Source organism: Megalops cyprinoides, chromosome 12 (genome assembly GCF_013368585.1).
Source record: "Megalops cyprinoides isolate fMegCyp1 chromosome 12, fMegCyp1.pri, whole genome shotgun sequence".
NCBI classification, from domain to species: Eukaryota; Metazoa; Chordata; class Actinopteri; order Elopiformes; family Megalopidae; genus Megalops; species Megalops cyprinoides.
Genome location: NC_050594.1, coordinates 37,280,086 through 37,352,174, shown reverse-complemented (window position 1 = coordinate 37,352,174; position 72,089 = coordinate 37,280,086). Strand labels below are relative to the sequence as shown.

Here is a 72,089-nt window from a genome sequence, read left to right as displayed (position 1 = left end):
AGCATTCAGTATAATCATCCTGCAGAGGCTGGTAGGGAAGCTGAGCCTACTTTGCATGAACACCTCTCTCTGTTATTGGATCCTGGACTTCCTGACTAACAGGCTTCAGTCAGTCAGTATAGGAAAGAACACCTCCAGGGTCGTCACGGTGAGCACCGGTGCCCCCCAGGGCTGTGTGCTGAGCCCACTGTTGTTCACCCTGCTGATACATGACTGTGCTGCCCAGCACAGCTCTAATCACATCATCAAGTTTGCAGATGACATGACAGTGGTGGGGCGTAACAATGATGAGTCCGCACACAGAGTAGAGGTCAGTGGACTGGTGTTGAAACAACAATCTGTCTCTTAATGTTCAGAAAACTAAAGAGATGATTGTTGACTTCAGGAACATCGACGGCTCTGCCGTGGAGGCAGTCAACAGCGTCAAGTTCCTGGAAGTGCACGTAGCAAAGGACCTCACCTGGACACTCAACACCACCACCATAACTAAAAAGGCCCAGTAATGTCTCCACTTCCTGTGGAGGCTGAAGAAAGCCAGCCTCCCCTACTTTGCAGCTGCATCACCATCCCTACAGCAGATATTGATGACAGCTGAGAGGATCATCGGGGTCCCTCTTCCAACCATGGAAGAGCTCTTCCAGAATCACTGCACATGACAGACCTTTGGAGCAGTTGTACTGTGCAGCCCTACCTGAGTTTAACGGTACACTTCATCGATGAAGAATGGACACTGCAAAGTGTTTGCCTCCAGACATGCTTTTTTCCTGATGACCACACGGACGAAGTAATAAGCCAAGGGCTTAAAGACATTTTAGCTTCTTGGAAACTCAGGGAAGACAGACAAGTCTGTGTGACTACTGACAGTGGCAGTAACACGATCAAAGCTTTGAAGCTGTATGCATGGAACCATTTCCGGTGCTTTGGACACAGACTCCACAATACAACTGGTAAGTTATATTGAATTCATTTATTTATTATTTTAGTTTTTTTACATTTAATTTCACAAATGTAAAAAATGTTTATCATAATCTGTTTATTAGCCACATATTTGTATACAAGGGTTCAGGGGACAAAGAGTATTTCAGTAGGCTATATTTTTAATGTATAATATATTTCAAGTTTGAAATGAAGTCGTTTTAGTATACATTAGCAAAATGATGTGTGGTGCTAAGGAATTGTTTGAATATGAAAGTCACAAACTTTGAATGCAATCTGTTTTTTCCTTTTAACAGAAAATAGTGTGAAAGATCTGCAGGTTGACCATGCAGTTGGGGTCTGCAATAAAGTTTTGAGTGCATTTTCCTTCAGCTGGAAGAGAAGAAGAGACCTGGCTTCTGCACAGGCTGAGCTGGGCCTACCCACTTATCAGCTCATTACAGAGTCCCCAACCAGGTGGCGTTACAGGCAAAAACTGATCAACCGTGTTTTAGAGCAGGAGAAAGCCATAGCCCAGGTACAAGAAGTCTCGGCAGCTAGTACCTACATGGCAAGACATAGATGTGTTGGAGTCAGTGAACAAAGTTGTAAGTCCACTGCAAGAATTTACTGATGCATTATCAGGCGAAGAGTATGTTAGTGTGTCCTACCTCAAACCAGTGCTTCATCTGTTTAGCAACAACATTCTACAGTCAAAGGAGGTTAAGACAGAGCTTACAAAACACATCAAACACACCACACTTATGTACCTCAATAGCAAATACAGTGATCCTGCCACAGACAAACTCCTGTCTATTGCCTCCTTCTTGGACCCCCAGTTCCGCACTTCTTATATAGAACATGACAGTGGATGGAATGAAAGAATTAGCTATTATAGAGTTGATGTCTCTACCAGGTGAGAAAAACACAGATCGGCCTGACAAAACTGTTCTGATGCAAGCAGCAAGTAGCCCACCATGCAAACAACAAGATAAAGCTGAAGCCGTGCCAAAGAAAAAGACATCACTAGCCAGCTTTTTTAGGAAGACCGTGCCACACCCATCTACTCCCCTGTCAGAATAGGACATAATCAAAGCAGAGCTGTCTGCCTATCTGATGTTCCCTCACACAGACCCTGATACAGATCCACTTCATTGGTGGAAGCAGCATGAGTCTAACTTCCCGAAGCTAAGCTGCCTGGTGAGGAAATACCTTTGTATTCCTGCAACCAGAGCTCCCTCTGAGTGGGTTTTCAGTGCAGCTGGAAACGTGACCTGCCAGTGAGGATCCCTCCATCCTGAAACTGTAGACAAGCTTGTGTTTCTTGCAAGAAACCTGTAAAAACTGCTGCTGTTGTTGCACTTTTCTTGGTGTGTCTGCACTTCAAAGCTGCTCCTGCTTGAATTGAAAGGACTGGTTTTAACTGTCAGGATGTGTCATAGGTGTTATTGACTGTTTATGTTTTAACCTTATATCATAGGATGTTACTGGTTGTCATTGTTTTTGCACATTATAATAAAAACATACTTTGAAAATTTTTCTTTTTCAGTATAAGAACTAAAAAAATTGAAATCGTAATCAAGAATCGTTCATGGTTTTCAAAAAAATCGAGATTTTATTTTTTTGTCATATTGCCCAGCTCTAATTTCAACCCTCACCTACTGTATTCTGTATATGGATGGGATGACAATAAAATCTCTCTTGACTCTAGAAAAAGCTTGCACTTTGGTACGATGACCAGACCCATGCTATCAAACAAACTGCACGGAAACTTGAAAGAAAACAGCGCTCCACCAAATTACAGGTCATTCTTCTGGCTTGGAAAGAAAGTCTTCTAACATCTAACACCCACAGCTGCCAGATCTGTGTATTTTTCTTACCCTAATAGAGAAAAATAAGGAAAATCCCAGGTATTTGTTCAGCTCTGTCACCAGACTAAGAGCCCTGCATCAGCCAACCCCTGCATTCCAGCAATTCATAGTAGCAATGACTTCATGAACATTTTTGACATCAATTCGACACAAAGTCAAAAACTCTCCTCTACTTCTGCCTCCAGTCTGGCCTGTCCAGCCTCAGATAACGTAGAGATGTCCACTAGGCCAGCCATATGCCTAGACTCTTTCACACCCATTGAATTTAGTGACTTCTCCTCCCTAATTAATTCATCTAAAATGCCACCTACTGTTAGACCTGTTACAGATTCACTTCTTCCCCCGGCTCGTTGCATGGTGTTGTATGATAAGGTGCAAAACAGGTCTTCCCGACTGAAAGACAAATATGGTAGACTATGATCACTAAGTGACCAGGGTCTAAGTATGGTAAGGGTGAATTTAGTTGTTAAGTTAGCATGGATTTGCATGGGTAATTAGCATAAATCAGGTAAAGGTTTATTGGATGATGTTGATTATTATTATTGCTGTTGATAATAGTACTGGTGTTAGTTTATTAAGTTATTATTTTATATACTGTTATTATTACATTACTATTGATGTATCATCATCATTATTGATGTATTAGTATACATAGCACATAATAATGATAACATGACTAATAGTAGTATTACAAATCTAGCTTGTTGTGCTTCACCATACATGGAAGACATATATTGTCATTCTGTTGCTAGTAGTAGTAATGTAGAATTCATGTATTGTTATGTTGTATGTTGTTGTCATTATTATTATTATTATTATTATTAGTAGTAGTAGTAGTAGTAGTAGTATTGCTGTTGGTAATGGTAGTAGAATTTATCATGTAAATGATGTAGCCTACTGTTACTAAATCATCACTATATCATCACTATTGATTTATGTATCATCAACATCATGATACATGTAACTGTTTTATGGTCATTCTGTTACTAGTAGTATTTAAGTATTAAAGTATTTTAAGTATTTAGTATTAAAGTAGTATTCAATGCATTACTGGTAGTATTAAAGTAGTATTTAATGCATTACTGGTTTATTGTTATTGTGAGATGTATTATATATTTATGTTTTTTTTTTTATAACAACCATATCAATAGTATTAATAATATCATCATACAAGCTATTCATAAATGAATAAACCACTTTCCATTCTTGGGCGGGGATTATGTCTATTATATTGATTCGCGATGCCAGACGGCTGTGGGTGCTTAGGAGAGACCATGGCCATAGAATGAATCACAAAACTAATACCTAACATGAAATAATATGTGGTTAAAAATGGCTGTTATCCAATGAATATCCTAGTGGCAACTACATCTAGCTAAGCATTTTTGTGCTCATCGGTGCAGTGTGTATTAAGTTTGGAAATATTAACGTAGCATTGCCTAGTTATGTCTAGTTAGTATGTAGCTCAATAGTCACAGATTATTGACATTTTATGTATTATATTGTATTCTCTGTCTGGTTAGCTCTGCCTTGCATTATTCTAGCTAACTGGATAAGTGATACAATTAAAGTTGCATTGATTTTTAAGGAACAAGCTAAATCCTTTCTCTAAATTAGAACTATCTGTTTGTTAGAACTATCTGTTTTCTCCGGCAGATATCTTAGTTGCATCTACTTACATCTAGCTAAGAATTTTTGTGGCTAGGGGTGCTGTATTTATGTAAATTTTGAAACATTAACGTAGCATAGGCTAGTTACGTCTCGTCAGCAATGCAGAGCCCGTAATTCACGTCACACTACAGTGTAGCTCAATAGTTACAGTATATTTACAATATTGACAGCATGTGTTATGTATTGTATTGTTTTCTCTGTCTGGTTAGCTCTGTCTTGCATTATTCTAGCTAACTGGACAAGTGATACAGTTAAAGTTGCATTGATTTTTCAGGAGCAAGCTAACTCCTTTCTCTAGATTAGAAATATCAGCATAGTGTCATAGTCATAGTGACGATGTCAGAATGCGATCGCTGCTTGCTAGTGAGCTTCGTTTACCGTTAAATATGAGGATAAAGGCGTTTTTATTCGGCAGATACCTTATTTGCGTCAAGTTACATCTAGCTAAGCATTTTTGTGGTTCGAGGTGCTGTATTTATTTAAGTTTGGAAATATTTACGCAGCATAGCGATCACTATGTAGAGTGACTGACACTGCATGTCGCAGCACGTACTGCACGAAATCGTTAGCTGAATGCACTTTTCATACAACGGTATGCCAGTTTGCATTAGAAAGTCGTGTTTTATGAATGTATGGCATCGGTCTGTTGTGATATTACTGTTAAATTAGCATTATTATAAGTATTTGGTTATTAGGGTATTATTAGGGTTAGGGTTAGGGTTAGGGTTGGAAAAAGTATTGGAAAAAAACTAGAATGTGCTCAATTTGAAAAGGACTTGGGAGTAATGGTTGACCCAAGCTTAACAGGATCTAGGCAGTGTGCTGTAGCAGTAAAAAAGGCCAACAGGATGCTGGGATATATAGCCAAAAGTATTGAGTATAAATCTAAAGAGGTTATATTGAAATTATACAATGCCTTAGTCAGACCGCACCTGGAATACTGTGTGCAGTTCTGGGCACCGCACTATAAAAAAGATACTGAAGCTTTAGAAAAGGTTCAAAGAAGGGCAACTAAATTAGTTCCTGGCGTGAAATATAAATGCTATGAGGAAAGACTCAAGTTACTTAACCTATTTAGATTAAGCGAGAGGAGGCTTAGGGGTGATTTAATTAAGGTATTTAAATTTATAAAAGGAATCAATAAGGTTAACTATAGTAGATTCTTTAGGGTGAGTTCAGTCTGTAAAACAAGAGGACATAAATGGAAACTAGTTAAGAGTAAGTTCCGCACTGATGTAAGGAAATATTATTTTACACAAAGAGTTATCAATACATGGAATAGGTTGCCAGGTCATGTAGTTGAGGCAGAGACCCTTGCTGTGTTCAAGTCTAGACTTGATGCAGTTTTGGATACTCTTTAATTAAGAAATGGCGAGCTTAGTTGGGCCGAATGGCCTGTTCTCGTCATCATATGTTCTTATTATAAATCAGCTTGGTAGCTCGCTTCGCAAGCGAAACAAAGATGGCGGAGTTTCATTTTTTTCAGTGTAATCCTATTGGCTGAAACATTTTAGTACATGTGATGCTGTTTCAGCCAATAGGACATACTAAAACGCCGCCATGTTTGGTGATGAATCACTCTGATTGGCCAAAAAGCATGGTCAAATTTGGAGGACATGTTGGGAGGGTAACTTTCCCATAGGAAATGAATGGGCTCCATTCATTGTCAATGGCAATTTTTGTATTTTTAATTGCTAATAATTAATAAACTATAATTAATATCATTACGATTTTGAATAGCATACATCTGCACATATAGTAGAATAATATGGTATGCGTTTTGTATGGGTTGTATAAAAACTGTAGGAGGAGATAGTGTTTACAAAATGGGAAGAAAGAGAATAATAATAAGATCCTGAGAAAGAGCAGTAGTTTGCATGCTTCACATGCAAAGTAATAAAACTGGCACCAGACTGCCCTCGGAAGGGATGGAGCCTACCTGTTGCCTTCGGATCCGTGCTCTCGGTGTCAGTCTGGGCCAGCTCGGTCTTGTCCCACGGTGGCGGACAGCTCCGTGGTCGTCGTATGCATTCAAGTTTTTGTTTTTATTTATTTATTTATTGTTTGTTTCCTAAAAGTGTTAGCACCCACCGTGCAGAAATACAAAAAGGAATCCCTCATCCCGTGGGGGAACATGGATGGCGTTGGCGTCTGTCGCGGTGTGGTTCATTGGCATGCCGTCATTATTTTTACCTAACCAGCTCAAAATGCGCATATACTTTAATTACTCCTATTGCTAGCTTCCACACTGAATCCGCTTCATGCCCACGAGTTGATCAAGCTCGCACCCTCCTTTTCCTTGGAGGCAAACCACTTGCTCAGTTTAAACTTCACCGTTCCCATGCCAAACTCCACCACACCTTTGATCACCTGGAGCTCCCATGAAGGCAATCAGAGGTAGCCCCACCCTTCAAGGGACTGTCAGCTGCGTAATGACGTAGCAGCAGGTGCCAAAAGAAAAAAACCAAAACAAAAGAATGTGTGTGTGTTGGTGTGTGTGAATGAGACACTACCCCCTCGTAACAGACCCCATCCCACCAGATTCTTAAAACAGATGCTACCTGAAATTGGCACACCATTATTAAATCTTATCAATGCCTCCCTTGTGTGGACATGTACCTCAGTCCTTTAAATTAGCAGTCATCAAGCCAATTCTGCAGAAGTCCACTCCAGATTCGAATGACCTGTCGAACTACAGGCCCATCTCAAATCTTACATTCCTTTCAAAAATCTTAGAAAAAGTGGTGACAAAGCAACTTTGCTCCTTTTTTACAATTCAATAATATTCTGGAAGTCTTTCAGTCTGGGTTTAGACCGCATCGCAGCACAGTAACTGCTCTCCTAAAAGTGCTTAATGACCTACTTCTCTCCACTGACAGTGGCTGTATCTCCCTACTTGTGCACTTAGTGCAGCCTTCGATACTATCGATCATCTTATTCTCTTAGAACGACTTGAAAACCTGATGAAAAGGCTCTATTCTGGTTCAGGTCTTATCTGTCAGAGCGACATCACTTTGTCTTTATTAACAATGAGTCTTCCAACTGCTCTAGAGTAAGACATGGAATTCCACAAGGATCCATGCTTGGACCTTTGCTCTTTTCGTTACACATGGTGCCTCTTGGCAATATCATTCGTAAACATGGCATTAATTTCCACTGCTATGCAAATGATATCCAGTTATACATATCAGACTTGATGTCTCGTTGAAAATATCAAACATGGAATCCTGCCGCAAAGACATAAAGGATGGCCCATAATTTCCTCCTTCTAAATTCTGACAAAACATAAATACTGGTTATTTGCCCAAAGTGTATCAGGAGCAAATTCACCAACATTACATTAAATCTTGATTGTGTCTCGCTGGCCTCAAGTGCAACCATCAAAGATCTTGGTGTCATTATTGATCCTGAGCTCTGTTTTGAAACACATATAAAAAACGCCTCCAGGACTGCTTTCTTTCATTTGAGAAATATTGCCAAAATCAGAAAATTCTGTCAATACACAATGCTGAAAAGTTAATCCACACTTTTGTTACATCCAGATTGGACTACTGTAATGCCCACTTGTCAGGATCTGCATATACCCCCCTAAAGCCCCTTCAGTTGGTTCAAAATGCAGCTGCTCATATTCTAACAGAAGAAAGCGCTTTGAGCACATCACCCCAGTGTTAGCCTCTCTCCATTGGCTACCTATCAAATACCGCATTGATTTCAAAATGATTCTCCTTAGATTTAAAGCTTTAAATGGACTTTAAAAGGACCTTCACCCATGTTTTCCAAAACGAACTCTACGTTTCCAAAGCATGGAACTTCTCATTGTTCCAAGGGTGGGTAAAAGTACTATAGACTGTAGAGCCGATTTGTATCGAGCCCCTCTTTTGTGGAACAGTCGAGGTTCAGGGAGCAGACTCTGTCTCCACATTTAAGTCTAGGTTAAAAACTCTTTTAGTTGAGGGACATGGTACAGTACTGTTATTGATTGTAGAGTGGTGGACTAAGTGGTCATTGCTGTCACTACATCATGGCCTGGTTACTCTGTCTTCATCTGATCTGGCTGTGGTCTGCTGTTGACTGCTTTAGGGTCGTCTTCATGATCATGCTGGCCCTTTGCCTCTCCTCCCCTAGGTATGCTGGCATAGTGCTTATCTGCCGGGATTTTTCCTTATTACACACATGCATCGCTCTTCCCCCCTCTGCTCCCCCCTTACCTTTATGTCTTTATGTTTTTACATTCCTGAAATTAACATCCACTAATCACTGATTTTTATTTTTTTCCTGTCCCTGCTCCAGGCTCCAGCTCAATCACCACATCCCGATTTCCGGAGTTGCCCTTTCGCACATGTAGAACACAACAGCTTGTCCGTGTCAGATGCGTTCTCACCTACTGGAAATACTCCGGTTTGGTTTAGGCGAGGGGTGGCGCCTGGGTAGAGCGTGCAGGAGGCAGGACATGATGCAAAAACTATGCTGCAGAAATCGCAGTGGCTGTATTCAAAACCGCCTACTGCATACTGTGTACTGCATGCTATTTTTCAGTGTAGTACCCAGTATGCGACCATTAATGATTACATTTGTTGTATGTTACATTGTTGCATGAAATCATTGCGAGTTTAGAAACGTCCAGATTTCCCCGTGGTATTTTCCAGTTAGACACCACTGGTATTCTCACGAGTGAAAAGTATTGACGAGTTCACGAAAAGTATTTGCGAGTTGAAGTATTTTCAGGTGTTTTCTTTTCAATGTCTTACCTTTGGGTGGTGCGGGCACACAATTTGGCAAGGAGGAGGAGAAGGCGAACATAGCTATTGTACTTTTGGGTAGCCTATAAAAAAAATCACACATAGCCATCCAAATGTTGCTACCAGAACACATAATTTATTATTAATTACACATTTATTATAACAGGAAGGTAAGTTTTTGTTGTTCGCTATGTAATGTTAGGTCACCAGTTCACCTATCTCACTATACCTATCACTATTACTTAGGTACAGCTTAGCTAGCTACTAACCAGATAAACTATTAACCAACGTTATTAATCATAACAATCATCAGAGACAAATTTTGGCAGTATAGCTATAGCTAACTATCTTTTTAGTGATCATTGGACTCAAAAAGCATGTATTTGGATGTATCTGCAATGTCAACGAAAGAGTGGAAAGCAATATACAGGCACGCAGAAAAGAGTACGAAGCAGATGTTTGTATTCTTCCCGTTTCAGTCGCATTATAGAAAGATAGAAACGTCATCAACACGACCACTCGCTCGCTGTGAATTCTCAGGAACATAACCTGCTCTATTCACACATGGTCCGACATTAGGCAGACTTTGTACTAGGGAGCTGGCAGAGTGAAGTCCGTGTCATGCCCAGTCCGACTGATTCGGACATTTGCGTTCTCACATACAGCTCCTCCGGGTAATGACTAGATAAATTCCGGCTTTCAGTGCATTTCTGAAAGGGGCTTAGGATTACATTTTATAATTACTCTATTGTTAATTACTACTGTCTATCTAATTCAACTGTCTTAAGTACATTTATACAACATTAAGTATTCTCTGTAATTCTATCTGCCCAATGCCAGCCCTTCTTCCTGTTAATTAGGCAGTTTTTCCTTGCCAGTGTTGCCTTAGGTTTGCTCTTAGGGGGTCTCAGGCCTGGGAACAATGTAAAGCTGCTTTGTGACAACTTGTAAAAAGTGCTATACAAATAAAGTTGAATTGAATTATTAATTTTTCTGTCATCAGTGGGTGTCTAGTTCTCAAGACAAAGTAGTCAACATAACTCAGGATCTGTGCAACACAGATGTGCCTGTGGGGATGGGAAACCCAATTTGGTGTTCCAACGTCTACTATGTGTACGCAATTCTAACACACATAATGTTGAAGTCATAACACAGAACACATACCACACATAAACTCAAATGTTTATTATGTGATTGAAGAGGAAAGCTGCTGAAAAGAAAAAAATGTTATCAATGGAGGCACACAGTATGAAACACAGTTTACTCCTTGCTTAGGCATCATCTTAAGCTACAGCACTAGATATCTAGTGAGACACACTGATCTGCTGAGAGAGTTACAGCACTGTGGTTCTGTCTTCCTTAAATATCTCCATGAAATTACATTGAATGTAGCAGATCCTTAGGTCATATCTGAAATAAATGTGTATATATAATATACTGTATATTTAACATAAACTGGACAATAATTGTTCACATTTGCAGAATTTCCTCTATGGTTCTGATTTAAAGGTATAATTGGCTAACAGGTTTAAGCAAGTATAATTTTTTAGATCCTTGCACAATATTAACAGTTATGGATATCACACATTGTTGTTGGATTGAGCATAATTCAAAGGCCATGTCACAATGATAACCATAACTTGAACAAGACCTAAACAAATGTGTAATACTCCTCTATTAAAACAAATTTGCAGTCACCATACCACTGGCCAGTCACTACTCCCTGGAGCTCATAAGAGGGTCACCCTTTCCCATTTACATCACTGAGAGGCAATATAGACAGAAGGGAGCATTCCACACAGCCAATGGTCTGAGGAATGCAGTGAGTCCTCTCAGGTGTGCATGCCACTTCCCTGACAAGTTTTTTAACTGGTTGATCACCAAGCAAACCATGCCTTCACAGAATATATACACAAATTTCCTAACAGAACACTCTCACTGTCAGTACTTTAGCCCCCTAGCTGTTATTTTTGTGTTCTCCCTGTTTGTCTATGTGGTCCATGTGCTTTTGTTTACTGTTCCCATATGTTCCAGCCCTGCCCCACTCTCCGCCCTGTCCCAGCCCACCTGATTCCCTGATTGCCTCCACCTGCCTAGCTGCTCACCTGCATCCCATCGCCTCATCAGCCCAGCCCTATATCTACCCTGCTTGTTTCTGTCTTGTTGCCAGTTCATTGCAGTGTTTTTTTTTTGTCTGTCTCATTCCCGCCTGTATATTCTGTTTTGGAGTTTCCTGTGCTGACCTTGCCTGTTCCTCGACTCTGCCTGCCGTTTTGCCCTGATTGCCTGATCCACCTGCCTGCCTGGTCCTGACCCTCGCCTGCCTTGTTTACGACCCCAGCCCCTCGTCTGCCCCACTTCGGACTGCTTTCTTGGTTTTGACCCTGCCTGTTCTGACATTCCGTACCTGCCCTGTGACTTCAATAAAACCAATTAGAACCTGAGTATGTCTGGTCTGCATTTGAGTCCGTGCCTGTGCTCTGACACTCACCTGCTGCTGCTGGTGTTTTTACTCCACCTCTCCCACTGTCAGGTCTGGGTGGAGCGAGTGGACCTCATCACATTTCAGGTGCCTTAGCGGCATCCTGTTGCAATGCGGGTTCTGGACATTTGGACCCGGCCACCCACTCATTAGGATGGCCTGCAACAAGTGATCCACTCAAGTGAGAATTCAAATAAATTCACTGGGATTTCACAAGGAGACATGAACCTACAGGTTGTTCAACAGATTAATACTGCCAGACAGGCCCATAAAGAACTAGGAGCAGTGGGAAGTGTGTGGAACTTCATTTTGTTAAGTTAATGTTCACCATTTGCAAAAATTTAAAGGCAAAATTAGTGTAAATACATTCAACAGCCATAGCAAGTCAAATTGTCCACAAAACTAGTCTCATTTAATCAGCATTCCATTGTTCTTTAAATCACCACCCCCAAAAAGTCATTCCAACTCTTCCTTGAAAGTAATCTTTATAATAAAGCACCAGTAACTATCTGTCACGTGATCTGAGTATTCATGGTTATTCATATAATAACCATGAAGTCTACGCCTTTAAGTCTACGCTCAAAACATATCTATATAGTAAATCCTTCTGCTGAGGGACATGGCATGGTGCTGGCGTGGATCATAGAGTGGCGTGGATCATAGAGTCTCTGGTGGACTAAGTCGTCATTGCTTTCATGGACTCTGTGCCGTGACCTGGTGTTGACTGTCTTAGGGTCACCCTCATGACTATGCCGGTCCCTTGCCTCCCGTCCCCTAGGTATGCTGCCATAATGTTAGCCTGCCAGGGTTTTTCCTTGTTGCACACTGGCACCTTTTTCACTGCCCCTCCTCTCCTGCCTCTCTGTTCTACATCCCTGCCATTCTTATCATCCACTAACCACTGTTTTCTGTTTGCTTCCTATCCCTGCTCCGGGCTCCTGTCAGGAGCTGTCGCCCAAGCGTCTCATCCCGTTTTCCAGTCCTGCTACCTTGCTGCCCTGCCCATCAAAGCCAACTGCGTTCCAAGAACCGGACATCCTAGGAGACATTCTTATAATCACTCTGCTGTTAACTACTATTGTCTATCAATCGTAAAAATCTTAAAGTACATTGTATAACTTGTCTTTATCTCTACCTGCCCAGTGCCGGCCAGAAGCAGATGGGCCCCCCCTCTGAGCCGGGTTCTGCTCAAGGTTTCTTCCTGATAGGGAGTTTTTCCTTGCCACTGTTGCCTTAGGCTTGCTCTCAGGGGGTCTCAGGCCTGGGAACAATGTAAAGCTGCTTTGTGACAACTTGTGTTGTAAAAAGCGCTATACAAATAAAAATGAATTGAATTAGTGAAATTATGCCACCAACTTGAACTAGGCAAGAAGTGGCCTTGGCTCAGTGTGCTTCTTCAACTTCAAAGTCAAAGTCAACTTCATTGTCAATTCTCCAATATGCACAGGACATACAGCGGATTGAAATTGTGTTTCTCTCAGGCCCACAGTGACAATACAACAGTTCGACATAACACAGTGACACTGAGAGACAAGAACAAGAATTTTCACAGAAACAAGCTACAAATATTTACAGAAAGGGCATCAAGGCACATGGTAGGTTTAGAAATATAAAAATATAAATATAAAAATATAAATATAGATTCCACAGGATATGATATAGACTGTTATATAAGTAAAGTGACTGTGCAGATCTGTGTGAGTTTGTGTGTGATTAATGTTGGGAGTAGGAATGGGTGGAGAATAGAGGGCAAAAATATTTGAGCCCTTTAAATGCAGGTACCACAGCCTATTAGTCTAAATTAGCCTATCAACATTACTAATAGATTAGTAATTATTCATTCATAAGGTGGCTGCGGTAGGCTTTATATGATTATTTGGTACTTTAACTTTACATTTCCATTACAATCATGCAGTTTTGGTGCATTTATGAAATTATAGAACTACTACAAAAAAGAAAACAGTTGACACTTTTGTTATTTCTATTTCCAACAAAAACAAAACTGCAGTGTGTTTGTTCTTGAATTACATTACATTACATTTTTTTGTTGTTTGCTAACTTCTCGCCACAGATCAAACATTCCGGTAAGCCAGCAATAGTGGTGGTGAAAGCAAACAAATCTGTCCACGCACTATTAAATTCTCTGTTTTCCTCCGAGACTTTTCTTTTTTTGGAGTTTGAATCCATAGCTAGTTTAGGAAAACACCCACTCAAGGCACTGCTATTGAGTTTGGCAAAGAGGCACCAGGCTGTGATGTATATGAGGCACATTTTAGTTGACAAAGTGTTAAAACATTTTTTTTTAATTCGGTGTATAGGCTACATATTTTTACAATTGGATAATGTAAGGATGACTTTAGACCTACAACAATGATAGCAAAATGCAAAAAAAATTGTTACTCATTTCCATATTTTTTGACAAAGCTAGGGAGCCACTAGAGAGGGGCTAAAGAGCCACATGCAGGTGAGTTACTGTGGGTTGCCGACCCCTGTCCCACAGGAACTGTCCCAGGACAAAGGGTCATCAACATATCATTGCTTGTAGCCCACTGCCTCTGCCAGTCTGTCTGAATGCAATCAACAACTATTAAGGTGTGGCCTAATCACACCTAGGTATTTCTGTGAGTGCTCATCTTAGCCCAGGCAGTCTTAGTTTGGGTGCTGTTTGCGTGCGTAACTTTGGCTCCTGGGGAATAAACCTTGTCTCTGCAAGTCTCTGTCTCATCTCATTCATCAGACTGTCCATTCCACAAAGTAGAACCTAACACCCCCATGACTTCATTCACCAAAATGGAATACGGGCCAAATCACTAAGCATTGCAGCGTGTATCGATAAAAGTGCCACATTAACTTTCAATTGAATAATGCAGCATATATAATGAATTATCTTTGGTGAAACCCCTGATAGATCCGTAGTCAAAGGCCCTCACCTTCTCCAGCCCAAACACTAATCACTCTGAAACACAACAACACAACCCTCAGACTACACCCTAATTGTACCATGTTGAAAGTCCCGAGGCCCTGAAAATTCTACACCCACAAGCCAGTAAATGGTCATAAAGGGCATGTTCAAACAGACTACAGGATCAGGTAGGTTGTAACCCTAAATTAGAATTCTAGTGTAGCATAGTGGTTAAGGAACAGGACTTGTAACCAAAAGGTTGCCAGTTCGATCCCTGCTGGGACACTGCTGCTGTACCCTTGGCAAGGTACTTAACCCACAATTGCCTCAGTAAATATCCAGCTGTATAAATGGATAACATTATAAAGAACTGTAACCTTTGTAAGCTGCTTTGAATAAAAGTGTCTGCCAAATGAATAAATGCAAATGTAGTTGAGTTCTCCTTTCTCCCTTCTTTTTGTTAGTCTGGCTGTCATCAATCAATCAACTCAATCCTCTTTCAATGTCTGTCTGCATTTAAAACTATTCTTAAAGCTTAAACACATCCAACTCTATCTTCCCATGCAACATATGTGAATAGTGTTCATCTTCACCAAACATCACTATCCAAAACAAACGAACATCACCGATGAAAAGCATTACAGTCAGTGTATTTCATACATTAAATACTCGCAACACTGTACTATAACTGAGTAGTTCCTTACAAATGACTTACATCGGGCCATATTTTTTTTTATCCTACTGGCCATATTAGTCACATAGTCATAAAAGGCATTCCTCTGCGTGGCTGTAACGGTATTTTTAATAACGCATAGTACACGCAGTTAATGTCTGGACATAATGTAGAAACGAATGACTGTGTTTAAAGTTACGATCCGACACAGGCCAAATTAACGATATCACGCGTTGCTCCAAGAGAAAGTCGAAACATTGGCTTCTGAGCCCCACCGAACAATCAGTTTCCGTACTATATAGACATCGGGATATAAGGAGAACTGGTGGTGCACTGAGGTCCTGACCCCCATAGGGTTGTCTGTTCCCTTCACTTCTGTTTAATACAGTAACTGCACTGTACGGTCGTACACAGATGAGGGCGCTCTAAACACACATTACATTACCTCTTGCATACCTGATGGTGAATCATATTAGTCATTTTGGAGCTGGGGTTCAATAATGTCTTAGAAACATGTATTTTTGAATGGACAGAGATTCACTTTAGGAAAAGCTGTTCATATGCGATCATTAATAACTTACCTGGGCCATATAAGCTTTGAAACATGGGATAGTGTGGAGACGATGACAAGATCACACAGGTGCTTGGAGTATCTTATGTTTTATGCACGAAGGGGAGTCCGCTACTCTAGAGCGACGAAACGACAGTGCGATCATATGATGACAGAGCAGGTTTTAGAAGCAACAGTGAATACTGTTAACAAACAAATGGTACTGAGGGCCTTCGACCCAGACGTGGCTGTAATATTCTGAGACTGACTAGATTCGTGCTTGGTGGTACAAGACGAGGGTGACGTCCGGTGAATTTTATATTAGGTTGTCGTTACAGACGATTGTTTTAGGTTATATAAGATGTATGGGTACAAGATTCGGTGAAGCAACTTAGGTACACCGACCGCGAGTCTGTGCCCCAGTTATCACCCCAACGTCAGCAGTTCAAGTATCTCGTATCCAAACCATCTCTTTACTCGTGGCAAACTTCAATGACCTTCATGACCGTATGCGAACCTACTGTAGGCTAGACGAGCAATATAACGAAGGTTGATACCAGTGACACCATATGAAGTTATCACGCCCCATAAACTGCACTACGTAAAAGATTCATGTGCAAACTGATGCAAGAGGGAGGGACCGTTGACTTTTTATGTTGAACTTCCTGGTCCTCAAACTATCTCCACCAAGACGCGGAAGGATTCTTATCTGCATACAGTATTTTCTAACAACGTTTTTAAATGTCACAGTTTTGTTCGCTGATTAAAAAAACAAAAACACAAAAAACGCAACATTTTTCTGCGTCTACATGTAACTCGCAGTAATGTGACCAATACGAACGCTTAACCACAGAATCTAGTGAACAGGGATGTGCAATTTACGAAATCATCGGCACTATGTTTTAAGGCGGATTCATTTTTGTTTACCGGACTGTAGCAATACGGCATAGCTCAAGCTTTCCACCAGAGCGAAGTTGCAGATTACAAATTACATGATTTGAAGAGAAACAGCGTAGGTATAACCTTTTGTTAACAACTCCAAAGTCTCGATGTCTGAATGAGCTCTAAGCGGTCTACCTTGCAAGATCTGCTTCGAAAGGTATGTTGGCTTAAACAATATGGTTTTTGCATGGTCTAAAATTCTAAGGAGGGAAAAAGTTGTTCAAGTTTCGATATGCATTATTATGAAAAGGCCTGTCTGGAATGGATAGTGTGGAGTTTCTGTATTCCAAATGATGAGTCATATCTTGGAGGGAGAATATTTAATATGCGGTTCACTTAGACGCATTCCTGGGGTAGGCACAGGTGTCAGCGTTTGCTCTGCATGTTTTCATTTCAATTATAAAAGTGGATTTGATGTTAGATCTGCCAAAATGCGAAGGGCTATGTATTAAGTGTATTGAACTGAATGCATACACAAGTGTTGATGTCCACACTCTGATAGTTGCACAGGGACGCCTGAGTTGAAATAAAATGACGCTTCGCGTAGTTACTTGGTCTACAATTGAGCCAGCTGCAATGGTGCGTGCGTCACGAGTCCACTGTCTGGGATATGGTCTTTTCCACATTCTGCGCTATTCCAGTGTAATTCCTAACGTTAGTACCGTAGTAGAGACGTGTTCCCAAAGAAGCAGGAAATACAATAAGCACTCTGTCTGTACGTTGTATCTTTGGAAAATGCAATAATCGCTTCGTATTCTTTTTCGTCAAAACTGTCCGACTTGTCAGTTTGCCCATTACACGCGACAACGGGGCTGTTGTGCAGTTACATGTACCACAACACTTGTCAGTGCTAAGTAGGAATTCCCTTTTATATTCGCGAGTATTGTTTTTATGGGAGAAAAGTTGCCTTTTTAAAACCAAGAGATCTGACATGGAAATACAGTACGAGCAGGTGGAGCAGACATTGTCGTGTCTTACGCTACAGTCTAAGAAACTTGCAGATACACTTACATACAAGAAGACAGTACTTGAAATACTGCTTATTAACTTTCTATAGTGTATGCCTCTATGTAAATGTGAATGTTTATGGTTTTGCTATTATTATCATATTTTTATGTCATTGTTATTAGTATTAGTAGTAAACGTAGCAGTAAGAGAATGTGGATTTAGCTTTCATTTTAAAAATATATTTAAAATATTGATGACCATATTTGTTTCATTTCTTCATTAATCTTTAAATGTAATCACTTGGTTTCTTGCTTTCCAGACACCATTATCCAGGGCTACATAGCTTGCATTTTACACTTTATTATTAAATATTATTAAATTACATGCTATCCATTATTAGTAAATGTTATAACATACTATTCATTTGTACACCTGGAGGTTTACTGAGGCAGTTCATTCCCCTGTTCATAGGTACAGCAGCAATTCTACATAAGAACAAAAATACAAAAAATTAACCTGTGTAATGAAAACAGACTGGGATCCAAGAGCAGTCAGCCAGGTTTAATGATGCAAGGCAAAATCGTAGTGAGGGACAAAACCGGTCCGTAACAAGAAGCAGCAGTACAAAATCAGATCCAAACACAAGCAAGGTCCAAACAACAGGCAAGGGTCAAAAGCAGTAGACAAAACACAGAATGGCAGCGAGCAGGCTCAGTAGTGTTATAACGAACAATATCTCACAATGAGGCAATAGAAACGGAGTCTTTAAGTAGCCAGGACTTGATTGAGGAATGAGTCACAGGTACGCTTGATGAGTGGGTGTGGTTGAGCCGGGCTGAACTGGGCGCGGTTGAGGTGGCTGACTGGGAGGGAGTGTGACAACCTGCAAACTCTTGCCTATCACTACTAGGCTACTCTGAGATGAGTGTGGAAACCTTTGTGTATTTGATGTTTGATGAAGTCCACAAATTGGACTGATTTTTGGCCTATACACTTTCTTTCTGTGTAATTAATTATTATAGCTTTATTGCAGAGTGCTCTGGGCATTGTCTGATATTAATTATTTTGAAAACAATTACAAGGGAGAGTGTTAAGTTGAATGTACCAAGTGCAGTGTAAGTCAGTAAACAGAAAAAGATGCTTTATAAATGTGAGTTACATCCAAACAAAATTGTAAGGTGTCATTTTCTCAAACACGAACCCTAGGTGCCTCCTAGGTATCTCATGATGAACTGCTGGGAACTGTATTGCTTTAGCGCAGCATATTGTATTAATGTAGCTGTATAAATATATCACTTTAGTATGGCATGTTATATGACTGTATCCTTGAATGTGGTCAAAGGATTGGAGCCCAGTTTGTTGCATGCTTCAAATAAATAGGTGTGAAGTGTGTGATCAGATAAAATGAGCAGGATGCAGTGGGGCTGGTGTGAAATAGCTGAGCTGCTTCTTAATCACATCTTCGCCACATAGCAGTGTCAGCTACCATTATTAAAACATTATAAAAAAAATAAATGATAAGAAAATCAATCTGCTTTGAAACTGCAGGATTGTTTGGATTGAATAAGCACTATACTTTTCATAGCATTTACCCTGGATCCCTGCTGTTGTGTGCCTTCTCCAGTCTGTTTATTGATTGATTTCTGGGAATCCTTAATGCTAGTTTGGAAGTTGGATTTGCACAGCGCTTGTGACAAATTACACTAAAAGAATACTACAAACTTCCTTTAACACACCAACATTGTCATTAGTGTCAAATAATTATTACACCAAATGACTATTTAGATAAGTTCCTCTGATGTGGTGATGGAAATAAGAGCGTGACTGATTTCATGCCATAGGAGAAATAGGAGAACAGACGCTAGAAGGTTTCAGAGCGCAGTGAAGGCTCATGAATGATTTCACTCTCTAACAGGGTCATTTAAGCCACCACTGAAGAAATCAGTTGGCCTTTGGCACAGACAGTCAGGTGTAAAAGACTAACAGAGGTGTGTGTGTGTGTGTGTGTGTGTGGGGGGGGGGGGGGGGGGGGGGGGGGGTTGTAAAAGTGTGTTAAGCAGAATAGCATGGGGGACTATGCTGGGGTCCAGGGTTCGAATCGTAGAAAAGACACATATGTTTATGTCTGTGTTATGGAATACATTACACCATGCTTGCTTCATTAGTGGCAGTACCTGAATGTGCGCAGACCAATAATAACAAGCGTGTCTCCACACCCAAATGAAAACACAAGTGTGTGCTGTGAAATTGCTTTGTGTTGAAGCAGAAACTGCACTGTCTGTGGTCTAACTGTCTCCTATACCTGTCATTAACAACATGCTGTGATGTTACTCTTTTACCGTATTTTAGAGAACATTGAATGTGGTGTCATGTATGCCTGGCATTGGCTGCTAAGAACCCCATTTTCAGTTCAGCTGAACTCATGAGACCACAGATTCCCATACACCTATTTCTCAGCTTTATCCAGCATGTCTTACTTATGTTACTGACAAATGACATAGGCAACACAAGAAAAAGAAGTTTCTCAATAACTCACTGGTACTAAAAACCTACTTTGTGTGATAAGTTAAAACAACTAATATTTGTAGATAAAAGTGCAAAGTACGGTGATTAGCCATAGGTACATCAAATAGCATCATCATTTTACATTTAGTCTACCAAAGCAAGCTGACTAATAGGGCAATTTATCTGCTGTAGTATGTATAATGCTATAAGACAGAAACAAAATCTCATCAGTGTACAGAAAATAGTTGAATGAAGTCTGCATGTATTGATTTAAGTCAATTGTTATTAGATATAATTTTCTTTGAGAAACAGCCTAACACAGGTGACACAGTGGTTCTCACAAACCATCCTTACTAACAGCTCATTGAGACAATCCACACTATATATTTAAGTATGTGTCAAAATTGGCAAGTATTTTATACATCTGTCATTGCATGTTGGTCTGAAAAATTGTGCTATTTGCACAGGCCTCCCCAAACTGCAAGCTCAAATTCATTTGTTATTATCCCAATATCTCTATTTGTGGCACACATAATGTCTTCATTTGTGTTTTCTTCTGCTTGTTACAGTGTGGATTGTTTATGTTTGTGTATGTGTAGCAAAGGGCGAGAGCAGTCACCCCACCCGGCCTCGAACCCGGGTCTACGGGGTACCAAACATGCAACTTTGACCGCGACGCCAAAGAGCCAGGCTCGCTGGTACAGCAGTCAGAGCGCATACTCAACCGTAGTGACGGCACTCCGTCACAGTATGTATGTGTGTCTGTAAATCAAATTAAACCAGCTTTGTTTGTTACAGTGCCTTGTTACAATTCAGATTACAAATAGCATAGTGCATTTTTAGAGAGGATCCAAAAACGTATTTATAAATATATACAGTGCTGGCCAAAAGTATTGGCACCCCTGCAATTCTGTCAGATAATGCTCAATTTCTCCCAGAAAATGATTGCAATTACAAATGTTTTGGTAGTAATATCTTCATTTATTTTGCTTGCAATGAAAAAACACAAAAGACAATGAAAAAAAAATTAAATCAATTATCATTTTACACAAAACTCCAAAAATGGACCGGACAAAAGTATTGGCACCCTCAGCCTAATACTTGGTAGCACAACCTTTGGACAAAATAACTGCGAACAACCGCTTCCGGTATCCATCAATGAGTTTCTTACAATGCTCTGCTGGAATTTTAGACCATTCTTCTTTGGCAAACTGCTCCAGCTCCCTGAGATTTGAAGGGTGCCTTCTCCAAACTGCCATTTTCAGATCTCTCCACAAGTGTTCTATGGGATTCAGGTCTGGACTCATTGCTGGCTACTTTAGAAGTCTCCAGTGCTTTCCCTCAAACCATTTTCTAGTGCTTTTTGAAGTGTGCTTTGGGTCATTGTCCTGCTGGAAGACCCATGACCTCTGAGGGAGACCCAGCTTTCTCACACTGGGCCCTACATTACGCTGCAAAATTTGTTGGTAGTCTTCAGACTTCATAATGCCATGCACACGGTCAAGCAGTCCAGTGCCAGAGGCAGCAAAGCAACCCCAAAACATCAGGGAACCTCCGCCATGTTTGACTGTGGGGACCGTGTTCTTTTCTTTGAAGGCCTCGTTTTTTTTCCTGTAAACTCTATGTTGATGCCTTTTCCCAAAAAGCTCTACTTTTGTCTCATCTGACCAGAGAACATTCTTCCAAAATGTTTTTGGCTTTCTCAGGTAAGTTTTAGCAAACTCCAGCCTGGCTTTTTTATGTCTCTGGGTCAGAAGTGGAGTCTTCCTGGGTATCCTACCATAGAGTCCCTTTTCATTCAGACACCGACGGATAGTACGGGTTGACACTGTTGTACCCTCGGACTGCAGGACAGCTTGAACTTGTCTGGATGTTAGTCGAGGTTCTTTATCCACCATCCGCACAATCTTTCGTTGAAATCTCTCGTCAATTTTTCTTTTCCGTCCACATCTAGGGAGGTTAGCCACAGTGCCATGGGCTTTAAACCTATTGATGACACTGCGCACGGTAGACACAGGAACATTCAGGTCTTTGGAGATGGACTTGTAGCCTTGAGATTGCCCATGCTTCCTCACAATTTTGCTTCTCAAGTCCTCAGACAGTTCTTTGGTCTTCTTTCTTTTCTCCATACTCAATGTGGTACACACAAGGACACAGGACAGAGGTTGAGTCAACTTTAATCCATTTTAACTGGCTGCAAGTGTGATTTAGTGATTGCCACCACCTGTTATGTGTCACAGGTAAGTAACAGGTGCTGTTAATTACACAAATTAGAGAAGCATCACATGATTTTTCAAAGGGTGCCAATACTTTTGTCCGGCCCATTTTTGGAGTTTTGTGTAAATTGATACTTGATTTGACTTTTTTTTCTTTCTCTTTTGTGTTTTTTTATTGCAAGCAAAATAAATGAAGATATTACTACCAAAACATTTGTAATTGCAATCATTTTCTGGGAGAAATTGAGCATTATCTGACAGAATTGCAGGGGTGCCAATACTTTTGGCCAGCACTGTATATATGTATATATATATATATATATATATATATATACACACATATATATATATATATATATATATACATATGTATATATATATATATATATATATATATATATATATATATATATATATATAAATTTATTATATATTATATAATTAATCCCAGGGAAAGGCAGTTGGGAGGCTCCTGGAAAATAGTGGAAATATCAAAGTAGGGATAACACCTAAAAAAAACTTGTCATGTGATATAAATTTTTAAAATGATACACAAAGATGAATTGTTGTCATCAAGATACAACTTTATTGCAAGTGATAAAAGTTTCACGTAAATTGCTCTGTGTAATTGTAGCAGTGTTGGCAAGTGTTGATATAATTCTGAGGAGTTCATACATAAAAGAGCATTGTTTTTTCAATAGGTTTATTATAGTCCACACAAATGTAAAAGCATACCTTATGTTTACTGTAGATATTAATAATCCATCAGAATTCTTTCTGCAGTTCAATTTAATGAGCAGGCTGTCCTCATGAAATTGCAGAGTTATCATGCTTTGTTTTTTTTCTTTCATTTATTTATAAGAATTTTTGTCCATAGAACAATGTCATATTTACCATCAGATGTGTGGAGACATTTTACCCCAACCAACAGAGATGGTAATAGTGTACATTTGCAATTACTGTGCAAAGTCATGTCAAGAATGAAAGAATACAAAGTTGAGGGAACTTGTTGCAATTGGTTATGACATACATTTGCAGACATTTTTTCAACCAAATGCAGGAAGTTCCCTCAAAGATATTAATTTTTTTACTTTTTTTACCTTAATTTGATTTCAGACATTTTCATTCTGATGTACAGTTTACAGGAGAATTTACCTTATAACAAAGCTATGAGGTAAAAAGATATAAAACAAGTGAAAGAACGCTTAAAAAGTTCAAGGAATGCTACAATGTTCAGTTTTACTGAATTAAAATTCAAACCTAAAAAAGCTTCCAAGCCTGTTATTTGTCCTGAATAATATATTTTAATTGATGGTAAAGGAAATAAAAAGGAAATTCACAAAATTTTGCAGCTCTAGACCTGAGGCTGTCACCACCAGATCAGTGCTGGAACTCCTAAATATGGAGTTACCATGCTGCAATTTAGAGACAGAAATGATAACTCAGTCCATCAGAGACCACCGGAGACCACCAGAGACCGTGTCAGTCCCCCAGCCCCCATCACTCTGAAGGATGTAGTGAAAAGGTAAGTTTTAAGTCTATATTTGAAGACTGAGAGAGTATTTGAGTCCTGAACATGAGCAGGTAGACTGCCCCATTGGAGAGAAGCTTTATAACGGGGGCTTGCTCTCCTATAATACTGTAAGAAAAAAACAAGGATGGAGAAGACGAATGTGTGTTGAAATGAAAGTCTTAAATCCAGTAGAAAACAGTTGAAGCACGCAAAAAACAGAGACTTGAGTTAGTGTTGTTGGAGTGAACCCCGAACATTCAGGCTAATTCTCATATATACAGTTTAGGTTGTTTCTAATGTAAATGAGCCAAACCTGTCGCCTGTTATGATAATGAAGTCAGAGCATCGGTTTTGAGTAAGCCAGGATACCATTGTTTGAATAAACTCGGATACCCCTTCGTCTGAGATAGTTCTTAGGCGTGTTTCCATTGGAATGGAGCCGGGGTAGTTTTACGGGGCCGGGCCGTTTACAGGGCCGACCCCCTCCTCGGTCCTTTCAGCCGTTGTGTCTCCATTATGAGAGTAAAGACGTAATCATTCTTCGACGGTTTCGATTGCAACGTAATCGTTTTGCAACAGTTTCGATGCGACATCAACATAAACACCCGAGTATGCGCAAAAAACAAACTAGAACAACGGGATCAACATGGAAGGGGCTGAGATGGTTGCTGCGTTTCTGTTGGCTGTGCTTGCATACACAGCTATGATGGCGATGAATGAGAAGAGAAGAGTCGAACTGGAAGGGGACATTGAGAGGGCTGAGAGAGCAAGAGAGGAATCTAGACAGAGGATCCTGCGAAGGATTGCTTTGTTTGAATTCGCGACGACACAGGACAGAATTCGGTGTCAAAGACAAAGACGAAGGGTAAGTGTAATTTCGTGAACCAAAACTAAACAAGTTCGAATCAGATTCTAGTATTTTTCTGGTGTAGTTGCATACAAACAGCCGTTGTTGTCACAGACTGAAATCTAACATTAATGCAATTTATCCATGTTACAGATTCTTCCTTAACTTGCACGATGAATGGTGGAGTGTTGTTGTGCCGACTTTCTCAGATGACCAGTGGGTACAGAACTTTCGAGTGTCGAGGGAAACATTTCAATATCTCTGCACTCGGGTGCGACCAGCATTGGAGAAGCAGGACATGAGATTTCGTCTGTGTGTTCCCCTCCAACAAAGGGTCACTATTGCTCTGTGGAAGCTCGCAACCAACGCAGACTACAGGAGTGTAGCACACCTGTTTAGGCTAAACATCATGCATGTTAGTAAAGAACTCAATTTTGTACTTTTCCCATGTGTAGTTTAGCTAATGTGCAAGTTTTATTTGCACTTGTTAATATGAACTTTTTATTGATTTGTAGCTTGTTAATAAACTCATGAACAACAGCTGTTGTGTGAATGGTTTTATTTTTTTAAGGCACCATTTTAAGGTGATTTAAGGCACACTCCACACAAGAGAACACACAAGACAACTATTGTATAAAATGCAAAAATATAAATAACTATGCACAGATTTTTACAATGTACAGTACAATGTACAACTATGTACAGATTCAAAAAAGTGTTCAGTCCAGTGGTGGGTGAACAAGGGCCAGGGGCTGGGACTGGGGTTGTTGCAGTAGGTGACCAAGCATGACCAGAACAAGGGCAAAAGGTGAGCATCTGCTGCCTGGATGCCTCTGCCTCCTGTCTCCTCAGCAGCTGCCCCCTCTCCTGTGCTGTGGCAGCCCATTCCTCATGCTCTGTGAGCATGTGGAAAAGCCGTTCACACACATCCCTGGCCTCCTTCCTGCTCTCCTCCATCTCCTTCATGGCCTCCAACAAATCCAAATCCCTTCTGCTCTTTTCTGTTGAGAAACAAATAATAAGGATAGATGCCACTTGTATCAGGACGCAATAGGTTTCAGTGTTTTGTTAGAGTTGTAAGCCTCGATATGCCTGCCTAGTGTATCAAGCTTAAAAATATAGTGTTGTAAGCTTAAATATGCAAGATATGCTTGCCTTATGAAGGTGCGAGAAACTGTTACAATCTACAATGTCTGAAATATGTTAGAGACATATGTAAATATAAACTACACAGCATAAGCTTTAACGTTACTTACTGTTGCATTTGGCCGCTTGAGAAGAGCGAGGGGTGCTGCACATCACTGGAGGCTCCAGAGACGACTCCTGCACGGTGTCCAAGTGTTGCTCTAAAACACAAAAACATGCATATTCGTGAGAAACATTACAAAATGTTTTGTAAAATGCTGTTTTGTTGCCATTTGGTAAACGTACAACAAGTTAGTCTGAAGAGAAAGTGAAATTCATGTTGCAAATAAGAACTGGCTTGCTAACTTAGCATGCTAACTAGCTAACATGCCTCCGATAACCAAGACCTGAGTGTTCAGACTAGCTCGCTAGGTGATCCAAACTCTTAAAATAACAATTTTCTCAATTCTTACCAACACGCCGTCCTCATTCGACACCGTCGAGTTATGTGTCTGTAGCTGTGGCAAGGAGTCTTTGGTCACCGCGCAGTTGGAATTTGCCGGTGGATGGCCCAGTATACTGTCCAACTGTTCATACCATTTATTCATTTTCCTGTTGGACCCACTTTTGTTGTTGTGATCTTTCAGGCGTTTGTAGTCCTGTTTGAGTTTCTTTAACTTCTCACGGCACTGTTTCGCCGTGTGGTGAATACCTAGCCCGTCAAGATGACTCGATATGTCGAGGTATACCTTTTCATTATGCCGAGAGGACTCAAGCCCCCTCTGGACTTCTTCGCTGGCGTATCATGCCAGCAACGCCTGCACCTCCCCATCGGTCCACTTCTCCATCTTCTTTTCCATCTCCATTTTTCTTGTTTGAAAATCGCTGTACCGCTGCTACTCGCTTCTGATGAGATTTAAAAATGGCACTTCTTGACGTCTTGTTATGCCTACAGCATATCCAATCAGTGTTGAGTCAACACCACACCCCACTTAGCACTTTTTTGGGGCCACACAAAGTACCTACCCCAAGGCAGGGTCTTGCCTCAGCCTCGTAAAGGTTCCTGAAAACTCTTGTTGTGGGCTGACCCTGGCCAATGGAGACACGTGCCACCAGCCCTGTTCCAATGGAAACACGCCTCTTGATTGCCCACTCCCGGTCCCATTCTGTAATTGTTTGCCACCTCGCTTGACCAAATTGTTTAAGGTGTTGGCAGAGGTGTGGACCATCATGTCAGGGTCTCTATGATGTCAAGCCCTTTGGGATGCCGCAGCTATTGATTATATCATGCCTGGTGGAATACACATTCTGGGGCAGAATTCTGTAATAGAGGGTATGCACTGACGTCACTGGCAAAACATCCTGCAACTTGGCTGCCTTTAGTAGGTGAAACTGCGAAACCGGGAGTAAAACAAACGATTATCTGCTCAAATTAAAGGCAGTTGGACTCGACAGCGAACCTTACAACTTACCAAAGAACCAGTGGTCCATGGACATTGACATGTGGCCAGGAATCGGGTTTCCTGACATCTATATGTACCTGATTTTGACGCCGGAGAAATGCACAAAGCAAAGCCTGAAGGCATACCAAAGATGGGACATTCTAAAACGCTTAACATGGCTTAATGTTCTAAAACAGCGATCAATGATCATCAAATTTCTCTCGGACATCTCTTGTCAGAAACACTTCCTCCTGTCAAAAAATCAAATCAAAATCCTAGGAGTATGGATGTTTTCTCACGTTAAGCGTTTTCCTCTCCATTGATGCCCATTATAAGGAAAAAGCTTAACGTGGTTTAATGTTCCAAAACAGCGATCAACTAACAAAAAAGCAAAACTGAAAGGACAATGCTTAACGTAACATCAGCCTAATTACCATATTCCTTGGATTTTAGTTTTGCTCTTTTGGTAGGAGATGGTGTTTATGACATGTGAGATGTCAGACAAATTCGGTGATCGTTGATCGCTGTTTTGGAACATTAAGCCATGTTAAGCATTTTAGAACGTCCGCAAAAACCTTGACGCTTGGTCATACTTCAAGGCGGGATTTGTTGGCGAAATTAAAGTGACAAGGCCACCAATGGATATTCTGGTTGTATGTGGACAGGTTTGTACAAATACTTTTATTTTATTAGCCTACAAGGTTTTTTGGAAAGCTGTAAGCTACATGTTTCGGTGCCTGGATTCCAGTTGTTTCTGTGAATTGCAGCGATCCGTTTGCTTCTCTTTTCTGTAGCTTTCGGCAAAAATAGCTCTGATTTCTTGTTGAATCTATTTGTACAGTCAATCGCACAACAGCTCTTTCCCATTTTAGATGTGTTTTTTGTGTTTTCGCAGCATTCAAGCTGACCGCTAACGCTGCCACTCCGTAGTCTTTCTGCCACTCAGTGGGTGTAACCCGCAGTGACTCCGCCTACTACATCACATGCATAATCTCTATTCCTTACAGTCCCCCCTTTGATGCTTCTTGGCCTGAAAGCATCATTCTCTCCGAACCCATCCCAGTGGCTCAAAGCATGCTATCCATGAACTCCGGTAGCTTCCTTCTGAAATGGGGCCCACTGGGATAGCTCTGCCAACTGATCCGTGGATGAGCTGGTCACTACAGCACCGTGATCTCAGGAATGCCGTCATCAAGATGACGTTGTACATCCCCGTCACACTTTTTCGCTGGCACCGTTCATCCATGTCTGGAGACCACTCTTGTTAGGTTCACCAGGACTGGAACATGGATACACTGGATGTTATTGATCAGCACCCCCAATATGATCTCATCACTACGCCAGATCGGGGGAGCTGCCTGTTGTTCCGGACACTCCTGCATCATCACAGCCAACGGAAAGGACCGCTGTCAGGACCCAAGGCAACATCTTTTCCTGGTTTATGTTGGTTTTGGGGGGATCTGAAAAACATGCAAGCAGAAGGAATTGTCTGCCCCCCCTCTTTTGTCCCCACATGGCACTGGACAAAAAATACAAGACAATTCTATAAAACATTTACCTATAAAGACAAATAACATCACAGACACATAACAAAACAATATGCAACATCATGTACATCTATGTAGGTTTACCATCTGACTTGTTTGCTTTTAACTGACATGGAGCCATTTCCTCACAGACTGTCTGTTCTTTGACTTATAACACACTTTATAATTGAAGTCAAAAATAACACATAGCTCACTATTCTCCTTGCTCAACCAGTCCACAGCAGCCTGTATGCTACTTAACAGTTTGGTCAGTTCAGAATGTAGAGATGCTTTGTAAGCTGTTCTCCTCAAAGTGGACTTGCACTCTCTAGCAATATGGCCCTCTTTGCCACATGAATAACACACAGGGACTGCATCAGGGTTGTAAGGTGGTGGTCTCTCTTTTTTGTTTGTGTAAGTATGCCCCTCATTCTTCGAAGAAATTTCCCGGTCTGCATTCCAGGAGTTCTCGCCACTTATCACTGCAACACAATGCAATTTCTTAGAGTCAGCCTATTGTAAAAGTGGGTCATCTTCGCAATTATGTCATCATAGTCAGAAGAATGGGTCACACGCATTGCCAAAGCAGAGCGGGTAAGTTTGTTGCATTTGTTTATGAGAGCCAACTTAAAAATCACATCATTCTGTGTAATATTTGAATTGCCAGTGTAAGTTTTAAAGGCATCTAATAATCTTTCTGAAGATGCCACAGGGTGCTCCCCTTTTCTCATTTTCACCTCTGTTATCTTGCCCAAGTTAACTGACACCATCCCCAAAACCTGAAACAATGCCTGTTTCCTTTCCATTTTATTTGCAGTTTTACTTGTGTTTCCAGAAAAATCCCGCATTGGGTGGCTCGCCAGTTGTAAGGAAAAACAAGGCGCAATTCCGATCTTCGTGAAAAGACTTTTTTATTTACAGGAACGGCAGTTGTAAGAAATACGTGAAAACGCACTCTGGTTTCAGCGGAGTCAATCTGAACCCCAGATTAGTGTTTAAGTACCTCCACAAAAATGATTAAACAATTTTGCTCCTAATGGCATAGAAAATATTATTGTAGGTTGTACTGAAGCAAACTGTTGTACCTGGGCATTAGGCACCAGGGATTGCCATATGTTGTTTAATGTGATTAAGTTGATTAGAATTTCAGTATTTCCATGACAGCTTGTACTGCTGACGTGTTCCTACTGATGAGTAGAAACTGCTTTTTCCCAGGAAATAGAATAGAGGTGAATAGACTGGGATAGAGGTTTTGTTGGGATGGGGTCTTGGTGTGTTGGAGGATGTTTGTTATATGCTGTCAGTGCAATCATTGTGAAAGGAGTACAGTGCATGGAAACTCTCAGACCACACAAGCCCTCAGAGTTTTCCCATAATGCACTGCGTGTCTGCTAGTTCACTGAACAAGCAGCCGAAACTCACTCACACTCACATTTCCAACCACATGCTCAGCACTTTGATGTTGACTCATTATTAAACTGAAAGCTATCACACACCTGTGGAACAGTATTTGTACAGCTGTTGTACCCAGTGTTTCTGTACTAAAAGCCAATGAAACCTTCTTTTTAGAAGTAAACCAGGGTTGTTGTTGTGGTGTTCCGTAAACTCTGTGTATAAGCCACAGAAATTAAGGAGTTCAGCTTCTTCTGAATATCTAAATTGCAGTCCAATCTCTATTTCAGACTTGGATTGAAAATTGCAATAACAAGAAATGTACAAAAACTGTCAGTTTTTACCTTGGGATTGTTAGGCTCTACTTTGTGGAACAGACAGTTGGATGAATGAGATGAAATCGGTCTTGCAGAGATGAGGTTTATACCAAATTGTCTACGGGAACTGTCCTAGAACAAAGGGATCATCAACACATCAATGCCTGTAGTCCACTGCTTCTGTCTAAACCTAATCAACAACTGTTGAGGTGTGGCCTAATTACACCTAGGTATTTCTGTGAGTGCTCATCTGAGCCCAGGCAGTCTTAGTTTGGGCACTGTTTGCATGCGTAACTTTGGCTCCTGGGGAATAAACCTCATTTCTGCAAGACCAGTCTCATCTCATTCATCCGACTGTCTGTTCCACAAAGTAGAACCTAACAGGATAAATATTGAGTATTGCAATTTCTCCACATATTTCACATAACTTAATAGTGAATAATTGTTTCATGCTGATATATTGCATTATATAATTCAGTTTAATCTTAAATCTTACCCCTCCCCAGCTTTTTTTAAAGGGGAATCAGGACACTGGAGTTGTATCAGGGTTACACATATTACTTCCAAGTTTTCAATAGAAATGATCATTGGAAAGTCTAAAGAAGATTATATTGTTTCAGTTTTCACGGTCCATGAAATAAAACTTTGGGGTCAAAGCCAACCTGTTTGCTTCAAACTATATTGCACTGATTCAGTTTGCCATATGAACCAGAGGCAGATCCCTCCTGCACCTGCACTTGTACCAGGGCTTGACACTTACTTTGAAATGTCACTGCCCAGCTGGGCAATCAGTTTTTGGTTGCCTGAATTCACAATATGCTTGCCATGTTTTAACGTTACATATTAATTTGTTTCAGCTAGACGGTCAATTTCAGCTGTCATTTTTCATTGCAATGGAAGTAAGGCCAAACAATGTGTTCTTCTGTTTGGGCTACTAACACTTGAGAAGCTGTTAGATAATAATTTCCAAGCAAAATGAGAGTGTTTCAGGGGAAGAAAACTGGCCTGCTGTTGATTTCTCTCAGGTTAAAATCTCTTCTTTACAATCAGGTTGGAACCAATCATGTTCACAAAGGGATGCTTTGTATTTAGGCTATTAGCTATTCCCCTAACTGAGTGGAAAAAGAAAATGTGTGTAGTGCTTTCCCCATTAGAAAAGTTATTTACTGTAAATATCCACATCCATATGTCCACATGTCTCTATATATCTACAATTTATGTCGAGAACTGCTGTGTACTTTGTACCTGATCTTCTCAGATGTTGATACTAATATTCCATTAGGTAAAGCATTAAGGGAATGTGACACTTAGGTTTTGTGGTTTTCAGGTCTGACCACAGGTAGGTGTGTGAATTGCTTTGGAAGAATCATACATCCACAGCGGTAAAGCTGTTGTGCTATTGTAACTGTTTTGTCTATGGAGGTATAATTTATCATTTATTCTGATTTGCTGAAAACCACAAAAAGGAAACCAACAGAGCAGTAGTGATTTGTACATTCATGTTCGCAATGCATTAGACAAACTGCAGATGACCTCAGTTGTGTCAGGTCTGGATCGGTGTGGCTTTCATTCCTCCATGTTTTATCTAGTGCCTACAGTGATCTGAGAGACAGCAGTGGTAATGGAAAGCACTTGACATTTTCCAGTTTGAGGCCTTGTTTGACACTTCCCAGGATTTGGCTGAAAGTCTTAAAGTATGCTCTTCACAAATCAAAAATATCCTGCATAGGTGCAGTGTGTGACAGAGGTGGCCAACCTCATTTAGAGTAGGAGCAAGAATATACCACTACTTTTGGGTCACAGAAAAAAAAATTGATACTGGATTTATTACTTATTATACTGTTAACTTTTAAATATTTTATATTCCATCTTTGTGTTCATTTTTATGTGAATTTTTTATATACATTTGACATTTGAAATGGGGGACATGATGGAATGATTATTTTATATATTATATATTACATATTTTACAGGACCCTCCAATAATATTTTTAATGACAGAATTAATCCATTTCATAATGGAGTTTTGTTTCTTCGCATTCACTTAAATTCAAGTTCTGCCACAGTGACCCCTCCCCTCCAGATAGACAGTAATTTTTACACATGTTTTGAGGCCTGTAATAACACCACAGCGCAGAAATTGACACCAGCACCCAGCAAACAGGTATTACAACTGTCTCCAGCCAGGGTGAAGAGAGCCTTCTCTAATGTTAATCCTCGAAAGGCTGCTGGCTCAGATACCATATCTGGATGCGTTCCCAAGGACTGTGCAGAACAGCTGAAGAATGTCTTCACAGACATCTTTAACATCTCCCTCACCCAAACAGTAGTGCCCACCTGACTCCAGAGCGCAACTGTCATACTTGTGTCCGTGAAACCCAACCCAGTCTGCATGAACGACTTCAGTCCCGTGGCTCTCACTCTAATAGCGATGGAGTGTTTAGAGCGACTGGTCTGGCAACACATTAAGGCCCGCCATCCCACAAATCTGGACCCCCTACAGTTCGCTTATAGAACCAACCCCACTCACCAACCCTCTACCTCATCCTGTCCCATCTGGGAAACTGGGATGCCTACGCTAGACTCCTCTCCATTGACTTCAGCTCAGCCTTCGACACCATCATACCACAGCAACTTGTGGAAAAGCTGAGGTCACTGGCGGTGGATACTGGCACCTGTAATTGGATCTTGGACTTCCTGACACAAAGGCAGCAGTCAGTCAATGTCAGCAGCCACACATCAAGCACCATCTCAGTGAACACAGGCTCACCCCAGGGCTGCGTCCTGAGTCCCCTACTGTTCACCCTGCTGACCCACGACTGTACTGCCTGATTCAGCAACAACCACATCATCAAGTTCGCTGATGATGCTACAGTTGTGGGTCTCATCAGCAAAGGTGATGAGTCAGCATACAGGATGGAGGTGGAGCAGCTGACAACGTGGTGCAACAGACACAATCTCTCCCTGAATGTTGACAAGACCAAGGAAATGGTCATCAACTTCACGAAGGCCCGTGCAGTGCATCACCCCCCGCTGACTGGAGAGGGTCAGTAGCATCAAGTTCCTGGGAGTGCACCTGGCGGACGATCTGTCCTCAATCACTAACACCATGGCCATCTTCAAGAAGGCCCAACAGCGGCTCCATCCACTCTGGAGGCTCAAGCAGGCCAGCGTACCCTTACCGGCCCTCACCACCTTCTACAGGGGCACCATTGAAAGTGTTCTGACCTACTGTATCACTGCCTGGTTCGGAAACTTCACAACTTCCGAACAGAAACAGCTGAACAGGATAGTGAGAACAGTGGGAAGATCATTGTTGCCCCTCTTCAATCTTCAACCAGCACTGCACCTGCAGAGCCTCCAGCATCATCATGGACCCCGACCACCACTCCCACAACCTGTTTTCCCTCCTGCCATCGGGAAAGAGGTACAGCAGTATCTGTACCAGGACCACCAGGCTTCTAAACAGCTTTATACCCCAGGCTGTGAGGATCATGAACACTCTTGCTCCTCCCCCCTCACTGAACCATTAACCCCTCCATAGGACCAGACAGACACTTCTCTCCAATAGTGCAATCCTTTTCACGCTGCACCTGGCACTTTTTGTACAGACAAAAAACATTATTTATTGACAGTACATGCTGCTATTCCCCTCCAAATATACCATAAAGATATGCTGCTATTCCCCTTCAAATGTTTACAAAACTGAGTGTATTGTATATAGATAAATGTTTTAATTCCTTTCTTAACTTACGTACACTGTTGGTATAGGAGAAATGGTATTTCATTCTTGATTGTATGCAAGTGCATGATAAAATGACAATAAAGGAAATCTGAATTCTGAATCTGAAGTTCTGCAGGGCCTCTGTGGGTCCACAGGCTATGCACCCCTGTGGGACAGCATATATATATATATATATATATATATATATATATATATATATATTAGGGTTGTCAACATTAACGCGTTAATGTTTTAACGCAAATTAATCATATTTAATGATTAATCACAAGTTTGACCGCAACTTCCTTCCATAATTCCAGTGCGGATATTTACCTGGCTGAATTACTGAAAGGCGTGGCAAACGCAGATGTGCTGAACGGCTAATTTCGTTTTAACCCTTTCGCATGTAACTTATTTGTTATGGTATGTAGCGCCTAGGTATGAACCTTATATGGTTCGTTATGTTTTCATTTGTGTTATTAAGTTTCTTATAGATTTCAGTTAGCATTTGCTATATTTTTTGAGTTAAATTGCTGTTTCCTCAAAGCTAAAATTAGCTAGAATTTCTCCAAACTAGTGTTCTAATCGCATCAGTTTTAGTATATGCGCTAAACAGCTAGTGGGTCACACCGGTGTGATTAGCCGTTTAGCGCATATACTAAAACTGGTGCGATTAGAACACTAGTTTGGAGAAATTCTAGCTAAGCGGTGTGTGAGGGACCTCAGAGATGGGTGAAGCACTAGTGAGTGGGGCACCCTGGGATGGGAGAAGTACAGCAGGGGAATGCATGAGGGACGCCATGGTGTGTGAAGCGCATGGGCGCGCTTCCCGAAGAGGAGGGCAGTGTGACAGAGTGCTGTCACTACGGTTGAGTATGCGCTCTGACTGCCATACCAACGAGCCTGGCTCTTTGGTGTCACGGTCAAAGACGCATGGTTGGTACCCCGTAGACCTGGGGTACCAACCTCTCACTTGATTTCAGCCTTTAAGGCACCAAAAACAAGAATTTTTGAAAGGGTGTGTAGACCTTCTAGATCCTCTGTGTGTGTGTATGTATGTGTGTGTATATAAATGACATGTAAAATGCACAAAACAATTGTGTGTATTTTTGGTAGGTATTCAAAGTACCAGCCAAGAGTGTGTTTTTAAATATTTAACATATTAATAGTAAACTTCTATGGATGTAAGTCTGTAAGAAATGTTGCACTCTTTCGAAATCATATAGCTGGCAGCAAAGGCGTTTTGTCACTGCGTCAGCATCTCTAGTTTTAGCCTGCATGGTGCAGCTCTGTCCATCTATTTCTGGTCAGATTTGACAGGTTATATTCTACATTGCACATCTGTTTGGAGTGTTGATTTAGTATTCATACTGAAACTGGTTCTGTTCAGAGATGGCAGAGATATAACTGGACTACAGACCCGTCCGTAAAACTTAGTTACATAGCTGATCATGTTGTAGAAAAATCACAAACTTAAAGATAGTACTGTTTTTCTTTGGTACGTATAAGTGATTAGTATTGAGCAGAGTGTAAAGGCTGTATTTAAACACAGATCAATATGGTGAGCTGGTTTATTTAACTGTCTCTGGGCTTCCCTCAACGCTCCTTTAAAGGAGAACAAACTTAAACAGACACATGATGACCACATCCCTGCTCAAAGTCATGTGACAGGAAGTGAGAAGATGGTGTCGGTCTGAATCACAGAGTGTATATGCGTGGGTGGAAGGCTTTGTATGACTTAGAGTGTGTGTGTGTGTGTATGTGTCTGTGTGTGTGTGTGTGTGTGCGCGCGTGTGTGTACATGTGTGTGCGTGTGTATGAGAGAGAGAGAGAGAGAGAGAGAGAGAGAGCAAGACAGGGAGAGACAGGGCAGCAGGGGAAACAGTTTCTGGTATAAAGTTGTTTTGGTCTCACTTTTGGTCTCAAAGTTAACTTCACTGGGGAAAGCAGTGTTATAAAGCCTCAATCTTCTGTTCAGGAAATTACTAAATATTGTCAATAAAAAATTACTAAATATTAAATATTGTAGGTATGTTGCTTTAATGTGATAGTGATAGTTCTCAATATCAACATCTCAGTATAACACACTTGTCAGTGTTAATTCTTTGGCTGCTGTGACTAGTGTAATATTTCTGTTTAAGACAAAGTTCCTGTGGCATGCACACACACATACACACACAAATAAATAATTATCCCATCACTGTACCTCAATCACTTAATTTCCACAAATTAAATGCATAGGAATGAAAACTGAGAGCAATGTTTATGTCCATTAAAAATATCCATACTTTTTGTTCAGATCAAACCCGTAGGCATATCAATATTCATGCTAAACCACATATGTGAGTGCCATATTGTTTTATAAAACGGATCTTTAAAAACTAAGAAGGCAAACTAACATTACCAAAAAAGTAGTGCCTATTGTGTTCCAACATTTATGGTGACGGTTGCTGCTGGCATCGCTACCTACCCAGTGAAAAGAGCTAGCTGTTAGGTTGGCTTTTGAAAAACTTTTGTTTATTTCATAGAGTTATTCATGTTACACAGTAGGATTTAGTGACTAGTTTACTACAACAACTCTGGATTTCTCCAAAAACAAGGTAAATGTTTCCAACATCCATCTTAGCTCGTAGTAATGTTGGAATGGATCGGTTACATTATCTGTGTTTGTTAAAGTTCAGTGATATTAAAACCATTTACACATTTCCATTTAACTGTGGTATATTGTCACAACTTGGACACAAACTGACCAATAGAAACAATGGATTCAGACTAAAAGTCATTCATTTTATAGCACTACTGAGCACTAATGGACAGAATGAGCATGTAAATCATATAAAAATTCTACTGACTTGAAAGAAAATGTAAATGAGATTCTATCCAATTTTAATCTAGGTCATGTGGTAATTTGATTTTGAGATGTGTGTTTTCAGGGCATGAAACATTTTGTCTTTTTTTGATTTTGTGAAATTTGATATTAAAGTATTTCATGCCTATTGCAGATTGTTTGAATCCTGCATAGTAATGTCGAATTCTAAATATTTGCAAGCTCTTAAGAATATAAGATATACACTCAATGACCACTTTATTAGGTACACCTGCTTGTTGATGCAAATATCTAATCTGCCAATCCTCTGGCAGCAACTCAGTGCAAAAAATCATGAAGACATAGTCAAGAGGTTCAGTTGCTGTTCAGACCAAACAGAATAGGTAGGAAATCTGATTTAAGTGACTTTGACTGTGGGATGATTGTTGGTGCCACACGGGGTGGTTTGAGTATCTCAGAAATTGCTGATCTCCTGGGATTTTCATGCACAACAGTCTCTAGAGTGTATAGATGATGATGTGAAAAACAAAAAACATCCAGCGAGCGGCAGTTCTGTGAGCGAAAACGCCTTGTTAATGACAGAGGTCAGAGGAGAATGGCCAGACAAGCTGACAGGAAGGCGGCAGTAACCCAAATAACCACACATTACAACAGTGCTATGCAGAAAAGCATTTCTGAACATACAACACGTCGAACATTGAAGTGGATGGGCTACAGCAGCAGAAGACCCCTCCGGGTACCACTCCTGTCAGCTAAGAACAGGAAACTGAGGCTACAGTGGGCACAGGTTCACCAAAACGGGATAGTAGACAATTGGAAAAACATCTCCTGGTCTGATGAATCTCGATTTCTGTTGCGACATGCAGATGGTAGGGTCAGAATTTGGCATAAACAACATGAATCCATGGATCCATCCTGCCTTGTGTCAACAGTTCAGGCTGGAGATGGTGGTGTAATGGTGTGGGGAACATTTTCTTGGCATACATTAGGCACCTTAATACCAATTGTGCATCATTTAAATGCCACAGCCTACCTGAGTATTGTTGCTGACCATGTGCATCCCTTTATGACCACGGTCTACCCATCTTCCAGCAGGATAATGTACCATGCCACAAAGCACATGTCATCTCAAACTGGTTCCAGGAACATGACAATGAGTTCAGTGTACTCCAATGGCCTCCACAGTCACCAGATCTCAATCCAATAGAGCACCGTTGGGATGTAGTGGAACGGGACATTTGCAGCATGAATGTGCAGCCGACAAATCTGTAGCAACTGCGTGATGCTATCGTATCAGCATGGAGCAAAATCTCTAAGGAAAGTTTCCAGCACCTTGTTGAATCCATGCCATGAAGAATTCAGACCGTTCTGGAGGCAAAGGGGGGATCTACCCAGTATTAGAGAGGTGTACCTAATAAAGTGGTCACTGAGTGTATATATCTGTTATGTTTGTGTAGAAACATATGTCCTGCTCATTGAGGCTGTTTTCTGATATTCTTTTGTTTTCACTGTCAGTGTTTGATGCTATCCTGATTTATTATCTGTATGTTACTGCATCATTTTGTGAGTGTGAGATGTTTGTGTATGTCTGAGTTTAAGTAGGATGTCTTTAAGGAAAACAGACATGAAAGAAAGGTTGAGGGTATAGCCATGTGGTTTCTGCTTCACGATATCCTGATTGGCAGGAATGGCCAGTGTGCCAGGAACATGACGTCTTGGAGCCTAGGACACATCCTGCAAACTGCATCAGACAGGAACTTGATCATATATACAATCAGATGTCCAGCCCAACCTGGCTCAGTGTTGCCCTACTCAGAACTGTGAGTGTCCCTGGGCACTATCACTTTCCCTCCCCAAAATTGAGGATTATTAAGAGTAAGATTATGACATAAATTGTAAGTTATTTTTAATCTGTTTATCTCTTTGTTGGCAGGCAAATGTCTCCCACCTCTGTATGCAACAAAGCCACATCTTGCCAAACATGAAACGCCAGTAGCGCTGTAACGGTGTGCAACGTGTCACTGTTACAGTAAGTCTCTGTGATTAAACAGATCACAGCTAGATTTCAGACCATATATAAAGCAACCAGTATGGCAGACCAGCCATTCTATGAAACAAACCACCCGGTTAGCTGCTACGATGAAAGCTATTTCCCTCAACACAACTCCATGGCCACAATGAACCAAAGCTGTGTGCCCATGCTGGACTCTGTGGATGTGCCTGCGGGCTCCCCAGCCTTCTATCAGGACCCCACAGACGCTCGTGCTGCCATGGCGGACGTGTCCAAACATGCGGGCTCATGGCCCAGTAGTAATCCTGGGAAAACTTCACCAGTCATCTGGGGGGCCCAGCCCCAGCGTGGAGTCCTGGAAGCTAGCGACAGTGGCGGGGGCTACCAGTTCCAGGCCATGGCCCATGCCAACACAGACAGACCTACCATGCTCTCTAGCAGTGCTAGTGCTCTGCAGAGGCTGGACTCATTCACTCAGGTGTTTAGCCAGAATCTGCATCTCCTTCAGGACACCTCCTTCAACCTGAGCCAGCAACACCCCCCCTCAGGGCCTGTGCCCCCCTCCTTGGGCAGTGTTCATATTGACGGAGTGTTTCGTCAGTTCCTTGACCAGGGGCCCATGCAGCCCCAGGAACAACCAATGGAAGACCGGCAGAGCTGTCCACAGATGGAGCCCCAGCCAATGCGGAGCTACGACCAGGTGCAGTCCCAACATCTCCTTGGTCTGCAAGAGAATCAGCAGCAGCTCCATTACAGATACCAGTCACTGCAGCAGCCAAGAATGGGGCTTATGGATCACGTGCAGCAGGTTCTGCAGCAGCAACAGGAGGAGCAAGGGAATTGCTACCACTTGCCCACTCAATTTCCCACCCACCCACTGCCGCAGCCCCTGTGCTCTACTCCCCCTCTGCCCTACTACAGTCAGAGCTGTAAAGTCCAGAGGTTCCCACAGCCTGATCCAGCACTCTCCAGCCATCAGCGTCCATATTTCTACCAGGACCAGCACCAGTACAGGCCGCTCTACCAGCACAGCATCCCCTTCCAGCAGCAGGTGCAGGCACAGGATATGAGCATTCTCCCCGTTGAGCAGTACTCCTCTGACACCAGCTGTGCCCTCCTCAGCCCAGGCCCTAACGCCCCCATGGGTCCAAACCCCACCCCCCTGCAGGGGCTCCATGACCCCAGAGAAGGCAACCTGGCCTGCCAACAGCAGCTTCTGTCTTCTACTGTCACCTGCAGCCCACACCAGCTGGGTGAAAGGTCAGAGGTGGATGTCCTTCCCACCATCCAGCTGGTGAACAGTGTAGGCAGAGCCTCACCTTTCTCCCCCAGAGCACCATGGCAACAGGTACCACCCAAGGGCATTTGGGCTGCCTGCTGTCATGCTTGTATACTTCTGATGCATAGGAGAATCAATGCTCTCTTCTGATAATAATGAGCTGTCAGTATTTACCATGTTTTTGATGCACATTGTACCTCATGTTTCAGTTTAAAACATACATGTGTCTTATGGTGTTTCTGTACAGTTTATGAATGTTTTAAACATAATAAGGGTACGTGTGTGACACTTTCTTCTCCTGTTCCTTAAGATGCGCTTGCCAAACTTCCATGATGATCCCTCCTGCTCAGTTCACAGGTATTGGCTTGTTCCTGATTTATTAATCCTGTTTGCTGTGATGCTGTCAGCATCCATGGGGTTGCACCTTTGGTTTATGGGGCAGTGTTAAGTGAACCCAAGCTGTGCCGTGTGCTTGTGTTGCTGGCCAAGTTTCTGTGTTCACTGGCTTCATTATGTCACTCACAGTACCCCTGTGAAGGTGGAGGTGACAGACAGGGATGATGCTACCTCTAAGCTCCTGTGCTCCATCTGTCAGAAGGAGTTTAAGAGCCTGCCAGCTCTTAACGGACACATGCGCTCACATGGAGGCTTCAGGGCTCTGCCTGCACCCAAAACGGTGAGGAGAGGACAATGTTTTCTCAATGGTCCATATTGATGTGTTCTGCAATGTGGAGCATCCATGCTTATCGTGAGTTTGTTCTCACACATCTCTTTGGTGGATGTACCACACAGCATTTAATACACCTGTGTTCACACACAGAGCACACTTGCTTTCTAAAAAACTGCTCTTTTCTAAGTGCAGCTGTACTAATGCAAGATCTGTACAACTTGTACTGATAGGAGGGTAAGTGTGGATAGTGTGGATGGACGCTTATGCAGGGTTTTGTGGGATTTTGCATCTGATGGATGCTTCTGTTATTTTTTACAGGGTTTTTTTGTTACTTTTAAAAAGGTTACTTTTTAAATTTTAAAATAATGGGCAGTCTGAAATCTACAAAATCTACAAAATGTGCTTTGCACACTCCTTACAGTCTATTAAACGTACTATGCAGTGTGCACACTCTAAATTTATTAAATACATAAATTTATTAAATGTGCATTCTCTCTGCAGTCTTTTAAATATGCCATGTAGTATGCATACTCTCTATATACAGTATGTTCTGTAGTGTGTACACTCCACTGTGTTTACAATGCGAGCCAGCTCTGAAGTAATCAGAAATTACATAATAGCATTTTTTATATGAGAAGGTAAGAAAAAAATAACTTTTGAGAAGCCGTAAATTCTTGATGTCCTCTGGCTGGACCAAAGTGCAGGTTTTACTGGTGCTTTGTCTGTATGTTTGTCTGTGGGCAGACAGGGGATGCTACAGAGTTGTCTGAGGAGGTGGAGCCGGCCCTCCCCTTCATCATGCCTGTGTCTGTGCCTGTCAAGCTTCAGCCTGCCTCCAGCAGCCGCCCTGTCACACCTCTCTGGCCCTGCCCAGGAAGTTACCTCGTCAACCTGACAGAGCATTCAGAACTGTCCTTGTGTGTAAGCGTCCAGCTTTACGCAACTTGCAAATGCCACATGCTGATTTCATTCCCTCCTGCAACTCCTCCTACACCTGTATCTGTTTCCATCAGCTCTTTCAGATGGCTCCTTCTGTTTCTGTGCACAGCTTTTTTTAGTCAACTGCCAAAATATGTCTGGTTGAAGAAGCAATGCTACGGACTGTGATCTAGTGTCTTCTCTGGCTTATTAGAGAATCATGGGGTGTCCCAGTCCTCATTGTCAAGGCATTTTTTGCTTTACTTGTGCAAACGAAAAAATGTTGAAAGTGTATATTGGTGTATAGATGACTCTTCCATTAAATGACTGTGTCTTGAGAATAGACTGCAATGATCAGGAGCTAGTTTACCTAGCTTACCTCTGTGGAAACACATTTGTGACACTCAACTTCTGTGAAATTTTTTGATTATTAATTTGTAAAATGTAAACTTCCTGTGGCTTCCTTAGTTTATATTATGATCTTTATATATTTATATTATTAAAAAGGAATTTGTCCACTGTTGTAATGGCCTCTTCATGAAAAGTAATAGTAGTTATGACTAAAGAAACAGCCGATGATTTTAGGTAATGTTGTGATGTTATTGTAGGGTAGGGCAGCAGGAGGAGAGCGTCAGGGGGCAGGGCCAGAAAAGAAGAGCCGCCACCGCCCTGATCCACTCATCATACCCTCCCCAATCCCTGTTCCATCCACTGGGGGCGCTGTCCTGTTCCAGAGCCAGCTGCGGTCACCGTGCCTCCTGGGAGAGGCCCCGCCTTACACCCCTCCCCCCATGTTGAGTCCTATTCGGCAGGGCTCTGGGCTCTTCAGACGCATCTGCCCGGGATCCCTCCTCACCCCTGTCACACCACGAGTACTGCTTGGAAGGACCAGTGAGTGCCCCCACCTCAGAGCGAACAACACATCTTACACCTGTTACAAATGCCTCAGGATGAATAACAAAACTTGCTACAACCATCTCTGCTCAAATGACACACCTTACAGCTGTCAGCTTTACTTTTCAATATGCAGCAGGCATGGTTTCATATATTGCATGTTAATTACGTTGCTGTTGCAGTGGAGTTGTTTGTGAGTTTAGCAGACTGTGTGCCACAGAACGAAACCTTTACAATGCATATGGATGTGATGTGTCTGTGTCTGACAGCTAGCATGGATGGCAGTCCTGAGACAGTGATGCCAGGCCCTGGAGAGCAGTCGGTGGAGGTGGAGCCGTAAGCAGCCTCTCGAATATCACTGACAGTATCTTTTCTGCACTGACAGTGTATATCTCAACTGCACTAATACTAACTCTCCTGCGCTGACAGTATACAGTTGAGTGCAAAAGTTTGCATCCTCTTACTTTGAAATGACAAAAGGAGTAAAACAAACAAATTTTCATCAACACAATATCTAATGCACCTTCAGTTTTTACAGATGTTCCTTCATCATCATGTATGTCCTTCCTTTTGTCTTTATAACTGTCAGGAATCAGGCAAGGACTCAGTCACAGACCACGGGAGCTTCAGGTGCCAGGCGGGTTTATTAATATCGCAAGGCAAGATCGCAAACACTAAACAAGCAGGGTCAAAACCAGAAAGGCAGTTCGTTAGAAGATCCAGGATCAGGAACAGGAGCAGGCAGGAGTCAGGTTGAAGTACAGGCAAGGTCGAATAATGGGAACAGCACACAGACAAAAACCGGCGGGGACGGAACAGGCGAGAAACACACTGCAACGAACTAGCAACAGGACAGAGACACGCAGGGAAGATACAGGGCAGGGCTGATGAGGGGATAGGAAACAGGTGTGCAATGAGGGGATGGGAAACGGGTGTGCGACAGGGCAGGGAGCGGGGCAGGGCTAGAACACAAGGAAAAACAAAAGCACATGGACCGGGGAAAACAAAAATACAACAGCTAGGGGGCGGGAGCACTGACAATAACCTACTCCAACCTCTTTCGGTACCCTCTGAGCAGCTTTTGTATCCTCTCAGGTGTAATTTTAGCCCATTCTTCCTGGCATATTTGTTCCAGGTCTACCAGATTGCTTGGCTGTATGCCATGTATAGCCTTTTTCAAATCTATCCACAGGTTTTCTATTATATTCAAGTCTGACTGGGAAGGCTATGGCAAAACTTTCACCTTATTCTTTTTAAACCATTCCTGAGTTGACTTTGCTTTGTGCTTTGGATCATTGTCTTGTTGAAGGGTCCACTACCTCTTCATTTTAAGCTTTTTGACTGATGATAGGAGGCTTTGCTTTAAAATCTGTTGATATTGGCCTGCATTCATTTTTCCTTCCACTTTATGCAGAGCTCCAGTGCCTGATGCAGACATACACCCCTAAAACATCAGCGAGCCTCCACCATATTTGACTGTGAGAATGGTGTTCCTCTCCTCATAGGCAGAGTTTTTTCTCACCACACGTATCTGTGCAAATTTTGACCAAATAATTTGACTTTGGTCTCATCAGACCACATAATCTTGTTCCAAAACTCATTTGGTTTGTTCACATGCTCTTTAGCATACTCCAAGCGTGCTGCCTTGTGTCTAGAAGTAAGCAATGGCTTCCTGCGTGCTTTCCTCCCAAACATTCCAGACTTGTGCAGACTGCGCTTGACTTTGGAGATGTTGACTTTTATTCCATTTGCCTCTTTTTCAGGTCCCCTGCTGTTTGTTTTGGATTCTTACGTAGTTCTCGAGCAAGTGTCCTAGCAGCTCTTTCAGTTATTTTTCTTGGTCTTCCACTCCTTGGTAGAGTCTTAGTGTGTCCATGTTTCTTCCATTTCTGGATTATGGTCTTCACAGTTGGTACTGGTGTCCTTAAATTCTTTGAAATATTTTTATATCCCTCTCCAGCTTCATGAAAGTTTACCATTTTCATTTTGAAGTCTTCTGACAGCTGTTTCCCTTATCCCGTTGTTTTCGTTGCTCTTAGCAAACTGCTCCTGGAGATCTACCCACTTGCAAATATAAAATGCAAGCCTGATTTAACACACCTGGTGCCGCTCATCAAGCATTAAGTGCTTAATAAGTGTTGGTTAGTTCTTAAGTTAAATACCTACAGGGTTTATCAAAGGGGATATAAACTTTTGAGCTTGCTATTAAAGATAAATTTGGACTTGGACTTAGCTATTTTAACATTGAGGCCATACCATAAAAGGTTTTCAGAGGGGAAACACATTTAAATGATTATGGAAGGCTATTTTGAAGATGGACTGTACAATAGAGGCAGATTTTTTGATTATTCACCCAGGGTCTAAGGGGGATGCAAAATTTTGCACTCAACTGTATATCTCTCCTGCACTGATCTCGACTGCACTAATACTGACTCTCCTGCACTGACAGTATATACAGTATCTCCAGCACTGACAGTAAACATCTTTCCTGCACCAACACATCTCTCCTGCACTGACAGCATATACCTCTTCTGGACTAAAAATATATCTCTCTTGCACTGACAGTATCTCTTCTGCAGCAGCAGGAATCACCTGCATCAGTGCTCATCTGTGAAGTCCGGGTTGGTGTTCAGCTATGATAGTTGTCAACTAGATGGGAGCTCATCTCTGACATTGTCATGCTGTTGCAGACGTATCAACATTGGCTCACATTTCCAAGCGGATATTCCTGATGTGCAGAGACCATCACAGGCAGAGAAAGACACCGACAAAGCCTGTATGCTGTGGACACCGTTGGGTGCACTGGACACCCCTGCCACCAAGCAGAGAGGTACAGAAGTATCAAGGCTGAAGCTAGAGCATGCTGGGGAAACACTCATACTCTTTCCTCCTCTTCCCATTAAAACCCTCACTCTGTTTCTGTACAGTGGATGATCTGGTGAAAATGGCCTGCTCCAGTGTGCTCCCAGGAGGTGGGACCAACACAGAATATGCTCTCCACTGTCTGTTTGAGTGCAGAGGTGACATCATGGTGAGACAAACACAGGCTGGGAGCAGCACATGTTGTGACTGTGGGACATTGCTAAATCAAGCAGAATAATCCATGTTCACTGATATTCCCTGCACTTCAAACACTGTATGAAGTCAAAATTATGATAAATAATAACAAAAATAATTTTCCTGTCAATGGTTGATAACAACAACCTGATGTCAGTGTTTCATAATAATCATTTACAATAACCTGATGTCAGTGTTTCACATTATTCATTGACAATATGACTTGTTTGGTCATGATTCATTTATAAAGCATATATTTCTTTATTGTGTAAAGGTTTGCATTTTGGAATGATGCAGTATTGTCAGAAAACATGTATGCTCTTTTATACATAAAATTTACTGTTGGCTGAAAATAAACTTGTAGAATTTAGGAATATTCACAGGAAATCCCTGTAATTTTTGTTATTCCCCTAATCCATCCATTTCCCCTGTCAGGCAACCCTGGAGAAGTTGCTCTTCCACGGGCCAGTGAGACGCAAGTTCAATCCTCTTCTAGACTACCATTATGCAGGTGTGTGCCGCTACTTTTTCTTCTCAGTTCGGGTCAACACCATACATGTCCCACTCATAGCCAAATTCTTAATTCTTCTGCCTGTTATTTGTAGACAAGGCCAAGGCAAGATGCTTTCGCATACTGCTTGCACTGCACATGGTCTGTAGCGTGTAGTATTTGGTTCCTATGCTCTGATTCTTGTAGTTGTCACAGTGCTCAGGATATCTTTCATTAAGATGAAAAACTGGTGTAAGCATATGACCATAACATTTTTTTTTCAATAAAATAATAAAAGTAATGTTACATTGTATCACAGCATACACACAAAAATCTAGAGAAACGTAACATTACATTATGCTAACAACTTATAAGACCATTATAATGCATCAGTCTTCATTTAAACTGTGGTGTGATCAGCTACTAATATGCAAAGTAATGTATGTGATGGTCCACCGAATACACCTTCACCTGAGTTTCCACTAAAACCACTTTCCCTGAGTTTCCATCCTCACCTGCTCTTTGTGTCCCCTCAACAAGGATCTGATTGTTGGACACTTTTGGAGAAGGAGCAGCTCAATAAAGCCTTCATCGTATACAATAAGGATTTCTTCCTCATACAGAAAATGGTATGCTTCATTCTTCATTTTTGTAATTAATGATTGCTGTTGTAGTTTTTTTTTTTTTTTTTTTTTTTTTTTTTTTTTTTTTTTTTTATTTTTTTTTTTTTTTTTTTTTTTTTACAAAGAAATGATTTTGTTTTTACTAGCATTTGACAAAGCTATGAACAGGTTATTCAGAAAAAAGGAAAGACTATTAAAGGTTTTCCACAATCTACATCTGTACCAATCATAAAATGCTTTGGTTATATTTTTTTTTTTTTTTTTTTTTTTTTTTTTTTTCTTTTATTAAAGGAGAAGGGGAGAAGAAGGAAGAAGGGGGAGAGAGAGGAAGAAAAAGAGAAAAAAAAGAAAAAAAAAAAAAAAAAAAAAAAAAAAAAGGGGGGGGGGGGGGGGGGTCAATTTGTTGGAAAGTTCAGAGCTACAAGGATGGGTTCCCAGGTGTTACTGAATAATTTGGTCTGTTTATTGTTTTTAGCTGTGATTCGTTCCATTGAGAGGTAGTCTGTTAACAGATTAAGCCATTGTGATATTGAAAGTTTGTGCCTGTATTTCCAGTTTAGGAGTATTGTTTTTTTGGCTATTGTTAAGGTGACAAGTATGATCTTGTGGTATTTGTGAATATGACTGATGGGTGTGAGATCTCCTAGAAGGCAAAGGGACGGGGACAGTGGAATGCTGTGACCCAGAAATTTGGAGAGTTCAAATATTATGGCTTGCCAGAAATTTTTGGTTGGTGTGCATTGCCAGAAAGAGTGATAATAACAATCTATTGTGTTGAGGGTGCATTGTGGACAGATATCTGTATTGGTGAAGCCCATGAGGCGCATTCTACGGGTGGTGATGTGTGTTCTGTGCATGACCTTATACTGGATTAGCTGTAGTTGGGAGTTGTTTGTCATGGAGAAGATGTTGCTACATATTTGTTTCCAGAAACTGAGATCAGTCTTAATTTTTAAATCTTTTTCCCAGTTTGTTATTGGTATAGGTAGTGCTTCTTCTTTTGGTGATGATATGTGTTTGTATATTTTAGATAAAGGTTTCTCAGATGTTGAAATGGATGCTATCTTTTCTATTAATGGTGGTGGTTGTAGATCAATGTTGGAAAGTTGTATTTTATTTTTTAGTGCATTTTTAAGCTGGAGGTACTGTAAAAAGTTTGGTTGGGTCATGTTATATTTCTGTGTTAGTTCATGGATGGTTAAGAATTTATCATTTGCAAACAGGTGTTGTAAGTGGGTGATTCCCTTACTTTTCCAGGTATTAAATGTGAAGGCGGTCTTATTGATTAAGAAATCGGGGTTGTTCCAAATTGGTGTGAGTTTACATGGTTTAAGTGGGTGATTTGTGATCTTATTGGTTTTCCACCAAGCTTCCAGGGTTGTTGAAATGGTGATGACCTTATAGCAGTTATGTTTTTTGATTGATTGGGGTAAGAATGGCAAGTCTTTAATAGAGAATTCTTCACAAGCTGACTGTTCAGTTTCAAGCCAAGGATCTTGTTGCATGTCTGAATATGTCCATTTCATTATGTACTGTAACTGATGAGCTAAGAAGTAATGGAGAAAGTTTGGGGCATTTAAGCCACCAAACTGTTTGCTTTCCTGGAGTGTTGAGAGTTTAATTCTTGGTTGTTTATTTTTCCAGTAAAATTTTGTGATTATTGAGTTTAGAGTAGAAAACCAGTTGGGTGTTGGGAAGACGGGAGTCATTGAAAAGAGATAGTTGATTCTTGGTAGGATTGACATTTTCACTGCAGCTATGCGGCCAGCAAGTGAGAGTGGTAAGTTATTCCAACAACTTAAACACTTTTCAGTGGTTTTAAGAATTGGTGTGAAGTTCAATTCAAACAAATCTGAAAGGTTGGAGGAAATATCAATGCCAAGATATCGAATGTTACCTGTAGGGATGTTTAGTGAGAGCCTGGGTGTCACAGCATTCCACTGGTCCTGGTTAACTGGGAGAATAATGGATTTTGACCAGTTGATTGAATATTCTGAGATGGCAGAAAATGTCCCAATCAGATTGAAAATGGCTGGGAGTGATGTAAGAGGGTTTTGTGCATATAGTAATAGGTCATCTGCATATAGACTGACTTTGTGGGTTGTGTTCAGAGTGGTGATACCAGTGATTTGGGTGTTGTAGTTTTTAATATCTGTGTCGCGATCTCCTATCAGTGGCTTTAGCACTTTTTTGTCCTGATAGCATTCCACAGTCTTGCTTACATGCGGCGTATGTACTGTTCATACACCATAGATAAGCCAGTGTCAACATCTTCAATAACCTTGTAGTATTCAGTCATTCAACTGTTTTGACATACTCATCACGACTTTGACACTTTTTGCCGAGATTTGACCTGACAACATGATTTGCCCAGCATGGCTTGACTAAACTAGATGTGTGAGAAGCTTTTCATTGGCTGAGATGATGAGCCATGCCTGTAAGTCCCTCATTATTGTACTCACTCATTGGGTGCATTCAGCAGGTATGTTCAGGTGTGCAAACCACTGCTCATGGTTCTTAGTCTCTGGCCACACCCAGCAACAACCAATATGCCAAATGCTGCTGTTTCCAGATTGTGAAGCATTCAGTTTTGTAAACTAGATGTTTGCATATTTAAACGATTTGCCATATTTTCAGTCACTGTCTCTGCATTTGTATTTGGCCAGTGAGTTGTGAATGTAATCTCCATATTTTTAGGCCTATTTGTCATAAAATGAGCATCTGAAAAGAGCATATGAAAAGAGACCATAGTGAGTGCATATACCACATCATTTCTCACAATATCAGATCATGTATACAGTCACTGTATCAGTGTGCTGTTGGTACCTTGATTGGGAGGTGAATAATTATGGTGTGCAGACATAGTGTGAGCCCTGTTCCTTGTGAGGACACGGGGCAGTCAAAGAGAAGCTTGACAGATGAAAGCTTCTCTTTTCCCTGCTGTGGGAGTGTGAAGTACCTCTTAGACTGCTCACTGTTAACATCCACAGCTACATGAAAACAGTGGATCCAGCCACTGTCTTTTAGTGCTGGACAGATGAGCCTTTGTGTTTGTGTGTGTGTGTGTGTGTGTGAGAGAGAGAGAGAGAGGGAGAGAGACAGCTGACTTAGTTTCTCTTAAGGGCTTGATGAATGATAGAAATGAGCCAAAGAAACAGCTTTATTTTTTCTTCTTGCAAAACAAATACTAATAGCAACGTCCTTTTACACAGAACTGTTAGCAGATACCTGAGAGGAGAGAGGTATAGTACTCAGTAGAGCTCTGTCAGAGCTGAGCTGAAGCAGAACACAAAGGGACTGGTCAGAGAGATGCTGGGGTATGGATGAATGTATTCACAGTCTGTGACAGGAAGCTTTCGCAGAAAGCCTTTCTGAAGGGGAAATGAGGTGGGACTCATTTACTGTACTCTCCAGAAATGAGTCATCTTTAAGTAGAGAAGTAAAGAAATGATGTCATGGAAAAAACGGCAGTTTCACTCACCAAAAAAGGTCTGTGTCATAAAGAGACAGTAGACTGGAAACGCTGTCCATTCATTTTAATTTCTTTGAAAATATAAGATTACTGAAACAGCCATTACTGAAGGCTGTTAATGTCCTAGTTTCTTCATTAATATCTGCTGTGCTGTCATATGTTATCAATGGAATCAACAGTATCTCAGTGTATGAACCCCCCTTGTTGAAAAATCTCCATTAACAATTAAGTTTTTTGAGTCTTTTATTATCTTAGCAAAATGCAAAAACATACCTTAAAAATAAATGCACTATCCACCACAGCTGTAAAGCTTCTCGTGTCACCAATAGCTTTGTCAGCCAGACAACAACAAACCTGAGAAATGAAATACTCTTAGCAATATGCAGGTCTCTTTATAACACCTGCCATGAGTTTTATGTGGAGAGGATTTGAACCTTGAGATGCAAGGTTTTCCATGCTCTCTTCAAAAGAAAAAAATCTAGATCAGGTTTACTGATCTAAGATGGCTTGGTTGTCCAGGTGTGTGACAGTGTCTTCATCTGTTTCAGGTGAAAACAAAGACGGTGGCTCAGTGTGTGGAATACTACTACACATGGAAAAAGAGGCTGAGACTGGGCAAGAAACTACAAATGCACTCTACCATTCTGGAACCCGAGAGAGTGGTGCAAACCCCTATTTCCCAGGTCTCTCCTCTCTCTCCCCTATCACCAGAAACCCCAACCCCATTCAGTGTAACCACAGAAAGCTTATGTGATAAGTACAAAGTGCACTGCAGTGACAGTTTGGGCCAGTATGTTTTAGGAGATGAACTAGTCATTTACATTTACATTTTACATTTGGTCATTTGGCAGACACCCTTATCCACAGCGACTTCCGTAAGTGCATTCAACAGGGTTAGGCAATGAGCTGCACAGATACAAATGTATTAGTGCCATCATTGAAATGTAATGCCATTACATTTCTTATACTTATACTGTTATCATAGAACATTAAGCTTAAACTATACAATCTTAAAAGCTACAGGTTAGTACTGTCACAGTGCATTTACAACTGAGCTAATGCCCCTGCTAAAGCTTCAGGTGCCGCCAGGCTTTTATGTGTAAAATCCTATTAGTTTTATAGCCACTATTTCTTATTAGTAAGAGGGGGAGGTGTTCAGAGTACAGAGAGTGTAGATGACTGGAAAATGGACAGTGATCCTGCAGCTCTAAGAATAGTGTGGAGCTCATTCCACCACTTGGGAGCAAGAGTAGAGAAGGGATGTGAACATGATGAGCAACCCCTCGAGGTAGGGACTACTAGATGTTTCGGGGGTAGCAGAGCAATGTAGTCTGACTAGAGAGTAGAGTTTGGTGAGAGGTTGTTAACATGGGGGTGCAGCTCTTGCTACAGTTAAGCAGAATAGGTCCAAAATTTTGACTTATCTGAGCTATAACAGGTAGCCAGTGTAGAGAGGTGAGGAGAGAGTATTTTGGCTGGTTGTAGATCAGGTGATCAGATACATTCTGGAGTGTATTTGAGTCTGTTTTTAAAGTTCAGCCTGTAAGTACATCAGGTCATTCTTGATTGGGAGCACTTGCACAGTTCTGTGTTTTGATAGATTAAAAGGAATGTTGTTTAGCTGTTTAGAAGCGGCTAACCAAGAAATAATGGCAATGACTTTCAGGTTAAAATAACCCAACCCAACAAGCCGCCTACAAGATTACTTTCCCCATGTACACCTCTAATCAATCTAACTGCAATTCCCTTTGTCCTTACTACCTTTAAATATATGTATAAATTTGAATGTTTTTTTCTTTTTTATTTCTCATGCAACACCATGCCTGACTGTCATACAGTCTAGGCTGTAGACTGTATGAAGTGTCCCATAAGAGACCATAGACTGTAGGAAGTGCCCCATTAGAGGCTGTAAACTGCAAGAAATACCCTGTTAGAGGCTGTAGATTTGTAAATACCCCATAACTCTGTGTACTTGTGTTTCTCACTGTGGCTGTTCTGTGCAGGATGAGTGGGATGTACAGGGGGAGGAGCTTGAGTCAGAGGAACTGGATGATGAAAAAAGCTTAATGAAACAGGAGATAAAAGTCCACCAGTCCCCTGAATTGGCAGACCCAGCCAGTTCCTTTGTGTGTGAGGTTCCAGACTGCGGCTGTGTGAGTTCCTTAATATCATACAGAGTGTTGCTATGTGGTAGTTCACTGATGGAAACTACCATAAAAACACCCACTCACATGCATCCGGAGCCTCATGCTCCTTCCTGTCAGTTAAAGATGTCTCGTCTTCTCTGTAACCTCGCCTTCTGTGACTCAACACTTGTGAATAGGTCATCTCTTTCAGATCTTTCAGCTGTGGTCTAACGCATTCTTGAGGCTATGCTTATTGCCAGCAAAATTATAGATGATAAAATAGAACCAAGACATCCTTAAATGCTGAATTTAGTATCTTTTCTGTTATGTCTCACTTTCTAAATGGCATTATTATTTTGAAGAACTAATACAAAAGTAACTATGTATTACTGTACTTGCTGAAATTATAGGCAGAATGATTATTTTATGTTATTATAAAACATTCAATTACATAATATATTGTTCTCAACGTAATACTAATAGATTGAGGGGAAAAAAAATAATCATAAGACTTTTTGTTGGCAACTTGCCAAACAGTCAGTAACTGTCTGAAAAGCTTTGCTGTGAGTGATTTCTGCTGAAATACACTGGAGCCTCCACTCTGTGAAGTGGCTGATAGATTAATGCAGTTACATCTGATGAGAAAGCGATGGCATGTTGGAGCAAAGTTGTCTCAGCATATTCACTGAATAGCTGTATTTTAGACTGCCTGACTTGCAGCATTGGACACAAGTGAATGTAATGTATCAGTCCTCAATTACATCAACATTCCTCCCATAAAACTGCTAGCCATATTTGAAATGAGATTCTACACAATTCTGTTTTAGATCTGCACAGCTAAACATTTTATGCATTTGTTTCAATTTTTTTCTCAATAATGAAATTGTTTGTGTAGTCTTCAGGTGCTGTATTGGTTCATGTTGACACCATGCCTGACTTTTGAATCCTGGGCACAAATGTCACCATTTACCCTGACCCTAAATATACTCACTTAGTTACTGTGTAATATATGTAGCATGACTATCTTTAGGATACCTTTAGGGTTAGATGTAATCTGTCGATAAATAGCAGAAATAAAAAAACAAGTAAAAAGAAGTAGAAGTCATAAGAGTGCAGTTATTAATAATTATAGTGAATGTAGTAAAGCTCATACAAATGTATTTGATACTCACAGCATTTGTAGAGTTGGCTGCTGAGATGGAATGGTCACATGTCACGTCAGGATCTTCTAAACCTGCAGATCCTGTTTCAGGGCTGTGTGCAGAGTGTGCAAAGAGGGCCCATCTCAGGTTTAAACAGAACTTTCTGCATGCCTTTACCACAATGTGTACCCAAAATTATCATGTCCTCTGAAACACCTAATGCCCCTTACATGCCTTCTGCAGACCTGGGGTTTTAAAGGATGTATTGCAATTCCATTGTAGACAACAGTGTCTGACAAACAGCCCCACTGTGGTATTGGTGAATTTTCTTTCATACCAGATGTATTTCTATCCTGCCTGGATAGTCCGAGGAAAACTGGTTTAGTTGATGTGTTTAGGCCCTCTCTGTTTTGACATGAGTGTTCTCACTTATGTCACATCTTTGCTCGCTGTGTGCAAATGTATCAGAGGACTTCATTCATCTCACCCAAGTGCTTCTGTGCAAGTGCTGGGGTTGCTGCGGGGAGACGAGCCTAGTATCCAATTGGCCTTTCCAAAACAGGGTTACATAAAGGGGAAAAAGAATAAAACGTGGTCCATCTTTACACCCAAATTAAAGCAATTTAAATTAAAGTGCCTTTTGTGTACACGCTGCATCATGTGTCTGGACAACATGCTGCTTTGTTGTGTTACACCCTTGCATAGTCACTGCAAAATGCTGTGCATTTTATATGATTGAATACCATAAAAACATCCATATCCAAATTCTAGCAGTTACTTATTTTACTTTTACTTCTTTATTTTACTAATTATGTTTTTTTGAAACATAATTAACACATACTCATGAAATGTAGGGAAATGAATGGAGCATGAGGAGTATACTGGAGCTGCAGCAGCAGGGCCAGCCCAACGCAAAAGCGAACTAAGTGCCTGCTTATGGCCTCTGTGGCCACCAGAGGGCCTCCAAGAGTGCTTGAAATGTCCCACAAGAGACATTAGTATGATATAAGCAACACAGCTACAGCTAATAAAATTGATAATGGGTGTGTTAAATTTACAGTGGGTGTGCGAATGATCAAGCATTGACAATAGTCTTGGTGGTAGTATAGTAGTATTGGCGGCACCGAGGCGGTGGGGGGCCCCCAAATCAAATTCTGCTTAGGGCCCCATAAAGGCTTGGGCTGGCCCTGTGCAGCAGGGTGCTCACTACACAACTGCATCGTCTTCAAATACAGATACAATATTGCCACCTACTGTTACGCATTGACAGTACCTCATACCAAGAATGTACTACCTGCGGAGTAAGTGTGTAAATCCATGCCCAAGGACATGGCTACAGGTTACCTGGGGTTCATGTGAGCCCCTAAATCTGCATTGTGAGCTCAGACTGAGGTGCACTGCTATATGTATGAGGTATGTGAGAGATGTGAAAGTGATCTTAGATTATCACTATTCTTCTGCAGACCTTTTCCTCTAAGCAGGCCCTGAATGGCCATGCTCACATCCACTGCAGGCCAGGCCTAACCCCTAAACCCCTGGCAGAGAGATGCAGGACCAGATCTACTCCTCAGGCTGGCCTGGGGTCCATGAAAAGCTCCCCAGGCCACAGCAGCACCATTGGACCTGCTCCTCAAGCTGGTCTAGGATCAGTGAAAAGCTCCCCAGCCCACAACAGCACCAGCGGACCTGCTCCTCAGGCTGGTGTGGGGTCAGTGAAAAGCTCCCCAGCCCACAGCAGCACTAGTGGTGACACAGACATCACTGTTGTCTTCCCCTGCAAAGAATGTGGGAAGTAAGACATCTCTTAAACATCATTATTCTAGCACATCTCCTTTGCATGGGAAGGACTTTGTTTCAGCAAAGTTTAAATCACAAGTCACAGTCAATCACAATTAACAATGAAAAATACTCACAGAACTAGTTGGTTTGCCATATTTTAATCGAATAGATTATTTTTGGTAGAAGCTTAAGGAAATGTTGTACAGGAGCTTTTGAAATATTCCATAGGTACTTCAGGAAAATCTTGTTGGAAGATCCTAGAAGCTTAGTGATTGGCAGGATTGAACATGGCAAGCACTAACACATATAATATTTCTGAGAAGCAGCATGCATAATCAGAGGATTGAATTGGGACATTTTTATTATGTTAGTCTGTATTATATTATCTTTACATTTGTCATGTTTTGTCGTAACAGTACTTTCATTACTTATTTCGTCCAAGAGTATAGAAATCAGCAGAGCATATTTCAGGAACATGAGTTTCCCTCTTCTAGTCCAGATAGAAGTAATAATGCTGTCAAGAGTGCATGTAGCTCAAATTGTCACCCATCCTTTTTTGTAGAGTGTTTTTCAAGATCAAGAGCCGAAATGCACACATGAAAACACACCGCCAGCCAGAGGATTTGCAGTCTTGGCACCCGCAGAAAGCCCTGAGGCAGATTAACATGGAAATGGCCCCTGGTAGCCTCTGTGGTCCCCCAGTGACCCTCCTGTCTCTACCATTTGACCATATGGGGCTAGTCAAGCAGCTACAAGCAGAAGTAGAGGAAGACCACATGGAACAAGAGGACCCCTTCCTCAAGGAACATCCTATGTTACAGCTAGAGGCAGGAGAATTTATTCCAGGGGAGGAGTTGTGCCAATGATTGGCCAGGACCATGGCAGGGGTGCAACCTCATATTAACACATATAGCAGGAGACAGGTTTTCACAAAAAGCCCAGGACCCATCTGACTTCCCCATTCCTTTAAACATTAGTCCTTATTCCTGTTCTTCTCAGCTTGACAGGTTACTCAGATGATCTGTGCCTTACTGTTTTTACTGTTCTTGAAACGTGCCACATCAGAGATTGTAACAGCAGTGACTTTCAGCATGTAGTACAGAGGGAGAGGGAGGAGGCTTTGACTTTTAAAATCTCTTCATTATATAGCTATTTATTTACAAGTAGCATTACAAATAGCATAAAGGATGAGTAGATAAAAAACAAAAGATTCTAAATAACCACTATGATGAATATCACAAAAACATTTTTTCATCATATTGCAACCTGTTTTGTTTTTTTTTTTTTTATCTTACTCCGGTATGCCCAAATTTCAAAAAGAGAAGGAAAGTGAGAGAAAGCAAATAAGCACTCATCTTTTTTTCAGAAGTACAATGTTTTTGTTTATTTGATTTAAGGAATACTCAGGTGTTTCATATTTGAAGGCCATGTGTTACATTCATAAAATGGACAGGTATGTATCTCTGCCATGTTTGTTTTCTGTAATGATTTAGGTAGAAGGGCTTTGATCACTGCATCCTAATCAATCTTGCTGTCCAATTTACAGAAAAATCACAATTGTTAATGTGCAGGTATCACGTATTCAAGACTAAATCTTTATTGCTGCCTTTCCTAAAGTAAAAATCAGGGGTCGCATCTTGGTTTATGTGGAATATGCAGAATTTAAGATTAAGATTAATATTAAAAATGTAAGGTTCTGCTCATCATGAATGTAGCATATCTTTTTTGAGGAATTCAACATACTTCCTCTTGTGAACCAGGTGAGAATGGCTACTGAAAACACTGTAGAACAGCAAGGTAGTCCTTCTTGTAGAACAGTAGCATGTCCTGAACCTTCTACATGATTTGATTTTATTGATGTGAGTATTTGTGGGGAAATGTTGTCTATTTTAGTAGTTTGTAAATTCTATTTTATCTTGTTTTTTTACATACACTGTGAAAAGATTGATTTTGTATTTTGAAAATGTTGTCAGATGCCATTGCAGTTTATAAAACACACATAACCAGCTGTCTCAGATCAGTGGTTCTGACTCATAGTCCTGGGAATACACCATGTTCGTTCCACAAAGCTCAAGTCATTAGTTTCCATTGAGCTGAAATTCTGATCTGTATTTTACATTTCTTTGTTAGTTTGTAGAATTTTTTTATATAAATGGTGTTTGCCATAACAGTCACACAACGTCATTAGCAGAGGGGTCTCAGAAGAGCAGGTTTAGACTTTCATTTTTTTCCAAGTGAGGCATAAAGGACAGTTAAACTGCATTTCGGAACTACCATGTGGAACTGCACAACAGCAGGGTCCAAAGCCATTTCTACAGTTTTGCTTGATCTCTTATGCCTTTGTTGCTGTTAACTGAGTTACACATCATATTATGTTGTGGATGAAACGTGTTTGTATGACTTAGTCTTCAAGACAAATCCAGCAGAAATTAAATTAGGCTATAGGAGAGAGTAGGCAGTTTAAGGATGTTTTCACATATAGTCCTTTTTAAATGAACCAAACTCAGTCCTCTTAAAGTGGACCAAAAAGTGGACCAACAGAAAAGGGACTCAGTTCTTTTTGCGTTCACATTGTGAGTTCATTTGAAAGAGGACTCAGTTCTCTTTCTGGTCCACTTCAGCTCTGATGGGGCGTCAGTCCTCTTTCTGTTCACACTATAGTTCCTCTGGAGCTCTCAGACCTTTACTGCTTTGGATTATGGCATGTGTCTTTTATGTCAGGATTCTCCGCTTTTTCTCATTTTATCGCATGTGGTAAAGTACTTTTGACATAGTTTTTTTATTTTGACGCGGCACTGCAGTGCGGTCCAAATGAAGCCCCTTGCTTTCATATGAGCTGAAAATTGGAGGAAAACCTTGGCGTTTCTGTGCGTTGTAGACAGTTGCTGTTTGGTGTGTTCTTCGTTCCATATCTGGAGAAGTGCAGTAGTTTCTTTCTCGGACCAAACTACTCCTCGGCCACCAGTCTTGCTATTGACGTGATAGCAAGAGGTGGTCTCAGTTCGTTTCCTTTTAGAGGGGTCTGAGTTCGTTTGGAGTGTTCACATATGCGCAAAAAATGCTGACTAATCTCTCTGAGTTCGTTTTGAGGGCTGAAAGGGACCAAGTGTGAAAACACCCTTAATCCGATTTGAATGTTGCTCTAGCAGAGGGGATGATGCAGAGCACATCTTTGGAGGTCCCAGAACATCTGTGTAATACGAATGGGAATCGATGATTTCTGCTGGAATGTCTGATACTGTAGGAGGCAGCTAACAAAAGAGTAGGGAGCTAATGCTAATCTCCCTCAATGAAACCTGTGTGATGTGGTTACACACAGGTTATATATGTATGTGGTTATACTGGTTACATACACAACAGAACAAGGATCATATGACATACTGAGTGGTTTGTAATAAAAAGGACATTTTTGGGGTGTACACATTTTGTACATATTGTCATTTTTCCCTGCTTGTAGTTTTAACGGTGATTTAAGAATTTTTTTAAATATAGTCATGTTATAGTCATATATTCATTGTTCATGGTATTGGTTATATCTGGTTATATTTGGCACAGTTCCTCAGGTATTTGGCAGGCATGATTTCTTTGTCTTGTTTATGTATCATGCTTTCGCCCAGTGTTAAGAACCTTTTGACTCTGTCCTCCTTGGGATAGTGGTTAAAGTACAACTCATGTACCACTGCATGTATGGCTGGAAAATTGCACATCTTCTATGCAATTCTTAAGGCACTGTAATTTGCTGGTGTGTAGCATACAGGCTATGGGAGGCAATCCACACAGCGTAAAAGCTGCCAGTTGTGGTTCAGATGTGTCACTCAGTGAAATGAAAATTTTCTATATAGAATAAAAGAGAACACCTAGCATTGGTGTTTGCACTGAATTATGCCAGTTTGAGGCCTGCGTGATCGCTGCTGAGCTGGTGTGGCCACTTAATGGCATCCTGGAGACTCAGGTTGTTGCCTAGGTCTCACACACATTTTCAAATGAATAAGTTAATTAATAAAAATGAAAATAAAATAGTCTACTGGGATTTCTTATACCACTGATCAATCTCAGACAAATGCCATCTGCTGTTATTAATGTATAATGACATTAAAAAGTCTAGTCATCCCATGCAAGACAACCTCACTTTTCAGTCCTTGAAGTAGAATTAAAAAACCCTTTCTTTCATTCAGGCCAATATGGAAAGTCCAAGTGTTTCTTCAACACTATTTAGTGTATTAGTTGTGGCTGTAGGTCAAAACGTGCAGGAGATGTGCATATTTTAAGTGCAACAAACTGATCATATCTTAGCAGCCATGCCATTTGGACACTGATCTATGTGTTCATTTTCCAGTTAGGACCTGATATGTAATGATGTAATGACCTATAAAAAATTGGTTGCAATATCTGCTTTTCTTTGTGTGGTCTGTACCTTGTGATGTCCATTAGAACAAAATGTCTTTAAAAACTAAGTACATGGACACATGGGTGTTTAAACCTGTTTTGCAGTATATCACCCCGAAGTGGCCAAATTTCACTAAACTTGCTGTGTGGCACCCAAGCCTAATTGTAAGCATGTGTATCGATTTTTATGCCAATGAACAAAAGCATTACAGAGATATGGCCACTCTTCCTTTATGGCGACTTCACGGGTGAATTTGTGGGTACATTGCGCCCACATTGTTCAACCTGGCAACTATCCTTTAACAACTGTTAAAGACAATGGTCCAAAGAGGTAATACACAAAACCTCATTGTGCCATAACTCTAGGAGGAGGTGGTTAAATGTGTTTTTTTTTCACAAAATCAAAGATGGATGAAACACAAAATGGCTGATGTGGAGGTTTCATAAGTTCCCAGACAGGATCCTTAACTTTGATGAAGCACAAGAAATTTAGCTGAGATATCTGCTTTTCTGCCAGAGTAATGGGTATTTTAATGATTTTTAATGGTATAGCGCCATTGAAATTTCATGAAACTTGGTGCCTACCCAGTGTTGCTAATACCAACAAAGTGTACCAAGTTTGGCATCACTCCAACAAAACATTGCTGAGATATGACTCACTTCCTGTTTTGGTGTCTTTACCATGGAATTTCATTGGGCGACAGTGGCCGTATCATTTGCCCTAGCAAAATTCTTTGAATAACTTTTGGTCAGAACCATCTGTAGATGATACAAACCAAATTTGGTGGTGATAGGATCAACAGTCTAGGACTAGCTTGCAAAAGTAGGTTTTTCGAAAAATTGAAAAAAAGATTTTTTTCAAAAATTCAGTACAGTGGATGAGTCTATTCAATTCATCATGACCAGGGATTCAGCGGATATAAGGATCACCACTCTAGGACAAACGGTTCAAAAGTAATAAGCAAAAATGTATTCTGAAATTTGGCCTGTTGGTGGCACTACAGGGATTGATGGATTGACTCCAAATTTGGTGCCTGGATACCTTGGACTGTGCTCTATGAGGGTGCCAGATTCCACCAACATCCACCTTGGGCTTCTATTGCCTGCCATAGAAAACCATTGAAAAAATGATAATACCAAGATGGCCGAAAAACAAAATGGCCAACACACAGGTTTCATGCTTTCCCAGCTAGGGTCCTTCACTGTGATGATGCACAACAAATTTGGTTGAAACATCTGCTTTGGTTCCAAAGCTATAGGCATTTGAATCTTTTTTCTCTGTTTTTCTGGTATAGTACCCCCCATATGGCCAAATTTCATGAAACTTGGTGGGTACCTAATATTCCCCCTGGCAATAAAGTACACCAATTTTGGCTTGACTCCAACCAAGCATTGCTGACATATGGCTCACTTCTTGTTTTGGTGTCTTCATCGGCCACATTGGCCGATATGGTGGACTTTAACATCAATGGGTGCATTCGAATTGTCATGACCCAAGGATTCAGGCGAAAAAAGATCACAAGTCTAGGACAAACAGTTCAAAAGTTATAAGCAAAAATGTACCTTGAAGTTTGGCCTGTTGGTGGCGCTACAGAGATGGATGGATTGACCCCAAATTTGGTGCCTCAATACTTTGGACTGTCCTCTATCCATGTGCCAAATTTCATAAAAGTCCACCAAGGGGTTCTATGGGCTGCCATAGACTCCCAGAGGAGAAAGTATAATAATAATAGTGAAAAATTCTAACAATTACAATAGGTACCTAGCACCTTTGGTGCTTGGCCCCTAATAATAAATATAGCTGCAAGCAGCAATGAGGGGGCCAAGCAGCTCAGCAGGCCAGAGTTTCCATGGAAACTTGAGAGTAAGGTTGGAAGTGGGGAGACTAAATTTAATATCAATTTAAGAAAATTTGGTAAAGATATGATATCTATGTATGTACATATGTATGTATGTATGTATGTATGTATATATATATTTGTGAGTATTGCATTTATGTAACATGTATCTTTTATGGCCTATTCCTAAGTTTTAAGTTTGCCTTTTTTGGCAAATCATTCATGTTATTGATTTTTGATGTGTCTTTTCCTTCTTGCATAAATAAAAAAAATAATAAAATAAAATAACAATAAAAAAATAAAAAATATAAGTATGCATGTATGTATTGATGGCTTAAATTTCTATCAGGTTGTATTTGCATTGGCTGGAGCAACTACAGTTATTCTATTAATTTACCTGGCCAGTTGACTAATGTCATTAGTAGGCCTAAATGATAGGGGAACACATAGCTTGTTTGATAATGTTGGGGATATGTAACTTGTGTTTGACTCGAGGGGCATTGGCGCCAGTATAATCTGCATTGTGTTGGCCTGTACTGGATTGATTATACATGGATTCAGTAATGTACAAAAGAAACAGCAGTTAATTTTAGTGTGGAAGCACAAAGAGTCAGTATACAAACATTCTGTGAAAGGTATGGAAAACCAAATTTCAAACAGGTTTTGCATTAAAAAATATGCATGTGAATGTGTCTGGGTTTATGTTTATGAGTCAAACATTATCATATGAAACAGTATGCCATAAGATAATTATATATAGAATACATCCATAAAATGTTTCTAATTCATATAAAGTAAGACATGTGGTTATTGTATGATCGTATGGTGAGGTACATGTCACATTTAAGGAAGCAGATCATTAGTAAATTCCAAGTGACGGAAAAGCATAGTATAGCCTAGAAATAACATTTCTACTCCGTCTATTCTGCATTATTCACGCATAAGTGCGTTCACTAAAAGGCAAATACTACACTCTTGTGGCCATAAAAGAAATTGCGTCTCTAATGTAATAATGGCGTTATCGCTAGACTAGTCATGCAGATTGCGGAGACAGAACTAAAGGCAAAAATAGGCTACTATTGGTTACCTGCATTAAGGGTCAGCATACAGACATTATGAAAGAGAGTGTGCAATACCAGATTTGCCTATACAAAAGCAATTCAGATCATAGATTTTTATATTTCTGTATAAAATCAAGTACAACTTAGAGGTTAAAAGATTATTCCACAAAGATTGCGAAACCGTGGTTTATACTGTTTATGCGTCATGTTCACATGGAGTGATGTAGAGCTTGAAAAAAAAAGCTAATAAGATAACTTTTAATATTATTAATGCTTCAGTGAAAATATCGGGCAGAATGGGCGCAGCTCTAGTTTTAACAATAGATCATGGATTAAAAATTAGGCTATCCTAATTTGCAAATAAGTCATTGTTTATTGTATTCAATTAAGCAAAGGATTTGAGGAGTGTCGGAAATGACATGTAGACCTCCAAAGTGTGATAACCTGCCAAGTGGCGTACAATGTCATCAGAGGCAGAGACACTGCAGGATGGACTGAATGTTAGTTTGTGTTATTGCGTGATAGATAGATAGATAGATAGATAGACTTGTCCATGGTTCTGAAATAACCTAACGTGATTATTCCCAATGCTTGAGTGTCTTGTTTGTAGGCATTACAGGAGATTCGAAAATAGACGGCAGAATGTACAGGGCTTTGGTGCTAAGGAGAGACCGTGGGTTAAATTCTGTAGGCTATTCTAGTATTTACAGATGAAAAACATGTTCACAGTATTGACATAGGCTAAGGAACTATCTGTATGTCCTAGTTTGCGTTACTGCATCCCAGGTAAACTTGATGTAATGGCAGGCTGGAGCAGGTGCAACCAATCAAGGCTGATTGCTTCTCTGGGCCATAGAGTTGTCATTCTGTTATTTAAGGACCCTGACAGACTGAGATTGGTAACATGGCGTTGGTCCTGCCGTCTGAGTGGTTTGTATCTTTTGATGCCACAGAGAGGTAAAATGCTTTAATCAGCACTGCCCTCGTCTTCATTTGATTGTGGAGCTCAAGAATGATACTTTTGCAAGCGTGAGGTAGCCTAATTTCAAAGTCACTAGTCAGGAGATGTAGCAGTATGAGGTACCGGCAATTCTGGGTCAAGGGGCCACGTTCGTCTGGTTTGAAAGTACAAAGGCCAGTAGCCTATGTCTGTCGTACGTTTAAAAGCTAGCCATGAAGCGCTGTTTTGGTCAGAGGGAGAAGCATCAAGGAGAAGAATACAAGTGCACAAAGCAGCAGAATGGCAAGCCCGGCGAAAAAACCAAGAACTGAGAGTGAGACCGTCGTTGACTACCTGCACAGCGTGTTGCCCCTGAAGAACTCCAAGAAGAATGTCCGGTACTTCAACGCTACCTTGCAAAGCGGCCGGGAGGAATACCGTCGGGTGGTTGCGTTTTCGGTCAACAAGTGGCCGGCGTCCACGCAGGCTTCTCTTACAAAGTGCGCTGTGAAGCTGACCAACGTGAGAAAAGCTGTCAGTAAGTAGACTCGCTGACGAAGAGCTTGTTGTGAAATGGATGTTTTATTATTATTTTATTTAGAATTGGCGAGCAGTGACTCAGAAAATAACGCTTTGCTTGTGTTTCTACCCAGGTTACTGCGACCCCACCGGCTTTGACGTCATGTTTTCAAACACCAGCGGCTTGGAGGTTATGGAGAACCTGCCATTCTTCTGGAGAGAGCCCAGCAACATTGCCTGTGTCCGGATCGCAGATGTTTTGGCCCTTGGCCCAAGACAACAAGTGAATTGATGGGGCGTGACAATGTGTAGAGCCTACATTACCTAGCGTAAATGGGCGCCTGACAAGAGATCCACGACTCCCGCTGAGAATTCCCCCCCGCCACACACACACACTAACTCTTTCTCTTTGTTTGTGTTTCGTTACAGGTGGGCGTGGTACATGCCAAGATTTTGCGAGATGGGGCCGTGTGCAGAGTGGTGCCGGTGGCCGGGGTGCCGCGGGAGCTCTAGGAACTCCGCATCTGCAATCGCAGCGGCCTCACGATGTTGACCTTGTGGGAGAGCCAGTCGAGGTGTCCAGTTCTTACCAGCTGTGAAACCTGGTGACGAGGAAAGTGGGGCATCGTACAGCCGTCACAAGCACTCGGACCACCACCGTGACCGAAATCGCCAAAGTCGGCGAGCCCAAATCTTTGGAGCCCCACTACGACTCCCGCGAGGCGACGACGCTCCGTGGATGTGTCAGTGGCATTTAGATCAGCCAGAAACAGCATTGCCAGAGATGTCACGCGATCTATCAGCTGACGATCAGCTAGGACTGGAACTTTTGTTCACTGAGAACGCCTAAATGCCAACTGGACTTTCTGTTATTGTGTGTGGTTTTTTTTTCTATTTTGATTTTTAATGTTAGGCTACTTTACACTTGATCTCTGTTAACTTCTGGTATGCTTGGCCATGGCAGCTGATGGTAGGACACGGGCAAACTTGATGCCCGTCTTCCACCGTCAGCTGCCATCAGTATTTGAAATTTCGCCTTTGTTAAGTTCAGCTGCACCACCCTGAGCCTGAGTTTACTGTGTTTGTTTGCGTAGTTTGTCACCTGGCCTGTGAAGATCAGTATTTTGTTGAAATTGTTTTGATGTAACGGGCTTTGCCTTTAGCAAATTGCCATGGTAATTTTGTTCTGACGCACTTGCTGTTAGTGTCTACTTATTTAAAGCGTGGTTGTTTTGTTGCATTTTTACGTTCTTTTTCTGTGCGTGCATTCTCCAGGCTTTGTATTAATATTGTATCCCTGGTGTCATTCTGTCTTGGTATTATGAAAGGGGGGGGGGGGGGGGGGGGCGCTGGTAAGCAGTCATTAGTTTGGGTGAGCAGTTGAGTGGCCTTTTTTCACAGATAGGTTCCCACAGCTTTATTGGTATGATTGCACTTCTCAGTGAAGGTTCATTCATATGTTGTCTTTAAAGTAGACCTGGGCTGGCACTGTGTGGCTCAAATAGATTTCATGAACTCGCCCTTGCCATTTACATTACAAGTTCCATAAGCTAACAGTGAACCTGACAATGGGCTTAAATTCATGGAGTCTTAGAGGGCTTATCTTTGAAAAGGTAAATAAGAGGGGGAAAAATGACCAAAGAAATTGAGTTCTTCCGCTAGCGCGACACGCTCCAACAATAACGCAGCACTGTTTATGTTCTGCTGTGGAAAGAACCCTTTTCTGTAGCCTAGGCCAAAAGCGCTATCGTTGCTATCTTGATCAGTTTGCATCAGAAGAATAAACTTGGAAGGCAAGCAGAGCTGTACAAAACGCTTTCATGTAGGCTATAGGCCTATGGCCTTGCAACACTTTGCCAGGTTGAGACGCAGGCTACAGTATGGGCAAGATGAAGATGAAGTGGGCACAAATGAATAAATAGGGCCTAAATAAATAAATAGATAGATAGATAGATAGATAGATAGATGACCAACGTGACCATGACTATGGGCTTAAATTCATGGAGTTTTAGAGGGCTTGGTTTTGAAAGGGTAAATAGAAGAAAAAAGACCAAACAAATTGTGTTGTCTTTTATTTATGCTTTTATGTTTTATGTAGGCTAATAGGTTTGTTCTCTAGCCTAATGTAGTTTTGAAGGAGGAAGAAATGAAATGCCCAGTAGGCTACTTAGATTAGTACTTAGATTGCCCAGATTTGAGTTGTGGTTCGACTGGCATGTTTGTTTGAACCCTAGGCTGCAGAGTATCCTATAGACTGTCATGATTTGCCAGAATTTTGGTCTTACGTGTCAATATTGTTTGTGAATGATAACAATGATAATGATGAATGATAAAATTTAAATAAAAGTGATAGAGCAAAGAAGAGTGTTAGTTAAGGCTAAGGCTGGCTGCATGCACACTGTCTTTGCTATTGTAACCTATAATTTAGGTAGGTCTACCCTGACAAAAATAACTGCAGTTACGGGACAAAACACAGTAGTTATAGCCTACTGCAGTACAATGATATTTTCGTGTCCAAAATATTGCATTATTGCAGTAAAGTGCAGTAAATGCAGTAGGCTAGCCTAGGCTACTATGTAATGGAATGCATGTTTGCATTTCCTATGAATTGTATATAATCCCTCCAAAACTGTAGTGTTGATACTCAGAAAACTGCAGGTTTACACTACTGCAGTAGCCCAGTTATTTTTGTAAGGGTATTATCAGACTATTGGATGATACCAATATAATTGCACTGGTAGACCATAGCCTACGGCCTAGGCTACAGGTGTACCACACAGGATTGTCAGTGTTACAATATATTAAGTTCATGTAGCTCTCTATAACTGACAGTGTAATCAAAAGATTTATGTATTAAGACAGGTTCTTACTTTTTTTTACATTATTATTATTATTACAATACAAATTGCCGTCACTTATTTTTTGCCTCTTGGGTGTAACTGGATGTAGTTAACATGTGTTTGGAAATATTTTCCTAACAGGGAAATGGCATAAACAGAGATGAAGTTCTGGACTCTAAGTACTTTTATTAGTATTTATTTTGAAGTAGGCCTAACCTAAACTACTTCTGTGAAAACTACTACTAACCTAGTTGGGGTGGGGATTAAAGGTAAATTCGTAATTCATATTATTAGCAGATTGGAGCAGGTAGTGTAAAATGGTAACTGTTTGTCAGATGAAGTTGTAGACTACTAATACGCTACAATATTTCATGTCACGGAAATGTTTGTAGCCTACCTCTCGGTTGACTGTAAGCAATTACACGGCAACTGAACAGACGTCTGTATCTCATATATAACAGTCTCTTGAATAATACCATAAATTACGGTAATGTTTAGGTTTGGGATATTGTTTGATTTTCATCACCGTTATGAAAGCGAGCTCATGTTGGCTTGCTGTTATCGACGGAAATGACGGCACGTTTGATTTAGCAAGTTGTTGAGATGTCTCATCGGGAATGCATTTCATTCCATTCACTAGTGGTTGAATACAAGGTCGGTTGTGGTGTTGTGTGCGTTCTGGTTTCTATGTTAACTGATTTCCTTGCGCGTGCACATGCTGTGTTCACCACAGCAGCAGCAAGCAGACATTCACAAACATATTAGGCTATTGTCAATGTGTGGTTCAATATCCAGTCTTTTCAGATGAACTCAAAATAAAGTTTCCTGGTTGCTGACGTAATTGGGAACATACTGGGAAACTAAATGGTGAGAGCGCACGAGCCTGAGATGTCTGTTTTTTGCTATTCAAGGATTGAATGATGTGAGTTTGCAAAACTAAGTATTTTCATGTCTTTGTGAACATTACAAGCAATTTCTTACTTTCTGAATTTTGCAAGCCTGTGGAAGGGAGCATTGAACTTTAGAAAACCATAGGCCTACTAGTAGTTACTAGGACATGGTGCAGGTTGTAAGATCAATGTGTTCAAGATTTGCACCGTGTGTTCAAAAAAAAATAAAGTATGGGACAAGCGGCAAAAGGTATTGTCTCGGCATGATACAGATCCCTTACACAAAGCAGCAGTTCGGGCTCATCGTTACACGTCAATGTTGCCGGGAGCTGTGGCCACTGTAGCTGCTGCCATTTCATCCATCCAAGACCGTGTATGCAATCATAAAGTCCGCATTTATAGCGGATCATGACCTGTCTTTCAGGATAGCGCCAGCGCTAGTTGACTTGTGCAAAACATCACAGGACAGAACTGCGCTCTCCAGAGTTAGCGTGTTAAATACACAGGCCAGCTACCTATCCACTCACGACATTGCCTGTCACATTAGCGCACAAGCTGTCAAAACAGATGTTTTCACAGAAAGTTGACGAGTCCACAAACCGCAACATGTACAGAATTTTCAATATATTGGTCCGGTTCTATGATGATGCCCCCCCCCCCCCATTGATAAGGTCTCAATTGGTGGCACACATCCTAAACTTGCATTGTATGCATTAGTTTTATTCCAGTCTCATGCCTTTTGCAGTAGGTCAGCAATCTAAATGGAATGAAGCAGTATATGCATACAAGGGAGGTTCCATTTCAACAGGCCTAGTAGTATGTAACGGTCCTCCTTTTAATGGTATTTTTTACCCTTCTTGCAAGTGTATGCCAATGTCAGGTAAATGTAAGAATACAGTGGAATATGAGTTGTAGATTAATTATGGCTATAAAGATACATATCACCTCTTATGCTTTGACCTTGTATTAAAAGATTTCATTCTTTTCCAGATATTGGAGTTGTGAACAGTCCTTGGAAAGGTAAGCATGGACGTTATTGATGAAGGTGGTGTGACTTACCCTTGCATATGAAAGTAAATAAGCAAGGTTGAGAGTTGTGGAAGCAAGAGTTGTTGCTGTAGATATACAGTATTTAACCAATTTTCAGCTATGTTGGCTGTTTGGCATTGTGGTCAAGGTTTCAGACCTGTGTTCAAGGCTATGTGGGGTGATGGCACTCTGCACTTGTCACATATGGTGCCAGAGTAATTGGTCACTAATAATAACTTTATTTGTCCACAATTATTATGATTCAGTGTTATTTTGGGGGGAAACGTGCAGTGTTCAACACATTTTAGATGTTGGTCTTGATTCTCATTCAGTCAGAGGATTGCAGTATTTTTTTATAGAATGCTTTATGCAGCTTAAATTTGTTAATTTATTTGATTTAAATGAAAGGAATGAAAGACTGCATGTCTAAGTTAAGAAGTTACTAAAATGTTTATGATCTAAATATGTGCATCATCAAAATATGTATATTTAGAACTGTGGAAGTGATTTGTGTAGCTGCACTGGAATTAAGGATTTTTTGATTTGACTGTTTCTGATGTGTTTTCTGTGTCTTGCAGATGCCGCACCTCAGTAAGAGGTCCCTGGCAGCCAAGAGAAGACTGGCAGACCTGGGATTCACTTCAAAGTACCAGGGCTCCTCTGAGGTTGGGTGTCCTTTAAATGTTGCTCCCAAGATTGTACTACTTTTCCCAGTATGCTTATAAATGGTGTACAGCTTAAAGAAACTTTATGATGTAAATATGTGCAGTGCTATCTTCAAAATATGTATGTATATGAGAGCAGATGAACTGATCACAGTGTAACTATGAGAATTAAAGAAATGTGGCTTGTTAGACTTGACAGTTTCTGATGTATGTTCTGTGTGTATTCCAGACGCCATGTCCCAGTAAGAGGTCCCTGGTGGCTGAGAAGAGACAGACTAGCCTGGGGTCTGATGAGGTTGAGCATCCTCACTTTATTTATTCAGAAGTATTAGTATTGTGATTTCATTGGAAAACGTTTAATGTGGAACACATTTTAAATGTTGGTCTCAATTGTTATTCAGTCAGAGGATTACGGTATTTTTACGGTATGGTTATGAATGTTCTGCAGTTTAAATTTGATTTAAATAAAATGGAATGAAAAGCAGCATGTTCATGTTAAGTTGTTCTTAAAGAATGTATATAACTAATTAAATGATTAGTTTAACTGTATGAAAATTCTGTGTTGCAGATGCCACCTCCCAGTAAAAGGTCCATGGTGGCTGAGGAGAAACAAGTTGACCAGGAGTCCACTGCAGAAAACCAGGATTCTTCTGACAAGATTGGGTGTCCTGATGAAGAAAAAACCCAACCACATTCTGAAAACAAACAAAGCTTGCCAACAAACTTGCCTACAAACTTACCAACAAGCGTGTTTACAGATGTGTTTAATAACTTGGATCAACCAACAACCAAACAACCACACTCTCTACTCTGTCCCTCTGAACTAAACTGTCATGACTCTCCTGGAAACCTTATGTCATACTGTGTGAGTGAGCAAACTGTTACTAATGATTGTTCCTCTTTGACTCAACCTGTTCACTTTCCAGAGAGATCTGTGCTAATGGGGTCTTTTCATCAAGGTCATTCATGGTTTGGAAATGTGCGCAACAAGCAGTGTGGTGCCATCAGTCTGACTGCTGTTTAGCATGTCAAAATGAAGAGAATCTTTTGAAAATTAGACGGGCTGTTGTGAAACACTTTCAAAAGAACAGCTCAAAGTTTGAAATATATTTGAGAGATGAGTACACATCTGTTCAGGACTACGTGACCAAATCAAGAGATAGTCATCTTTGCTGCTGCTGATAATAGACAATTAGACAATTAGATGTTATGACATATAATCAAGGAAAATGGAATGCGCACAGGCCTACAGATTCGTGGTCATGCACAGATAGTTGCATCTATTTGAACCACACAGGCAATCATTATGATTTCGTATAATGCGTTAAACAGAGAGATGGCATTATTTGTGCTGGAGCATGTCATCTTAACAAGAGTGATGACCACTTGAGGTCACAACGGAAAAGGAAGTTGAATGATGAATCACAGAATGTGAAAGCTAAGAAAGCACGTGAACAGTATCACAATGACAGCGATTACAGACAGAGAAAACTTGAGAATCTCAAAGATAAATACCAGAAAGATGAACTTGTGAAACAGAATGAGCGTCAATGTTCTCGTGATTATTTTCTAAAGAAATACAGAACAAATCCGGACTTTCGGAAATACGTGCTTCAGTGTTTTCAGAGGAAATACAAACTTGATCCAAAATTTCAGACATCAAGACTTGTCTATCTTCAAAAGAGATATAAGGAAAACACTGATTTTCAAGCAAAGGTATGAGAGTACTGTAAAGACAAATACAAGAGAAACAAAAACTTGTGAGTGTTGTCCGCGATTATTCTAAAGCCAAATATAAAACAAACAGCAGATTTCGGAGTCGTGTCCATGATTACAGTCATGTTAAATACAAGAAAAACGCTGTATTCCAGAACAAAATTAAAAAGCACAACAAGAGGAAGTACCATGAAAATGAAAACATACGTCTAAATAAAATCAAAAGAAGTCGTGACAGTTATTCGAAATGGCAGAAGAAACAGGAAGGCATTGATTTTGCTATTAATCATTTTCATCAGGAGGTTAGCCGTGATCCTGAATATGTATGCTCAGTCTGTCACCGTTTACTCTTCAGGAAGCAGGTGGTTGAGTGTAAAAGACATTGCTATGAAAGCAAAGGAGCAGAAGTTGCTGCACTGGCTAATAGATGCATAACATTGCAATATTTACATGTGTGTGATGTTGAATGTGAGCAGGGATGCCTTTTGTCTGATAGTCCATCAAGCAAACTATGGACTTGCTATACATGCCATCGAAAAATACTTGGAGGAAAACGTCCTGAAGAGAGTGTTACCAACAACATGCATTTGGATGAAATTCCAGCAGAACTCAAATGT

At 40.9% G+C, this 72,089-nt stretch overlaps 1 protein-coding gene across 6 annotated transcripts; it reads left to right on the top strand.

The window, feature by feature from the left end:
- Positions 1–16,764: 16,764 nt before the first annotated feature.
- On the top strand, positions 16,765–56,734 carry LOC118786784 (transcriptional-regulating factor 1). 6 transcript variants are annotated; one of them, XM_036542103.1, is made up of 16 exons: positions 16,765–16,902; positions 38,813–38,947; positions 39,061–40,486; positions 40,728–40,774; positions 40,943–41,093; positions 41,832–42,008; positions 42,614–42,896; positions 43,169–43,235; positions 45,590–45,729; positions 45,827–45,930; positions 46,392–46,467; positions 46,987–47,075; positions 51,090–51,224; positions 52,545–52,694; positions 55,273–55,517; positions 56,151–56,734. In XM_036542103.1, exons 3-16 carry the CDS (start codon positions 39,218–39,220, stop codon positions 56,452–56,454), a joined length of 3,237 nt encoding a protein of 1,078 aa, XP_036397996.1. In that variant the 5' UTR covers positions 16,765–16,902; positions 38,813–38,947; positions 39,061–39,217; the 3' UTR covers positions 56,455–56,734. The 6 variants fall into 6 exon arrangements, with proteins under 6 accessions (XP_036397996.1, XP_036397994.1, XP_036397995.1 ...); XM_036542101.1 differs by having other exon boundaries at positions 55,273–55,601; XM_036542102.1 differs by lacking the exon at positions 38,813–38,947 and having other exon boundaries at positions 55,273–55,601.
- The last annotated feature ends 15,355 nt before the right edge of the window (positions 56,735–72,089 follow it).

What these genes read in the sequence shown, in the direction of transcription:
- LOC118786784 (XM_036542102.1), top strand. Translation starts at nt 39,218, where the DNA reads ATGGCAGACCAGCCATTCTATGAAACAAACCACCCGGTTAGCTGCTAC. An exon ending in TCTTCCTCATACAGAAAATG is followed by an intron (nt 47,076 to 51,089) that starts GTATGCTTCATT and finishes CATCTGTTTCAG; the next exon opens with GTGAAAACAAAGACGGTGGC. An exon ending in CCCTGCAAAGAATGTGGGAA is followed by an intron (nt 55,602 to 56,150) that starts GTAAGACATCTC and finishes CCTTTTTTGTAG; the next exon opens with AGTGTTTTTCAAGATCAAGA.